At 41.2% G+C, this 72,089-nt stretch overlaps 3 non-coding genes across 3 annotated transcripts; all 3 read left to right on the top strand.

Moving 5' to 3' along the window:
* Nucleotides 1–21,201: 21,201 nt before the first annotated feature.
* Nucleotides 21,202–21,275, top strand: trnan-guu (transfer RNA asparagine (anticodon GUU)). The gene has a single exon. It is a non-coding gene; the product is annotated as a tRNA-Asn (tRNA).
* Nucleotides 21,276–24,739: 3,464 nt separating this feature from the next.
* On the top strand, nt 24,740–24,813 carry trnan-guu (transfer RNA asparagine (anticodon GUU)). Its single transcript has one exon. It is a non-coding gene; the product is annotated as a tRNA-Asn (tRNA).
* Nucleotides 24,814–25,152: 339 nt separating this feature from the next.
* On the top strand, nt 25,153–25,226 carry trnan-guu (transfer RNA asparagine (anticodon GUU)). Its single transcript has one exon. It is a non-coding gene; the product is annotated as a tRNA-Asn (tRNA).
* The last annotated feature ends 46,863 nt before the right edge of the window (nt 25,227–72,089 follow it).

The raw sequence follows: 72,089 nt of genomic DNA on the forward strand, positions 1-72,089 counted from the left end.
TGATTAACTGTGTATAAGATAGTTATGTAGGCCAAAAGCAATAAAAAGATATGCAAATGTTTCACCAGTAAAACAAAGAAAAGAAAGAGGTAATAATAGAAGACTAACACTGATAAGCTAACAAATGACTGCTATTTTTAAGGCTTTGTGCTAACTAATTCGACATGACTTATTCATGTAAAAAGGTCCAACTGTACAGTTAAAAACAGCGGCTGCAAAGCAAGTGACTGAAAGGTGTGGCCGAGCTCCTCTGCTGGCATGTTAACACTGAATACTGACTATCGACCGTGCATTAGCACAGTAACTGTTGGTCTGACAATGTTATTTCATGAAATTTCAGTTCAAATGTTGATACATTTTCAGTAGCATTAAATATGCAAAATACAACCACAGTATTTTATTGACCAACTTATTACAATACCAGCATACAAGCTAACAAACCTAGCAGAAAGTAGCCTGAGTGTCCTGAGACCAGTACTTTCTGTAAAAACCAACAATAGATAGCTAGATAGATAAGCACTTGGAGATAGGGGAGAGGGTTGATTGAATGTGGAGAGAGACACTATTTTAAACTATAAGACAGATAAAGTGATGGGAGCTGCATAAAGAGAAGAGAGACAACACTGTTTCCAAACCAGTGTGTGGGCTCACAGAGGTTGCAGACTCAGTGGGTTTTGTGCGCACAGGAAGCAAAGCACTGTGGGAGTTTTTCGTCTATCAATAGGTGCCTTTCCCTCCGGGTCTCTGGGAACTGAGCCAGCAACCCTGTGAGTGCTGGCAACCCTGCCTCTGAAGGCATACAAGTCACTGCCTTCACACACACAAACACACACACACACACATAAGCCACCGTATGTAAACACACATTCACAAGTATATTGCATACATTCAAAAATACAATCACATTCACCGAAACAGGCACTACCTCGTGTCAACAGTGACACGAATCGCACACACTCTCTCTTTCTGTCTCTGTTCTATCCTCTCTCTATCCAACCACCAGTTTCCAGGGTGACACTCTTGAATAATGATTTATTACATCAGGGAAAAAACGGAAATTAAGGGAATAGGCCCTGGATAAAGAATACATTTCTTTCCCTCAAAGGAATACATTTACCTGAGGCAGCACTCCAAGTCAGGGCGTCATCTGAGGGACAGGTGGAGGATTCAGCTCATTCAGACAGAATGACAGAATTGGGACACTTTTAATTCTTTATGTAAACATGAAGTCTTTTTTTTTTCTTTATCAAGAGGAAGAGAAACAGTTGCAGACCCAGTGGAAAAAAGGGGGCGAATAGAGTGAATTTAAATGTAAGAGTAAGAGACACTGAATGAAACCTCAGAGGAGACAAGAGGAAGATTAACATGTAGGGGAGAAACAAAGAAGTAAAGAGAGAGATAAAATACTGTTCAAGACAAAGTTCTTTTCATCTCACACTATAGTTAATCAATGCAAATCCACTTGCTTAAACCTGCACCAGGCAATTTTTAAAGCTACATGCACAACAAGTCACAAGTGACTGTGAGAGATAAATGTGAAAGACTGGGCTTCAGTATCCAGAAATCGGTGAGCAGGATGCCACTAAGTCCACACAGCAGGTCGGGTGGTTTGGACCTGTTTTACTGACTTCCTCTGCACAGAGTTCACACTAGCTGCTGTGAAGAAGGCAGTTTTTCTATATCCTCCCATAGACCTTTTCTTATTACCTTGTTTCATATGGTTTCCCACCATTTTGTGTCAATTATCAAAAGTATTTCGAGACCTTTATCAGAGGGGCTGATCGAGGATTTTAAACTGCAAATCATTTTGCCTCATCCAAATGATCACAGTAATTGAGGATTCACTTTCACTTTTCACTTTATGCAGCTGACCAATAGCAAGTTATGTTGACAGTAAGTACAAAAGTAAGGAAGCTATTGTAGCTTAGCTGTGTTCCATCATTTACTTTTATTTAACCACTTTAGCCAGAGTATTAACTGCTTTCAGGTTGTTGCTAATGGCACAAATCCATCTTTTGGATAAACTGTGTGAGCTTTTTGTCCCATTACTGAGTGAGTTAAGGTCAGTTAGCAAACTTGTTAGTGCTGAGAGCTTAATTTCCCGTATTCATGAACTTTTTATTGAGCATTTTATTGGTTTACAATGGTAAATAAAAAGCCAAGGGGAAGTGAAGAGAAAAGTATATTACAGAATGTATGAAAGAAAAAAGGAAGAGAAGCTCCGGGAGCCATTTTGATTGACTAACACTAGCCCAGACTGCTAGCATGTTAGCATGTAGCTCACCAGCTACAGTTGATCAGCTAGCCCCGCCAGTTGTCTAGCTTTTCAGACCCATCTATTTTGCATGGATAAGTGAATGTCACTTTGTGTTGTGACCACTGCTTAACATTTTTATGGCAGACTGGTGTGTTCTGAGTGCAGGCTAACACACTAGCCCTAACCCTTCACTAAAATACTTTTTACTGAACATGCCTTTTTCTCAGGATGATTACATTGAGCTTCTTCAGTTTCTGTCCTGGATTTGCTCCTGCTGGCTCGCGGTCGCTCTGTCATGGCTTACAGGGACATTTGAATAAAACAGTCATCATTAATGTTATTAGTAACAGCTGTGGTTTTCCCACTGTGATGAGTTAAATTGCCAGCCAGCTTCTCCTGGAGAGAGCAGATTTCTGGAACACGTATACACATAACAAGGGCTCTGTCAGTGACATTAGACCGAGTATAGCTTCACAGTCGAGAGGCAAATGAACAAATTAAAATGTAAATAAGTTGGTTTCCTTTTCTGAATATGTGAGCTCAGTTAGTTCTCCAGTGATATAGTCTATCTGGGCTTTCCAATGAGTCTTCATATGCTTTTATACTCCATTCAGAGGCTCTGTAATCCACAATGGTGTTGTTTGCCTAAAGCAGCGGTTCTCAAACTTTTTCACATAAACACCATAAACTGACACAAATTAGATCAGACCCCAGCTGATAGGATTTTTTTGTTTTTAGATGTTTTGTTAGAGAAAGTGTTTGAGGCCTGTGGCACAAATAGTCAAACATCCTGTCTTTGTGTTACTTATGATTGGAATTATTGTGAAAATAAAGGATTCCCCTTTTGCTGGGATCCCCCAGGAACACCCTCAAGGACTCCTGGGGGTCCCCAGACCCCACTTTGAGAACCACTGGCCTAAAGCACAATGTACCAAACACCCTGACCACAGTCAGGTGCACCTAGCACCACATCGGAGTGCATACCACTTTCAACTTAAAAAGTCTGCTTAATTATAGATCTCGCCTGTGGAGAGAATGTCAAATCATTGTGATGCCAATAGAGTGTCTTTCAACAGCAGTCAAATGAAATTATTTTAAAACAAGTGAAAAGAAAGAAACTGAGGTCCAATGAAAGCTGTCCAAGGTCAAGAGCCGAGGCTGATGGAATTAATTTCAGCACAGACTAAAAATAACATTCTGACATTTACTGCCCATTACATGCAGCAGTATAACAGCGAGCTCAACCAGAACTGAGATACAATGCCAATATAAGCATCTTCACAGCAACGCATACAGTACAGTTGCACGTGGTAGCATGTGGGGTCTTTTCATAGCGCCTACTCCAATGTACTGAAAGGTCTGCAGGGTTGAGTTCATGTGAATCAACTCCCAATAAATAAAACATGATACTGAAATATTTACACCACATGTCTGAAAGCAACAGAAAGCGAGAGAGTTACAGAACGGAATATTAATTGATGAAACGTGTGGATCCACAGTCATAGGCCTGTTTATTTCAAGAGTCTGTACAACAGCCTGTATAGCAGTCTGTAATTGCCTGCTTGAGTCATAATGCAGAGGAGCCATGAACCAGAAAGATCCTCGGACTGGGAGAAGAAACCAGGACAGCAGGAGAAAACCCACGCAGGCCTGGGAAGAAAATGTAAACTCCATACAGAGGGGACCCAGCCAGATGGGTGCTGTTTGAAACTTTAGCACCTACAAAAGGTTGCTTATGGTGACGGTAGATGTAGTACATATTCCCCATGAAGTTAACTTTGACTCAACAGCAACTCATCGGGCACTTCTTTCCTCTTTCTACAGCTAAAACACGAACTAAAAAAAGGCCATGCTAATGTCTCTGGGAGACTGTATTTAGGCACAGTGGTGCTTTGAGCTACATGCTAACATCAGTAACCAACAGTGTTAACATACTGACGCTAAGTGGACATGGCCTGCTTCTCCCTGCGTCCCCTAAACCACAACACTGACCTCTTCAACTCTGCCGCTCTCCTTACACACCCACAGTATGTAGGTGTGAGTGAAAGAGGATGATGTCTGACACACACACACCTCTGTTTGGATGATCCCTTTTCCATTATGACTCTGGCTCAAGAAGCAACTCCAGCGTTCGCACCAGGACACCCCTTCAAACCAAAACAAGAACAGGTTTGGACATCCTTTGTCCACTCTCTTTCCACCACTGCTCAGCTCCTCCTGAGCTATCATCTCCCCACACACACACACACACACACACACACACACACACACACATTCAGCCATGTAGAAACTCATGCAGATATCTGACAGTGACACTATACAGTGCATTTGCAGTTTTAATGTCATCTAAATCAAATCAGTGCATGATTCGTTCTTACTTGAGTTGAAAATGTGTGGTGGGTTAAATAACATTAAGATTGATTTTAAATCAGTGGGTTTGGATTTGGAAGTTTGTAGAGAAGTTGCTTCCTTGATTGAAATAGAAAAAATAATGGTGAGAGACACTCATAATCTTGGAAGAGTAAATTAAGCGGCATCTTGCCAGTGGAGGGCACAAGGGGATACATAGGAGATGATAAGGCTGGATAGATACGATGCTGTTTGAGTCTGTGTAATGATTTATATATAAGCACTCAAATCCAGAGCAGCGAGCATTGAGGCACATGAGCAGAGGTTGCACGGGGTGTAATCTTCTAGTTGACATTAATATTGTAACAGTGGCATTTTGTAAAAGTGTAGAGTTTTATGGCTGGAGTTTGGTAGACCAGAAAACATGACAGTACAGTACTAAAAAACTTTCAGTGAAGACAAAATCAGATGCGGGAGCTCAACTTGTGTTCACAGAGTGCTGTGTTTAACTGAGAGAAGCTGCTAGTGATGTGCATGCATATGGTGGAAGCTGTGAGCCCAGTTTATTCATGAATACCACAACATTTTGGCCTCAACAAGCGGTAACTGTCCTGGCTTTTGGAGGAATACCACTGGACTAAACTTCTTTGGCTTACATGTAATTGATCTCCTGACCTTTCATCTAGCACCCTTGATCATGATCCCTTGACTTTCTATGTAGCGCCATCATCAGGTAAGAATTTCACATCCAATACATTGGTTTAAGACCAGATATCTGCAAAACTAGTGACATTTGCGTCCGTCAAAGGCTACATCCACACAAATATCTTCATTTCAAAGTGGCATTTTAAAGCTAACGTGATCTCCATCCAGACAACCGATCGCAGTAGCTGCATATCAGAAATGATCTCCGTCCATGCCAACACACCTGGAGATCACATGACTAGGTACACTGGGCATGCATTTGCCAGAGTAAACAGGAAGGTGAGTGTCCACTCTGCAAGTGGTTAGTTGCAGAAAACACTACCGACGAGGAACAGGCAGTTGCAGCTTTACAAGTCAGAATGTAACTGCACAGCTGCTAGCAAAGACAACAAGGTCAGCAACGGTAGCAGGAGGGGAATGTGGGTATGGGTTTTTCAAACTAAAACAGAACCAGCAATGTTTCCAAATGTATTAGTAAACATATATGTATAAATTTTAGGTGGCTGAAAACTCTGAAGTAGTGTAGATGCCAGGTGAAAATGTCATCAAAGTGATGCGTTTTAAAACTAAAAGGCTCAACCTTGTGTTTAGTGCTAATTAGCAAACATTAGCATGATAACATGCTATCCTGGGGCCTTTCTGTGTGGAGTTGGCATGTTCTCTCTGTGTCTGCGTGGGTTCCCTCCAGGTACTCTGGCTTCCTCCCACAGTCCAAAGACATGCATTTCAAGTTAACTAAAGATTCTAAATTGCCCGTAGGTGTGAATGTGAGCGTGACTGGTTGTTTATCTCTATATGTCAGTCCTGTGATAGACTGGCGTCCTGTCCAGGGTGTACCCCACCCTCGCCCAGTGTCAGCTGGGATTGGCTTCAGACCCCCCTGCGACCCTGTACAGATAAGTGGTATAGAGAATGGATGGATGGATGAGAACGTGGTGAACATTATACTTGTTAATATTAGCGGGTTGGCACTGATGTTGTGGACATTTTAGTATGCTCATGTTAGCATTTAGCGTCTCAAGGCACTGCATGACTGTAGACAATTAATATTGCTTCCATGTAGAAAAGAAATATCTAATTTTGCAGCACTGCTATGACATTTACTGAGTATATTCATTCTCTCCAGAGGATGGACCGTTTACATTTTACACACTTGTAACTCGAGGGTCATCCTCTGGCCAAAATGTCAACTTTACATCAAGACAACACATAATATGGATTGCCATGAAATACACATATATGAGAAAAAATATGAAAATATGAGATTCAAACACCTTTTCTCTAGCACCACTCTCAAGACAAACTCTTCAGCTGTACTACTAGTGAAGCTCTGAGCGTAACAGAATCATCAGTATGTGGTTTATTCAGTCCAAAACTTTCATGCTGCAGAGTGCAGTGAATGGAGCCTCTGTGGGCTGCTTGAGGGGCTCTGGTCTTTGAGGCTTCATGCTTTCAGGACTCCAAATTAAAAGTTTATAGCTCACATATAAGGAGAGGTTTTGACCCTCATGCGGTTTTGATAGGTACTGTTTGCAGTCCAATCCAAACCCTTGTAGATGAGGCTTACGGGGATCAGTGCATTTTTGTGTTCACAAATCACATGTGTCAGCATGTGCTCAATAATAGGGCCCTATTTTTTTATTTTTTTTTATTTTAAATTCAATTTATCCCTTGATAGTCTGGCACTTGTTGAATTAATGCCCCTACACAGAAGCAGAAAGATAAAGAGAGACAGAACATGAGAAGAGATGAAATAGTGAGTGATTATGGCTCACCATGCTATCAGCTTGTTTGGCAGAGAACTGCAGATAAGCCTGCTGGTGATCACCAGACATCCACACCAGAGACAGTTGGAAATAATTTAACTGCGTAACTGCCTGGAGAGAGGAGACAGGAGAAAATTCCAACAACAACCACAACTACTTTATTAGTAGGATAATAGAGCTGAGTTTTAAGTGGGGAATAAGGGCAGGAAGACAGCTGTAACCACAGGGAGTGTCTATATGTGAGTCTGGGCTGCACATGAGTGTGTTTGTGTGCAGCTAATTAGGATCTGCCATTCAGCGGACTAGTCACCTGACTTTAACTTTAATTATAGTTCTTTTCCAAGTCTTCACCCCTGTGTCTCACACACACACACACACACACACACACACACACACACACGCACAGTTAGTGCTTCGTTCCTAGGTACATTTCTTGACATTGCTTGCCTCAGGCCTGAGATGATCTGCAACCACTTAATGCTGAATCCTAATCTAACCTTACTTACAATACAGCCTGAACGTCTAAACATGTCACAGGCGGTCCAGAAACTGTGGCCCTGCTTTATGCACATGTCAGACTACCCTCAGAGAAACTTCGGAACAAGCATTAAAGAAATTTGTAAAGTGAAATGTAAAGTATAATCACCCTATGGACACCACATGAACAGAAGTACACTATTTACAGGACATATTTAAACATACTATTATTATTTTAAGAATTACACTTTAACATCTAAATGTATAGCTGATAAAATACAAAACAATTATTCTTTGCAATTTCATATTTTCTAATGTCACTAAATCTGACCACTTAAAGTCCCATATTGTATAAAATGAGATTTCCATGTGTTTTTGATTATAAAGCAGGTCTAGGTTTTATATTAATACTGTGAAAGTATCAAAGCCTCAGTCCACAGAGAAATGCACACAGCCTGTATTCAGAAACTGAGCCTTAAAGCAAGCCATCAGGACTTCTGTAACTTTGTGATGTCACAACAAATCAGACACCGCCCTCAGCCATGCACAAGCTTGGCCTATCCGGATCCACCATCCAGCCTTGCAGGATTTGGTTTCTCTGATTGTTTACCTAATATCTACTATATTTTAATTTGATCACTTAGAAAACAGTCAGCCAATCAGAAGAGAGTCTCAGACCCTCTCTTCTGATTGGCTGACTGACCTGTTGTTCCTCAAGCTCCAGAGAGAAGCCTGAGAGAGGAGATGCAAAACTATATTGAGATGCTTTTTGGTTCTTAAAACCACAAATATATCTACTTATGGATATCATACTTTTAAAAGAGTATAAGCCTAAATATATGCATATATATATATATATATATATATATATATATATATATATATATATATATATATATATATATATATATATATATATATATATATATATATATATAGTGCAATGTAAATCATATGTGAGGTTTTTCTTTCCCCTCATCGTTCCTCAATGTAGGACCATGGTAGTCTTCTGTATCATTACTTACAAAAATAATTTAAAATAATTAAACTTTCTTTAGCTTTTTCCTGTCTATTATGGTGAACGTCTGTCTCTAAATACTAGCTGAGCCAGTAATTGGCACGATTGGAAAGACACCTGCCAGAGGTGCCAAGTAAGAGCCATCGAAAAACACTTCATTGTTGCAAACAGTGAACAAAATCATGCGCCATATTGCATAAACCATCCAGAAATACCCCAGAATGTGAAATTAAAGGTGCCCTGTGGTGCTTTTTTTTGACAACTGCAAATCTGTCTCTCACTACTCTACTGTGCATCCATGAGGTCTAACAAACATGTGTTTGCTTTCTCATAAAACATCTGCAAAGCCCATTTTTGCATATTTTATGAGATGCATTATTTAGATCAATATTTGTCAGCTAGCAGTGTCTTTGCATTGGTTGCATGTACACACATTCTTCATGTATTTATATATATGAGGGACAGATTCATAGCAACACTGCTCTATAGTGCTACTGCAGGTCAGAAACAGGGTACCTTTACCTGTTTTAAACTGATGGATGTATAATCAACCCCTAGTTTCTGCTTCATTTTGGTGGTGCATGAAGCATAACCAGATACTTGCTCATGTATACATGGATATTTCATGTCCAACCAAGTCCTGGAGGTGGTGTAACTGTTGGTCACCTGACACTGTCTTTTACTACTAGAAAACCAATGTCAATGGGATAATAAGCTGCTTTTTGTATTGGTCTAAAAAATTCTATCAAAAGGAGACTGAAAATGCAGATGCTTTGTTATTCAGGAGGAGACATGGAGGCTACATCTGTGTCTTCATCTGTCCTCAAACTGAGGATATCACACCTTGTTTTGTCTCTATTAGCAACAAATAAAAGAAAGTGGAGTCGTGGTCATAGAAGATAGATGACTTTGCTGCTTGTCTAATTTTCTTTTCATGGCTCGCCCCTTCCACTTCCCTTTGCTCCCTACCACTCTGCTGACATCCCATAATTTCCCCTGTGGGCTCATGGCAAAGCGTGGGAGTGGATGGGAGGACTGGGAGAGAGAGGGAGAGGAAGTGAGGGGTCATGAGTGAGAGACAGAGAGAAGTTGCAAACAGAGGTGGGAATTAGCAGGAAACATTGCTGATTTTATGGTGATGGTCTCTTTCTTTTTAGCTTTAATCTCTGTTGCTCTACTTCTTTTTCATGGTCTTTTATCTCTTCACTCTGTGGAGTATCATGAGAGCTGGTGTCACTGACCACGAGGGCAGATGTAATGATGTGATGTAGTTCAAATCAAAGTCTTAGTCAAAACCTAGTACATGACTGGACCACATATGGTCCATGTCCGAAATTGAAGGCTTGGTTGAAAACTGTTGTGGAACCACTGTAAACAACTGACATCATCATCACGTCCTATTCTCTCACATATACAGTATTTTAATACAGCTGACTTCAGACTAAAACTGTTCTCATTTACATGTCTTTCTGTTTCTGTTGTCAGACAGTGGAACAAGTTTGAAGTAGTGATTGAAATGTGGCCCATTAGGACGTCATGTTAACCTCCAAGCCATTTCCAAGCTGCTGCTAAAATCCTGATTTTATAACTATGTCCAAACACACTGCAGGATGTCCAGTAGTTAAGTTTTACGTTTTCATATTTCATTGTTGTAATGTCACTGTTTTTTTAATTCACTGAGTTTATACTGTGTACAATAATTAACAGGGTGTCATGAACAGGCCAAAGGCTGGATTCTGTGTACATAGCCTCCTATAGCAGAAATCAATAGCATTTTGTAGCCAGATCCCTTTCCCAGTGGCCCAATGGAGAGTCCATATGGTTTTATCTACTAAAACCATTGTGAAACCAATGTGTTTTATGATATTTCTATCAGCTTTGGTACATCTGTACTCACACACATACACACACACACAGAGGGAACACTTTGTGTTCAAAGACCAGTCTTAAAATCAAATGCTTCCTCTGCAGGTTCCATCCAACCTCACCTTTGATTTGTAACATTCTTCACACCCTGTCCTTTCTTTTCTGCATGGAGGAGAGCTCAACAGTTGTTTTTTAATTTTGCTGTATGTGTATTTGCTTTATATGCATCTGCATTTCTGCACTGAAAACTGGACGAAGGCAGTGCTTTCAGATTTGGAAAAAGCTGGAACTGAATAGAAATTATTTGACTGATCAAATACAGGGAACATTTGAAACTGTTTTATTAAGTATTTTAGCATTTTACCCGCAGCAACAACACTAACCTTTAACTTAAATGAATAGTAATATTAAACTTGATTAGCTGGGAAATGGAAATGGTCTCTTTAAATTGTTGACAAATGATGAATGATGGACAGACAGATGTTCTCATAAAGCACCTGACTGTAAGAGTGAGCACTGACTGAAGTCTCTGTTTAGAAACAATAACTCTGGTTTCGTCCTTGTTTAATTCTAGAAAATTGGTCATCAGAACTTCCGGTAACTAACAGGCTTAGTGTATTGTCCCATTGAATCTACTGAGCTGTACTCATTTGGTGACACAGCTATATAACTTTATGTGTCATTTGTGTACATATATAATATAAAACCATAGAATTCTGAATAATTTGGCTAACAGGAGCATGTAAGGATTAAATAACAGAAATTACAATTAGCCTGTCTATGCAAACATGATTCTAAAATCTACCACTGCTTTTACAAGCTTCCAGTAAAGGTCACATTATTTTGGTTTATTCACCTGTTGCATATTTCACCTGCCAGTTCATCTATTCTTTCATTGTACATGTAGTTTGTGTTGAGTCTGTTGGTGTCGTCATGCATCACAATCATGGAACTTCATCTGGTATTATTTTACTAAAAATATTTAGTGAATGCACAAGGAACATATGGAAAGAAAGAAGACTAATGAGGTAATTTGACAACAATAACAATAATCAGAGTAAAAATATCCTTCTATGAAAATAAATTAATTATAGTTGCATGAAGTAATATTAAAAACACTACAACTGTGGGTAACATTTCCATAAGGGGACACTTAAATTTTTTACATATTGTCTGTTTCATGCATTGTTTCCTGTTTTATTCTGAAATACTTATCGGTCTTGTTTCAGTTCCTGCCCTTGTGTTTCTCCTGCCCTCTATTCTCCTGTTTCCCCTCTGTCAGATTGTCTTTGTTGCCTCGTGTGTGCATTGTTCTCTAGCGCTCTGCTTCCCGCTGTTTGATTCCATGGTTTTTGACTTTCACCCTGTGCCCTGTCGGCTCCTGTTTGGACTGCTTACCTCTGTACAACCTGCTTAAGCTTCAGTAAAGACTCTGCCTTTTCACATCAACCCCAGTCTGCTGTGTGTCTCTCTACATTTCAGTCTCTGAGTTCACCAGAGTGGTTACAAAATTATTGTTAAGGGCAGAAACCTGGAAAGCTGCGTAAACATTATCCACTGACACGAGGGTTGTGACAGGGATGTTTAGGCTACTATTTACACAAATCCAAAACTAATGCAGGCCTAAAATACAGAAAGACAGGCAGAATCTGTAACATTAACAGATCTACATTTACTGTGAGGTTAGTTACTGACAAAAAGACAAGTTGAAAGTTTTCAGTGCCATGGTGGAAGAAGACTCTTCGCTGGAAGGCAGGGGAGGATGATGATGGAGAGGAGGTTCCACATCCCTGCTTGCAGCACTCGGGCCATTTTGAGATGCCAGAATGTGGCTGCACACTCTTCCTTCCTGGCCAGATGGGGCCCTGGCTACTTCTGCAGTGATAACTGGTCACAGATGTGATTTGTCTGCCCTCCAGGCCAGCATCTGATTTCCCCAGATTTTCCTCACGTGGATCATTTGGATCTTTACATTTCTTGGTTTCTGGATTATATGACAGCATGACACATGAAACCCTGTCTTCATCCCACTTAACCAAAAAAAAGGAACAGATCCCCCCCAGCTAAACACAGCTGGTTACTAAACCACACCTAACAGACTTCAGCTGTGTGAAGTGACAACGCAGGTGAGCCTCAGAGTTTCTGTGTTTTGCCTGCTGAATTAATAATTGTTTTTTGGTGTTCTCTCTCCTCTGTTTTGCTGAGCTCTTCTTCCATCAGGCCTACTTTTGTCTCTTCTCTGTAGATTCAACTTTTTTCCCTTTCCTTGCTCATATGCAGTGTCCCACTTTTCAAAAGTTGCATGTTCCCCATAAAGGTTGAATAAGCTGTTGGGCGGCCCGGTAGTCGAGTGGTTAGGGCGCGTACCGTGTGAGCGCAAGACGCTCTTAGCAATCACCAGTTCGACTCCCGATCGGTCTGACTCTTTCCTGCATGTCATTCTCCTCTCTCTACCCCCTTTCCTGTCAGTCTCCACTGATCTATCATAAAGGCACAAAAAGCCCAAAAAAATAAATAATAAAAAAAAAAAAAAGTTTGAATAAGATGTTAAATTCCTCCGTTGTGATGTTAATTTCTTAATTCAAAAGTTAATACAATAATGTCCCTTTGCTAAGCTGTTGGGTGCTGACATTTCACTACTGTTGCCATTGTTACTGTTCTGCCCTGAATGTATTTCATATGTTTTATATGTTTAAAAGACACTCAAAATTATATTGAAATGTTTATTTACTGTTTTTCTATTATATGTATTTGCGGCGCCTTTATTTTGAAAATCTCCCGAACCGGAAGGAGGAAACAGAAACTAAAACGAGAGGAAAAAACGTGTGTTTACATTGTCTCACGGCCGTATCTATGCAGTTAATCTCTCAGAAAGCAATGGTTGTAAGTGTCTCGTATTGTTTACAGGTTTGATAAGATGTGTTAACACTTTTGTGAGTGTGTTGTGTACTAAGGTCGCAGTTTAATGCCGTAGTTTGTGTGGCAGAAGTGTGTGTATTTACCTGCCAGTCTGTCTCGTTTTCTAGCCTGCTGTGCGAATACCTGTTGAGCGAATGTTAAGCAGCTGATGCCTTGATACGTTTATATTGATATTTTATGGCTGTTTATTGAGACCTTTTTTGTATCTTTCTGTTCTAGTTTTACACCAAATTCAATGCAGTCAGAATGCTGACCTACGTGTAAGAAGATATTAAACAAGCAAGATGCTCATTGTTCCTGGCTCTTGAATAAGGAGTTTAACTGACTGTTTATCTGTGTCCACGCGAGAGCAAACACATAGAGAGAACAGTATAGTAAAAAACCATCTCATCAGAGGGATTCATCTGATGCAGTCATGGAAGCCCAGACAACACAAAAGGATGAAACGGCAGCGTCGGTGGCCAGCTCAAAGCGCACATCTTCCTCCAAGCATTCGGTGGCTAGCGCTGCTGCTAGGGCCAGAGCCGCAGCTGAAGCTGCACGCACCAGAGTCACATATGCACGAAAAGAGTTGGAACTGAAAAAACAGAGAGCCAAATTGGATTTGGAAAAAGCTACACTAGAAGCGGACCTAGAAGCACTAGAACTTGAAAAGGCTGCTGCTGCTGCTAATGCAGAAGCTGAAATTTTAGAAGCTGCAGCACGATCAGAATATGAGGATATAGGCAGTGTCATCAGGAGCGACGTCTCACCAAAGGTAATTCGACAACGAACGGAGGAATATCTGGACCATCAAGCTCAGACCAGCTTCAGTCCTAACACACCTGCCCCAGACACACTGCCTGCCCCCCATATTGAAGAGACAGTGCCACTAATAAGGCAAGAGGCCCCTGAATTGAGACCCATTCACCGCTATGATGGTTCACCCACAACACGAAGGGACACAAAGGCTTCTGCAATTACTCAAGCTGCCAACATGATAGACTTTGCTAAATATCTGGCACGGAGAGAGTTGGTAACTACAGGTCTTACCAAGTTTGATGATCAACCTGAGAGCTTCAGAGCGTGGCAGTCCTCCTTCCTCAACGCCACTCAAGACGTAGATCTAACAGCTGCTGAAGAGCTAGATCTCCTGGTAAAATGGCTAGGAAAGGAATCATCAGAACACATTAAGAGAATTCGAGCAGTACATGTCACTAACCCTGAAGCCGCACTCCGGATGTCTTGGACAAGGCTGAAAGAGTGCTACGCTACCCCTGAAGTAATAGAGAGTGCTCTATTCAAGCGGCTGGACAGTTTTCCTCGCCTCACTCCAAGAGAGAACATTAAACTAAGAGAACTTAGTGACCTGCTCATGGAGCTACTCTCAGCCAAAGACGATGGGTACTTACCTGGACTCAGTTACCTTGACACACCTCGGGGCATTAACCCCATCGTCGAAAAGCTGCCAATAAACCTACAAGAAAAATGGCTGTCTACTGGGTCAAGATATAAAGAACATTATGCTGTAAGTTATCCCCCATTCTCATTCTTTGCTAACTTTGTCAATACTGAGGCCAAAGCCAGAAATGACCCCAGTTTTGTCCTGACAAATAACAGCCGCACTCATTTCCGTAATGAGAGACTCATAACAAAGCACGATGGTGTGAGAACAACAGTATCCGTCCATAAGACAGACCTGTCAGCACCAGCAGGTTCCAACTCGACGCATAGAGCAGAGACAGAGAAGAAAAACAGTGGCGATCCAGCAAAATACTGCCCACTTCACAACAAATCTCATCCTCTGGAAAAGTGCAGAGCCTTTAAAATGAAGCCGCTGTCAGAATGCAAAAGACTGCTAAGAGATCACAGACGATGTTTTAAATGCTGCTCTGCTACGCACATGGCCAAAGACTGTCCTGTGGAGCTGAAATGTAACGAGTGTGAGAGCGATCGACACTGCACAGCCATGCATCCAGACACAGACCTCTCAGCAGCAGTGTCATCTGTGGCTGAGTCAGACACAGAGCAGCAACACAACCTGTCTTCAGAGGTAACATCGAGGTGCACTGAGGTCTGCGGAGAAGGCCTCCCAGCACGATCCTGTGCAAAGATATGCTTGGTTCAAGTTTTCCCACAAGGACAAAGAGAACGCTCAGTTAAGATGTATGCTATCCTTGACGATCAAAGCAACCGCTCGCTGGCTAGAGCTGAGTTTTTCCAGGTCTTTGGCATCCAAGGCACCCCTTCACCCTACCTGATGAGAACCTGTGCCGGCACTGTGGAAATGACTGGAAGGAAAGCAGTTGGTTTCCAAGTACGAGCGATAAATGGTGAATTGTGTTTAGACTTACCGCCACTGATTGAATGTAATGAGATCATGAGCAATCGATCAGAAATCCCCTCACCAGAGGTCGCTCTTTCCCACGCTCACCTGAGATCTGTGGCGCCTTACATCCCAGAGCCTGATCCCGAGGCGCAGATCCTGATCCTACTGGGGAGAGACCTCATACGTGTCCACAAGGTGAGACAGCAAATCAATGGGCCCCACAACGCACCCTTTGCCCAGCGTTTGGATTTGGGGTGGGTGATAGTGGGGGAAGTTTGTATTGATAGTGCTCACAAACCCACTGTGGCTGTCTTTAAGACCAACGTCCTGCAGAATGGACGTCCGTCCTATCTGATGCCATGTCAGAAACACATAAGTGTCAAAGAAAAACTGAGTTACGGCGGGGAGCACAGTACCAGCATCTCTGCTCATCTATCTAGATACACTGGCTACACAGTGGCAGCTCAAGACAAACTTGGAAGCAGTGTGTTCGTGAGGACAGAGAATGATGACAAACCTGCCTTGTCTTTCGAGGATGAAACATTTCTGGGGGTAATGGAAAAGGAGTTCCGCAGAGATGAAAAGAACAGTTGGACTGCTCCCCTACCCTTCAGGTTCCCCAGGCCACGCCTTCCAAATAACCGTGCTCAAGCCCTCTCTCGTCTCCACTCCTTGCGACGCACACTTAACAAAAATCCTGAAATGAAAGAACAGTTTGTTGCCTTTATGGAGAAGCTCCTTTTAAACGGACATGCTGAAGAAGTTCCTCCTCTACCTGAGAGTGCAGAGTGCTGGTACTTACCTTTTTTTGGAGTGTACCATCCCCAAAAGCCGGGTCAGATACGAATTGTGTTTGATTCGAGCGCACAAGAAGGTGGCATCTCTCTTAACAACGTCCTGCTCTCAGGCCCTGACTTAAATAACTCACTCCTGGGAGTGCTGCTCAGGTTCAGAAAGGAGCTTGTTGCGCTGACTGCTGACATCCAACAAATGTTCTACGGATTCTTGGTGAGAGAGGACCACAGGGACTACTTAAGATTCCTCTGGCACAAGGATAACAACCTGACTAAAGAGGTGGTGGAACTCAGGATGCGAGTGCATGTGTTCGGGAACAGCCCTTCGCCAGCAGTTGCTATATATGGCCTCCGGAGAGCTGCCCAAGAAGGTGAACAAAGGTACGGCTCTGACTCTCGCCACTTTGTTGAGCGACATTTTTATGTGGACGACGGGCTCATCTCCCTCCCATCTGAGACCGAAGCCATTGATCTGCTTAAGCGTACTCAAGCTTCGCTGGCAGAATCAAACCTGAAACTGCATAAAATCGCCTCTAATAGTGTCACAGTGATGCAAGCCTTCACACCTGAGGACCTGGCTGCAGGCTTGAGAGACCTGGGCCTCGACAAAGAAGAACTTCCAGTGCAAAGAAGTCTCGGTTTGTGCTGGAACATAGACTCTGACACTTTCACATTTAAAGTGGCAGTCAGCGACAAGCCATTCACCCGCCGTGGAGTACTATCCACCGTCAATAGCCTCTTCGACCCATTGGGCCTGGTTGCTCCAGTGACAATTAAAGGGCGAGCCTTGCTCAGAGAACTTTCTGCTGACATTCACGAGTGGGACACCGAACTTCCTGCAGACAAGTTACACGAATGGGAAACATGGAAAGAATCATTAAAGGACCTGAGTGCTCTCCATCTTTCCCGCTCCTATATACAGCAGTCCCTTTCCAGTGCCACATACACAGAGTTGTGTCTTTTTTCTGATGCTTCAAACTGGGCAATTGGGGCAGTAGCTTACCTCAGAGTTGTCATGACAGATGGACAGTGTAGAGTTGGCTTTGTGCTTGGAAAAGCGAAGCTGGCTCCTCAACCCGAACCCACCATCCCTCGCCTTGAACTGTGTGGAGCTGTGCTGGCTGTCGAGATGGCTGAACTGATCCTCGGCGAGCTTGACCACAAACTAGATGCAGTGAGGTTCTATTGTGACAGTAAAGTTGTTCTTGGTTACATATACAATGACACAAAACGATTCTTTGTGTATGTACACAACCGTGTTCACCAGATACGCAAGACAACTTCCCCTCGACAGTGGCATTATGTGCCTACAGATCAAAACCCAGCTGATCTGGCCACCAGATCTGTTCCAGCGTCACAACTTACCAGCAGCATGTGGTTTACGGGGCCAGAGTTCCTTCACAAACCGTTTCTGACTGAGACTCCGGAGACCTTTAAGTTGGTGGATCCTGCAACAGATGCAGATGTGAGGCCTCAACTGACCACCTTTGCTACCTGCATTAGTGAATGTGGACTTACCTCAGGACGTTTCCAGCGCTTCTCCGCGTGGGGGTCTTTACTGAGGGCAGTTTCCTTCTTGATCCACCAAATCCATTCGTTCAGGTCTGACTCACCAGCTACATGCAGAGGATGGCATCGATGCAGCAGACTTCGTACTCCAGAAGAGCTGACAGCAGCCAAGCAGGTCATACTTAAGTCTGTTCAAAGGGATGCCTATCCAGAGGAGTACACTGCACTACAAGAAGACAGAGCAATTTCAAAAACAAGCACAATCCTGAACCTTGACCCGTCTATGAACGACGGCCTCATACGGATTGGAGGACGTCTGAAACATGCATCGATCGGTCCAGAGGTGAGAAATCCAATCATTCTCCCAAAACAAAGTCATGTCACAACACTACTGGTGAATCATTACCACATGAAAGTTGAACACCAAGGGCGACAATTCACCGAGGGAGCTATCAGGGCTGCAGGCCTGTGGATTGTTGCTGGCAAAAGGTTGATAAGTTCAGTCCTTCATCGTTGTGTCCCCTGCCGCAAGCTGAGGGGAAGACTTGAGGTTCAAAAGATGGCCAACCTCCCTCCTGAGCGTCTGAGTTCAGAGTCGATGGATGCAGCCAGCTGCATTAATGCCCTCCGAAGGTTTTTTGCTGTAAGAGGACCAGCGAAGCAGCTGAGATCGGATCGGGGCACAAACTTCATCGGAGCCAGTTCTGAACTGGGCATGAGACCAGACAATCCGAAGCAAACCAGTACTTTGAAGTACTTATATGAGAGTGGTTGCACATGGGAATTCAACCCCCCACACGCATCCCACATGGGAGGGGTGTGGGAGCGCATGATAGGCGTGACCCGGAGGATACTCGATTCCATGTTGCAGCGAAACAAGCACACTCACCTGACTCATGATGTGCTCTGTACTTTAATGGCAGAAGTGTGTGCTATAATCAACGCCAGACCTTTAGTCCCGGTCTCCTCCGATCCCTCCTCCCCTATGCTGCTGACCCCTGCTATGCTCTTGACCCAAAAACCAGGTTTGCCTCCTCCACCTGGCAGTTTCGAGGAAAAGGATCTTTTCAAGTGTCAATGGAAACAGGTGCAGGCCCTTGCTAATGAATTTTGGAGTCGATGGAGAACTGAATATCTCCACACCCTTCAGCCAAGGCGAAAGTGGCACACAGCATGTCGCAACCTGGAAGTCGGAGACATCGTGCTACTTAAACAGACTGATTCTCCCCGCAACGAGTGGCCAATGGGCCTGGTCACATCTACCAGTCCAAGCGATGATGGGAAAGTCCGCAAAGTCGAGATCAGGACAACATCACATGACAAAGTAAAGACATTCTTAAGGCCTATCACTGAGGTGGTCTTACTCCTGGCAAAGGAAAGCCAGAGTTCAAATTAGGACAATTAAAGCTTAAGTGGCATAAGCAAATGCCAGACGGGGAGTGTTCTGCCCTGAATGTATTTCATATGTTTTATATGTTTAAAAGACACTCAAAATTATATTGAAATGTTTATTTACTGTTTTTCTATTATATGTATTTGCGGCGCCTTTATTTTGAAAATCTCCCGAACCGGAAGGAGGAAACAGAAACTAAAACGAGAGGAAAAAACGTGTGTTTACATTGTCTCACGGCCGTATCTATGCAGTTAATCTCTCAGAAAGCAATGGTTGTAAGTGTCTCGTATTGTTTACAGGTTTGATAAGATGTGTTAACACTTTTGTGAGTGTGTTGTGTACTAAGGTCGCAGTTTAATGCCGTAGTTTGTGTGGCAGAAGTGTGTGTATTTACCTGCCAGTCTGTCTCGTTTTCTAGCCTGCTGTGCGAATACCTGTTGAGCGAATGTTAAGCAGCTGATGCCTTGATACGTTTATATTGATATTTTATGGCTGTTTATTGAGACCTTTTTTGTATCTTTCTGTTCTAGTTTTACACCAAATTCAATGCAGTCGGAATGCTGACCTACGTGTAAGAAGATATTAAACAAGCAAGATGCTCATTGTTCCTGGCTCTTGAATAAGGAGTTTAACTGACTGTTTATCTGTGTCCACGCGAGAGCAAACACATAGAGAGAACAGTATAGTTACCTTTACATTATTCATTTAGAATGGCAAACAAACACGTCATAGGCTTCATAGGTGTCTTGTTGTAAGGTGTGTATTAAGGTTTAGTAACCAATCAGAATCCATTATTTTCATATTATTCTATTAATTAATTGAATTAATACATTTTTTAAAATTATTTTTTATTTTTCAATCAAAATAATTAACAATTGTGATTGTGATGGGGAATGTCCTGCTACCATAGCCATAGGATCCATAATCAAAATCAAGTCAAGAAAAAAATAAAATAAATAATGTCCAGAGATCAAAGATAAAACGCTGATAAAGTGTTTATATATGCTTCTCTATACCTATAATTAAAATTGGATAAAGACAAAGAAAGTGAACACACGTTTGAGAAAACAGACAATGTCCAATAGCAGCCAAGACCTATGTCAAACCCAGAGGTCATAGGGAAGTGGTGCTGAGAATGGTGCTCAGCTACAGTCTTGCTGACTCGTGTTTCCACTAAAATGAAGTTGGTGGTGAAATAATTCTCACTAACACCTCTGAAAGATGAACCCACCACTGCTCTTTCTCAGCCAGTGACATCTTCACATGGAGACAGAGTGAATGGGGAAACACTGGCTGAGCTCAGCCTCAAAGCCTGCAGCTAATAAGAAGCACATACCTGGCAACCGGCTGCGACACCGACTGTGTCAGCTAATGGCAGTGGGGACGGCTGCTTCATCACTTTCTCAAGCAGAGTTCTGACTGTCCTCGAGCTGATACACAGTCACCAAGGTTTGGATGCAATGGGCTCAAACGTGTAATGACGATGTCTCTGTGCATGTAATGGAGTGAAATACCTGTCGCCTCCACTGGCTTCTAACTAGCTGCGACCATCAGCTAATAAGCCATAATGTTCATGTGCACTCTTGAGATTTGACAGAGCGACATGAAGTTATGACTCAGTCAATCCAAACCTGACATGCAATTTACAGGGATGACGGACGACTACAGTCACAGTTCTTTCTCCTCTGGAGTTAAGGGTGAGCTGGGTACTTGCTCTAATATTCTTAACAATGAGCTGCTTTTGGTTTAAAAATTACTCCAGGATGGAAAAAGTAATAGTACTTATAACAGATGCAGGTGGGTGGGGATTGGAGAGGCCACACCCCCTTCAGAAGCATATGTCTCTGTGGCGCAATTGGTTAGCGCGTTCGGCTGTTAACCGAAAGGTTGGTGGTTCGAGCCCACCCAGAGACGTTTTACACTTGAAGCAACAAGGATATACACCATCTAGGTGAAAGACCTCCTTTCTGTTGTGAGAAGGAAGGGTTAAAGAAACTGGGACCTGGGAATAAAGAGGCATCATTAATGATAGTGACATACCCACCAGTACACTCCCATGCTGCTGACAATCTAAATGACAAAGTTTCCAGTTCAGTTATACAGGTGTGTGTTTCTCCTTCTAGGCCCTAGCCCTGCCACACCTCCACCAGTGCCAGATTTATTAGCTGCAGGGTCATCAGCTGGGGACCACCGCTCACAGATGTTTTGCCCCTTATCCCAGAACATCTCCCGGTGGCGGGGCAGTGACCAGGGATGTCTCCCTGCCACTCTCTGCAGCTAACATTCTTCAGGAGTTATTTGCTCCTCAAGCCTTCTCGCGTCTTTTCAGCCACAACCAAAAGCTTGCCTTCTCTGACTCCTCCAGAATCTCCCTGCTTGTCTTGTGCAGTCTTGTTCCCCTTAGCCCCAGAGCCTTGAGGAAACGTCTTGTTGAGTCTCCAACAAAGCCTCTGGTGCCCACCTCCACTGGGTAGAGCCTCACGCTCCATCCACCTTCCCTACACTCTGCAACCAGGTCTGCGTATTTTGCCCTCCTCCTCTCATGGGCTGCCTCCAACCCCTCTTCCCATGGCACTGTGGGTTCTACAAGTAGGACAGATTTCCCAGCTGTGGTCCACAGCAACAGCACCAAGTCCGTAGTGGTCATGGCCGTAGTGTGTTGCTGCCAATTTCTGCCGGAAAGTGGTGCTGCCTACCCAGGTCCACCTTCATCTTCCACTTTAATCCTGGAGTCAGGAGAGTAGATGGGGGTAGCTTGGTGGTATTTGGGGCATATTCCTCCTGCCTGATGAAGCGCATCCTTTGTTGGCTCCCTGCTTGGCTCTTGTTTATTGTCTCTGTCACCTCCAGCTTCCTAAGCACTTGGTTGTGTCTAGTACTGACAAAGTATGCTGTAGCGAGGCATTGATGGTCACACAGAGGTCGCAGCTTTGCTCAAACCACTGGTGGAGATTTCGAGGGCAGGGTTGAGTGTCATATAAGAAAGCTCAATCAAGCTAGCGGCATTTTCCAAAGTTCTGCCCAATTAACTGCTCGACTCATGACACCTTCCCATGTTATCCAGCTCCCTGGCGCCATGGTCTGTACTCTGTCCTGCTCCAATCTGGTTACCTCTGCAACCACTAGGTCTTTCCTCCCCTTCTTGTCTGACCTGGACCATAGGCTGGGTGGTTTGCCCCATCCAAGCCCTGCAGCCCTGTCTGGACCTGACCCACCACCTCCAGATGCTGCAATCTGCCCACCGCCTTCTGCACTAGCTCTCCATTTCCTGAGCTGAGCTCAGCCTCAAAGCCTGCAGCTAATAAGAAGCACATACCTGGCAACCGGCTGCGACACCGACTGTGTCAGCTAATGGCAGTGGGGACGGCTGCTTCATCACTTTCTCAAGCAGAGTTCTGACTGTCCCCGAGCTGATACACAGTAACCAAGGTTTGGATGCAATGGGCTCAAATATGTAATGACGATGTCTCTGTGCATGTAATGGAGTGAAATACCTGTCGCCTCCACTGGCTTCTAACTAGCTGCAACCTTCAGCTAATAAGCCGTAATGTTCGTGTGCACTCTTGAGATTTGACAGAGCGACATGAAGTTATGACTCAGTCAATCCAAACCTGACATGCAATTTACAGGGATGACGGACGACTACAGTCACAGTTCTTTCTCCTCTGGAGGTAAAGGGGAGCTGGGTACTTGTTAGATTGTGATTCATTTCCTCATGACTGGAAACCTGACTGTAGATATATAAGAGAAAAACAGTGCTGCTCATATATTAGTTATCACACTCAACATCTCAATCTTTAAATAATAACTTATCACTAAATCCATTTTTTGTGTAATTAAATTACATGTACAGTCACTTTATTAATATTAATTTTATAAAGCATACAGCAACATAAGTTATATTTCCTCATCCAAAGAAAATCCAGCAATTCTTTCCTGTAGACCCTCATAAACCTGTGATGTAGCCTTAGACATTCCACCCCTGAACTCAGAGGCAAAGCCACAGTCACTACCCACCCCCGACTCCAGACAACAAACCTACTTTCTGTTGTGAGAGGGAAGAGTTAAAGATACTAACAACCCTGAATAAATTTGAGACATTATCGATGGTGACATCCCCACTAGTACGCTCCAATACCTTTGACAATCCAGATGACACTTTCCATACTTTCTGAAAATAAATAGATGAACAAATTCTTTTAGGAGGCAGTGTTCTAATACTCTTACCAATGAGCTGTTTTTAGTTTAAAAATTACTCCTAGAAGGAAAACATAATGGTAGAAATAATAGATCCTGGTGGGAGTGGATTGAAGTGGCCACACCCCCTGTAATAGCACATGTCTCTGTGGCGCAATTGGTTAGCGCGTTCGGCTGTTAACCGAAAGGTTGGTGGTTCGAGCCTACCCAGAGAAGTTATATGCTTTAATGAACACGGACATGTTGTGACAACCTGGCTTTATCATGCTACACACCCATAAACCTCCATCATCAGTGCACACCTCCAGAAACACTCCACAGACACACTGATTCATTCCGTATTATAGGGTTCCGTTCAGTGTAGGTGAACCCCGTCGGAGCAGCACTCTTTTAGTGAGGTTTTTAATCCCTGCCACTCCGCACGCTAGTCAGCTAGTCAGGACCAACAACGCTTCCAGGACACTTCTGGATTTTCTCTCTCCATGACCACTACACTCAGCTGTCCCCAGAAGCAGTCAGGTACGCACACCAGCAGCCAAACCCTGCACTGGATTAGCTGACTGGACGGGATTGCAACTGACTGTGACGTAGGACGAACTGAGTAAAATTCTTTTTATTTGTGCAGATTTTTATATTCCTATTTTTTCACAGTTGGAACGGAACTTAATTGATCTTTTTCTTTTTTTTTTTTCAACCCGAAAAAAAAAGAAAGATTAAGTGAAAAGCCAGTGTGGAATTTTGTGTTGGGATTTGTGGAATTTTGGAATTTGTGGAATTTTGTGTTGGGATGTTGGGGATAACTTTTTGTTTACTATATATTTGTGGTAACTGAATTGCGCTTGTCTTTCTGTATTTCTTCATGGGGGGGATCATTGTTGAGGGGGTATGGTTAAAAAATCTAAATACCAAGTATAAGCATGAAAAATTATCAGTGAAGATATGCCAATACCATTTACAATCTAAATGAGACACTTATGTATCCACACAGATTTTCCAAAATAAATCAGGAAGCAGCTGCGTTCCAATAACATTGAGGCACCTTTGTTGTAGATATGAAATTAGAGGACTGGTAGAAACATTGTTACTGACTAGCCTGAGGCCTCAAATCAAAAAATAATAGTAGCAATAACAGATCCTGGTGGGAGGGGATTGAAGCGGCCACACCCCCTCCACAAGAACATGTCTCTGTGGCGCAATTGGTTAGCGCGTTCGGCTGTTAACCGAAAGGTTGGTGGTTCGAGCCCACCCAGGGACGTCTTACACTTAAATGAACAAGTACATACACACTCTATATGAAAAGCCTCCTTTCTGTTGTGAGAGAGAAGAGCTAAAGAAACTAAGACCTAAGAATAAAGAGAAAGCATTAATAGTAGTGACATACCCACCAGTACACTCCCATACCTCTGACAATCTAAATGAGGCACTTTCAATAGTTTCTGAAAATAAAAAGATGAACAAATTCATTTAGGAGGCAGTGTTCTAATACTCTTACCAATGAGCTGTTTTTAGTTTAAACAGAAGGAAAACAATGGTACAAATAACAGATGCAGGTGGGAGGGCATTGAAGAGGCCACACCCACTTCTAGGAGCACATGTCTCTGTGGCGCAATTGGTTAGCGTGTTCGGCTGTTAACCGAAAGGTTGGTGGTTCGAGCCCACCCAGGGACGTTATACACTTAAAGCAACAAGGACTCGTTCTCTGGATGAGAAACAGACCTTCTGTGACACTGATGAGGTGGTGTCATGATCCATGTGAGTGAATGTGAAAATTCTGACTTATTAGAGGAGCACTAAAGTCTCCACAGTTCATCCTGTGAGGACCATACATTTCTATAGCAAGTTTACAGGCAATCCATCTTGTAGCTGTCAGTTTCAGTCTGGACTGAAATGTTGACAGTGCGGCAGTACAATACCACGGTACTCACTGCTGCTTCTTCTTCCACACTGCTGCAGGCTGTTTCTCCTGCTCTGCTTTTATAGTACCATACTATGCTACTGTAATAGCCTCTCTTTCCCAACGCATTTTGTGTCTCCTATACCTCAGAGAACTGTGCCTGTTGCCTTCTGTTCTACACAGGCCTCTGAGGGTTTATTGCATTCCCCACTGAATCCTGCAATACGGCTCAGATTCACCAAGGAGCATCCTCATGAGCTGAGCATATTCCAACAAATAACAAGTGGATAATATGTTCTGACCTAAGTGTCTCTGGCAGAACAGAATATGAAACAGACCAGATTATGTTGTACCTGGTGATGCAAAGTGAAATTCCTCCATAGGCCTGACTGTCACATTTTGGTTTGGCCTTTGCAGTCTACACCCACTACGAAGGCAGGGTTTGAATTATTGGTGGTAATGGGGGGTCTCACCCATATGATTAAGACTGGGACCCCGCATCTAGTTCTGTGTATTGTGATGAGTTTCTGTTAGTGGAGCAACCTTATATCCACCCTTTTGGAAAGTTTGTAGATGTAAGGTTCTGATTGACTAAATTAGCTTGTAGTCCTGTAAACTGTATGGTGTTGTTTGTAAATACCATATAAATTAAGCACCTCATAGCAGTTTGGAGTGAGAAGCCCCAACGTTTGCTTTTGTTCATGGTTTAGGAGCGTAGGTCATAGATCTGTCGTTTGTTTAGATTTTGTTTTGTTTGCCAGGGAGATTTAGGGCTAATTTGTGAAATTTGTTGTTTTGGATATTCCTCAGCTCTGAACTTAAATAAACTGCTTCTCTGAATTTCTGAAGTTTGACTCTGACCAGCGTAGAACTGGTGCAGATCATGGATTAATTAAGAGAGAAAAAATCCACAGAAAAACAGGGCTACAAGGAATCCAGGGTCAAAACTCAAACGCCAAAAGCACAATAAACACAAGCGCGCAAGGAAACATCAAGAGAGACTAACAAACAAACTGACTGAGAGAAAGACACTTAGGGTGTTTTCAGACCTGAAGTTTGTTTGCTCTGGTCCGATTCAGTAGATCAGTTGGTAAACTTGAAGCATTTCCCCTTGGCTCAGTTTGCTCTCACACAGAGAGAAATTCAAGTAAGCCAAAACACATCACTACAGATGAACCTTCACTCTGCTTATTGGTCAGATTGTCTGGCAGGAGCAGGAAAGTAAACCCATGCCACATAGGTCAGCATCAGAAATGCCATTTCTTCACAGCTCTAATGTGCATCAGGGTGATTTACAGACAAACTATCCAACACCAGAATGCCAATTCCTTTCAGTACATCGTCATAATGCTGTGCACACTCTGCCTGGATGTTTGAAAAGGATGGAGCTACTGTTGAGGATGTATAATAACATGCTGACCATCACATCTAAAAGTCTAGCTCAAACTTGTAAGTTTACTTGCTGGTGGAATCGGATCAAGTTCAGAAGTCTTTCACACCAAAAACAAACTGCTCCAGAGATTGTCTTGGACCAGGCTGAGACCAATTTAACTGGGCTAAAAGGTGCATATGTGACGGCACCCTTAATGCAGAAAGGAGGGAAGGATAATTGAACACAGGTAAAATGCATAGAGACAGTCACTTAAGAGGAAAAACTAGACAAAGACAGAAAGCAAAACATCCAACAGACACACAAGGTACATCATTTCAAAGTAAAACAGGAACTCATAAAGTCCAGACCAAGAGTCCTATCAGGGTTAGACCATGACACAGCCGGCCTTTATTGGGAATGGAAGCGTGGGGAGCCATACGGTTTCCCTTAGACCAGTGGGAAAACACACGAGCTCAGCTGTCTCGACCTGCAGTATCATTTGAAGAATCAACAGGTCGTCTTTGACTGTCACCTCTAACAGGTGGGAGGTTAATAGATGTAAAACAATAGATACAATCAATTACAACATGTAAATCCACCTGGTGTAAAACAGGATATGCCACAGGAGTCATTCGTCTCTGAGTTCATTAACATTGTAAATCCTCAGGGTGTGTTGCAGTGAATTCAAAATTAGCTCACTGTTAATTAATCTTGATTAAAGGTGTCATAAAGGCGATTATGCTGCATCGCAGGATGTCAGGAAGTGTTGATGTGTAAGAGACTGACACATTGTTAATCATGTCCAACATTATGTGTCAAGTGTCAGGGAAAAGTGGTCGATGCCGTTTTTAAAAGTCCTTTATAGAAAACTCTAAAGTTGAGAGAGCTTGGATTTGATTTTTCACATTCAAGTCGGGGCACCTGCCGTATCACGCCCCAGGGAGTCAGTTCCAACTGAAAGGCAAACTGCTGGAAATTTATTGTCACGTTTAATTGGACCAATACAGAGAGAGGAGAAAACTCAGCTATATATGCTTCACATCACACAATGGAAACACGGACCATTCACTATTGTGTTTTGTCAAATTTTCTAAAACAGGTTTGTGCAAAACTGCAATAGAAACTCGGCTTATATGTTTTATATGTATCCTACGTTTAAAAAGGATAAGTGCTATCCAGGTACCACTGGAGATGGTTCATCCCATCTTCAAGAGGGCTCTTAAAAAGACCAAAGACTTGACTTGAATATAAAGTTTTGCTATTCCAAAAGAGATCATGGATCTAATTACTATATTAATAAATCATGCAGTAATAATTAGTTCTGTGAATTGACATACTCAGTACTTTCTGCATGAGTCACTCCTGATGAACTCACCACTGAGCAGCACAGAACAGTATCTACTCATGCATCACTGATCACTGAAACTCTTCTCCTGCACCCTAAAGTGAAAAGCCCACTGATTAGTTACCAAGTAGTCCCTCATTACCTCATTACCTACTGTTTTTTGTGCACCCTCAGATTATATTGAGTGTAATGAATGTGAATGAATCAATGCTCGCAACAGTTCTTATTTTAATCTGTCCCCTCAAATACTCCAATACTAAATCAGCCTCTTTACACCGTTTTTGTGTGCACTGCTAAAGAAAGTCACCAACACACAAAACAATTTGTCTGCATGTAGCACACATGGCTTTACATTTAATAAGGCTAAATAATAGACTTTGTGTTTGGAGAGCCATTTTACATTATAGTTTGATCTGAACTAAACTTCTCTGTTTTTTAATGAAGGATTAGATACAAATGCAATTATATTTGGGTTTGATGTCGCTACTGTATCTCCACAATCGTATTCACAGTTAGGCTGGCACTTACAAGCAAGTACTCTGTTAGGAAGTACTAAAAACATCTGGCTCTGCAGGGAAAGATGCAGTTGTAGTGCTTTATTACATCCCTGTTTCCTGTTTTAGTGACCAGCTGTCAAATTTCCTCTTCCTTTTCTTGGTTTTCCTCTCCTAAGCTCCTGCTGGTGAGGTCAAGTCAGGTCAGGTATGAGGTTGGAAAGCACAAGGCTGATTTATGCCTTTTATCTTCTCCACATTTATGACTCGAAAGGAAATAATAGAATATGAAGAGGAGGGACATCACAAGGATGCAGAGAGGAACTCTGATGGTTATTATTGCAATTCATTTAAAAATGACAGGGTATTTGGAGTAAATTATGGAGTATGGACATTTCTAGGGTTGATGCTTTTTATTCATCACATGTATAAAAGGCCTATAATTGACTGTTTGCCAAACCCTTTCCTGAAGAGCAAATTTGTAAGGATTGGATTAAATGGTGTAAATAAAGTGTCACAGTGACCTACTATTACTTCTAAACATAAGAGGCTTATCTAAGCAAAGGTTTTGTACTAAAAACCAATTATCTCTTGTAATAATAAATGTGAACGTATACTGCTACTAACAAATATGTTTAGATCATGTTTTCAACAAACTTCAAGGAGCAAGCTGTCTACAGGTGATAAACTCTGCCAATTGACAGTACAACTGTACAATATGAAAATCTGCTGGACTCAGTGTTCCAAAAGAACAAAAATAATATTGAATGTTGAATCTGCCACTGTTTTTTTTTTTTTTTAAGATATTTTTTTGCCTTTATTGACAGGACAATAGAGAGTGACAGGAAAGGGGCAGAGAGAGAGGGGGAATGACACGCAGGAAAGAGTCGGGCCGGTTGGGAGTCAAACCGGCACTCGCCTGCTGAGAGCATCCACTCATGTGGTACCCACCCTAACCACTCCGCCATCAGGCCGCCTGAATCTGCCACTGTTATTCTAAACTAAAATCAGATTTCTTTAATTTAATTTCATTTAGTTTTTGCATATCCACCATGCAGCTGGTTCTGGATGCTAACAGAGTTAAGGGCAACTAAGAAGCTCTGTGTTAATCTTCATCAGATTCAGAAGTTCACACTTAACCAACCTGAGCTGACATTATAGGGTTAGAAAACAGTGAATCCAAGAGAGTAACTGTGAAGACTGTGAGGGGCGGTTGTGACCCAGGTTTCCATAAGCTGTCATAAGGTGAGGAGCTTATCATCAGGAATGAGAGTCAAGGGTGCATGAAGGGTAAAAGACAGAAGAATCAGAGGTGGAGGTCGCTCTGATACTGAGCACAAATGGCGTAGACATGTAAATGTACAGATCTAGACAGTAAGGAGAGTCAATAGCTAGCCTGAGTTCTTCCAGCTTCATTTAACTTTCATTTCACAGAGCCCATACAATAATGAAGATTTCAGATTGTTTAACAAAGTAACAATAGGAGTGATTACTTAGATGTGATCTGTAGGGAGAATGAGAGTTTATGACGCATGTGTGATTTCCAGTAAGTGCCTGATTGGGAGTCAGAGTTGTTGGTGGATGATGGGGAATGGCAGGTTTCAACCATGATCAAAAGACACAAGGTCAACGCAGATCTGTTGGCTAAATAGAGGGGTGGAAGGGAAGGGAATTGAGGGGTAGTTTCTCCAGACTGGATGATGATTGGGTGTGTGTCTGTGTGTGTGGCAACACATCTGTACTTGGAGTTTGATATGAACAGTCAGAGGTGGTTTTGTTTTTTTCAAAATCATAAATCTCAAAGTGGGAAAAGCATTGTCACATTTCATTAGATTGACATGGAATATGCTAAAGTCATGTGGCTTTATTTTTGGCAACCTATATTTAGACTTTTTCTACAAGACTACCACAAAAGCTAAGCCAGCTACAGCTGTAGTAGGTGACAGACTTCTTCTGCTGGGACAGCAGTCAGACCGCACTTAAAGTGGCTCAGTAATAAAGCTATGGCAGGACATGCAAGTCATTCTCTGTAGTGAATATAAACTGATAATTAATTTAATCCAAACATGCATGGTATATATGAAATATTAAGTGTATGCATGACATACGCTTAATATTTCAGCTAACATTAGCTGATACTTTCAGACTTGCACATATAGCATGCTAGCCAGAAGCTATAACATGTCAGTTCTCTGTGACTTCAGACACAACATATTTATTTGCATTTAACCAAAACCACCATCTTTCTGCAACCTTTACCAAACCGCTTTTGTTGCCTGAACCCTAACCACAGACTGGACTCTCGATGTGAACCTTGGTTTCTGGTCTTCCAGTGCTTTGTATACCCACCGTCCACCCCCTCCACCTCCTGGAAACTCTGCTGCCATTAATAAATGCAGCTCTTCATTCATTCAAAAAACAGTCAGCAGGGCAGTCAGCTGTCTTTCTCTGTTCCAGACCACATGAAGAGCTGTAGCTCTATCTGTAGCTTTAAAGTCACATTGAAAAAGCACTCACTGTTATGTATACTATGTACTTGGTGGTGCTGACAAGGTGTGTGTATGTTTGTGTGACATATTACTGTGTGTAATTTGTATTGTGTTGTGTCTTGTTTGTTGCTGTGCTGTCGCAGTGTGCCAGGGGATTGCAGATAGAGTTTATGAGGTTTATTAATTTTATAATCACTTGAGGCTGTTTCATCACAGGTCGAAAAGGTCAAAAACCTTTTTAAAATTCATAAATAGGCCCAAACTGTACACCACAACAAACAAACAACAAAATAATGAATCCATTTAAATAATTTAATTATTGTAGAAGAAGAATATTAAGTTAAAAATGAGTTTTGGATAATAACGTGTTGTTTTAGTTGTACTGCAGGGAATAAAGAAACAGAGCGCTTGTTATTTATTCATTTAACTGTTGCTTCATTTCATTATAGCTCGAAAAGGTCAAATACATTTTAAAAGTTTTGAATAGAACTAAACTGCAGGCAGCAACAAACAACAACATGATAATTAACACATGAAGAAGAAAAGACATGGAGCACTCACTCTCTCTCTCTCTCACACACACACACAGCACACCATACTGTGCATACATGTCACCTGTCTAATTCTCCCTGGAACATCAGTCAGTCAATCGATCAATCTCTCTATCTATCTGTCTAGCTAGCCTAGCTAGCTTTAAAATTTTAACAGTTTTAACAGGTAAACCGTATCTGTTGCTAGGCAACTAGGCACAGCACAGGGTTGAGTGCAGTATTACAATGGTGTCTATAAGGGGTAAAAGCGACCCCCCTCCATGGGCTGAAGTAAAAATGATCATGATTTTTTTCTTTTCTTTTTATTCCACTCCCCCTGCAAACAATATTGTTCATGGTCCCTTACAAATTAAATAAATAATATGTATTTGCTATTGCAGATTACTTGACTTTGTGTTGTCTCCATATAAGGTATTGTTCAAATTTAATTTGACAGTAATTGGCTCCTCCTAAAAGCTAACAGAGTCTTACAGCCATGGGATAAATCTGAAGCCTGCACTGTATTAATGGATGGTGACTTCGATCAGCTCTGGGTCCTAAACAAGGTCAAATTAAGACAAATGACCGCAGTGTGATAGCACTTAATATCTTCTTTCAGTTCAAGTGCAGAGTTTGGGTTTACATCTTTTCTGCAACCAGACAAGCCAGTCCCATAGGTTCCCTGTATGACAGATTTTGGTAATTGTATTCATTGCTAATTTGGGAACATGTACCAAAAAAGTAAAGCCAATCTGGTCAAATTAGTTTAGCATCAGGTTGAATTTCTGCCAGATAAGTTGTTGTTTGTCTTTCAGCATGGATGACAGCTCACTAACATAACTGATTTTCTGTCCGAGCCCAATTTCCAACATGGCTGCTGTGAGAAAGCCCCTCTAACTGTAATAAACTTGTTCAAATATTATTTAAGTAGTCTGTGTCTTACCAGCCATCTGCAGCTCCCGTCATAGCAGAATCACCCAATGCAATGCCTCGTGTCTTTTTCAGCAAAAAGAATTGTCTTGCTTGAATAAACTTTATTGAAATTGTCAATGGACAAAGCCAAGGATCAGTGCTGGTGTGCCAGATATCTGGTAGGTTCTAGGAAAATATGTGATTCATAAAAAAAATCTGAATAATACATTTGTAACTTTAAAGGCTTTTTGTAAATCCTGATCACTCCTGACCAGAACAACTGGATACTGCTTTTGATCTGAAGTAGGTCACATGAGGTCATCGGTCCATCATCACTAAATTATGATAGTTTACTATCTAGGTTTCTATTCCTAATTCAACTTTATTAAAGTTAGTAAAATAACAATTTTTTGTCTGACAAAGTCGGTTAATAAACTCAGTCTGGCATCTGTGTTAATAAATCACATGACCACCTGTAATAGGATCTCCTATGAGACAAATTTGCATCCCCATTTCCCTATAAGCATGAGGTTGAGATTGAGGGATTAAATTAAAACAGCTCTCTAAAGCTGTAACACAATTGGTATGCAATGTGCTCATGCACTCAAACCCTTAAGTTAGCTACTGAGCTCACCAGCTGATTGGATTCAGCCAGGTGCTAGAAATACTTCTGGTCCATGATTAGTTGATAATGTCAGTAGATTCATGTTGATGCTTTAGCAGCATGAGTACTGCAAATATCCCATTCATCCTCATTGTAACAGTGGTTCATAGGCTTCAGATTCAGAGACTTATTTAAATTGCTAGCTCATGCATCTGGAGAGTCATTGTCCCGCTGGGGGTTTCCATCTAGGCTCTCTTGGCCATAAAATAGGGAACAATGTTTAAGTGTGATGTGACATCATACTAAAGGCTTTAATGTGCACTAGGAAGGCATCCCCTGCATCCATTTACAGCACAGGCTGCCTGAACTGGTCCTGGATGTGACAGTTACACAAAATTATGTTCCCAGTTCTCCCAGCTCTTTGCACATCACAACAAACAGTATTTATTCAATCTGTTTTTTTTAACAGTATACATCACTTATTCTAACCGACAAGAAGCCAGTAAGGTCCCTTTTTGTTGTAGCCAGTCTGCTTCAAAAATGATGAGCTGTGCTGTCCAATGAGGTCTGATGAGGACGACTGTCAGACATTGCTGAACTGGTGTTTCTGACACCAAATTTATGTTATGTTACAAACGACAAAGCGTCAGTATCATCATTTCTATAGATACTAGACCAGATATTTGAGTGGTAAATGCGGAAACTTTCTCTTGACATCCCTAAAATTAGCACCAAGTGAAAAAGCACTTTTATATTTGATGTGTATTAATGTAGAAAACCTATCAAAACATGTGAAATCCTCCTCTTTTTGCCCACACCCAATTACTTATATTGGCATTTCCTCTGACTCTGGCTCATGTTTGATAATTTTCTTTTTTTTCCAAGAAGTTGATGAAAAATTCATGCCTCGTCCCTGGATATCAAGTGAGTTCATTATGCAGCCTGAGTGTTTGGTGTGAATATGAGTGTATAGGTCTTCTCTGCCCTGTAATGAGAATGCAATATTTGACCACAAAAAAAGGGGACATACTCCTCTACACTCACTCACTCTTAGGTAAAGTGAGTACTGAAAGTGAGTATTCAGGGAAAATTTTAAAGATGGGTGAGGTACCTTTGCCTCCAATACATTGTTGCATTGTTCCACATTTACAGAATGTAGTGACTGTGAAACAACCTACTGAATGACACTGACCTGTGGAACAAACAGCTTGTAGAATGGACTTAAGTCAGTGACGTTAAGTCTGCATCGTCATCAGTTATAGTAGCTATTGGTATAGCTAATGTAATTTATATACATTAGCAATGGATTCGCACAAAGGATAAATATGACACCTTGTTGGGCAAATCCATAAGAAATTCATAAAAAGTCATCTGGCCATCCACCACATGAAAATGGCAACTACAACAAGCTGTCTGTCAGTTTATCTGCTATTACACAAACGTCTCATACCACCACATGCTTTCTCAATGGACAGCAATTTTTTTCATGAAGCTAACATGACTGACAGTGGAGGAGACAGTTGGGATTGTTTTTTTCCAGTGATGAACACAGCGTACGGTCTATCACATTTTCTGAATAAAATTAAATAAATTCTGCTGACTAAAAGCTCTGCTTCGTTGTAACGAGTACTTCATAGAAAATTAGACATTAAAGTGCAGTGGAGTAAGAGTCATAAGTTTCCAAAAAAGAAAATATTCAAGTTCAAGTACAGATACTCGAAAAGTATCCTTAAATTAAGTTAAGTAAATTCACTTATCTGTCCACCCCTGATTGGGACAATCAGTCAGTTGTAGAATATTTTTAAACAAATATAATAACTGATCTTCAAAAATGTAATGAACACCTTTCTGTCTCTCACAAGTGGATCTGTACGTCCATGTGATGTAATGGGTTTTATACTTTGTGTGGCAGTTGCTACCACATAAGAAGGGTGCAACATACAGAACAGAGCTCAGGGTCTTGCCTACGTTCAACACATGACCTTTTTTTCTAAACACAGCTTGGGTTTTGTTGGAAAAATCATGTGTTAAAATAATATACCAGAATTTGTGTGATTATGTTGACAGCAGCTCCTCTTCTCTGAACATCTTTGGGCTGGCCTGACTGAGTCGTGTTTGACACTGATCAACTGTTGGATCTTGCAGCTATTAAACAAATTTTTAAATGTATTCCTAGCCAGATCTTTCAGGATACATTGTTGTAATTGAACTGGTTTTTACCCAGTATGATTGTCAAAATGTAGCCACTTCTGGACAGGTTTTCAACAGGGATTCTCACAAGAAGCAAAAGTATGGTGACAGATGGGAGACACAGAAGAGCAAAGGTGCTCATCACAAGTTCCTGGAACTTTAATTTGAAGAACTAAAGAACTGAAGAACTCTCCCAGGGCTAAAGGTTTCTCCACCACACTGTGAGTCATGTCTCCACAACGGAAACAAAGGGGAAGATTAATCATATTAATCCACTGGTGGCTCAAAAGCACAACTGTCACCTTGAACGTCAGTTATACGCACTAATGTTGACTTCTGAAAAAAATGGACATAAACCCTGGTTTTTGTCATGAGTCATTTTCAGTAACTGTTGAGGTTATATTTCATCGCTTAATCCTTCTTTTTCTCTCATTTCTATTTCATTAAATGTAGGATGCTTGGAGGGACAACAGTCATTCGTGATTTCATCCATGGAGAGATAAATCATCCACCTTGATACAACTCAGAGCACAGAATAAATACATGTTTGTTTGGGTTTTTTTTAATGCTCCATAACTGCTGTCTGTGTCCATGTCCTATCCTTACCCATGTGTATTTTGCTCTTCACAATGCTGCTGATTGTGAATATATTGGAGCATTTGTGATTGATCAAAAAGCTTTTAGAGGGACATGTAAGCCACTTATAGTATACTTTTTGAAGAGGGTGAATATTAGTTCATAATGGAAACTTCAGAGGGCTCCATTTTTCCAGCATGGTTCAGTTAAAAGCACAATAGCATCATTATATAACTTGTTTTGTTCATATCTTGCTGCTCAAGTTCATTACCCCCTATGAGGCATAAAAGCTCATATCCATAATCACTGTGACATATTAAACATGGCCAGTTACATTAATAAGATTATTAGATAATTAATCCATGGCTCAAGGCACAAAGCTTTTTTCTTGTCAATATGTTTTTTTTTTTTTGTTTTTTTTATGCATGGAGCTCCAAAATCTAATCAGGTTATCTCAGTGGAAGATGTGCAGTTGAGTATGAAGCCTGTATGAAGGACAGACAGAGGATCACATGTTATGAGGTCAAACTGACATGGATAGATAGAAACACAGTGTACTCTACACAGAGAGCTCTTAAGTACAGTTGTTTTTCCTCCCTCAAGTCAAGTCGACAATAAGCACATTAATATACAAAACTTCATTTTTTAAAATTACATTAATATTCAACAATTCCACATTTGCAATTTATGTCCAACAAAGAACAATGATGGCAGCACTCTACCTCCATTATGTATTGTGCCCGTATTTGCTAAATTAAAGCAAATCAGCTTGAGAAGCACATTGTGAAGAAAATGTGTGTGATTGCTGGTAATTGGTTTAAAAACTCCAGCATTATGATTTAATGCATTACACTATGTAAATCATAAACACTATATTTTTGTGTTTATGATGACGAGTGCCGGGAGATCGGTTGCACACCTTGCAATCCACAGAGTGCAGGGCACAGTAACATGATATGCATATATGCTCCCTGTAAAATCCAGAATCGAATTTAAAATCCTCCTCCTCACCTACAAAGCCATTAATGGTCAAGCACCATCGTACCTTGGAGAGCTTATAGTTCCCTATTTTCCCAATAGGACACTTCGCTCTCTAAATGCAGGTCTACTTGTGGTTCCCAGAGTTTGTAAGAGTAGAATGGGGGGCAGAGCCTTCAGCTATCAGGCTCCTCTCCTGTGGAACCAGCTCCCAGTGTGGGTTCGGGAGGCAGACACCCTCTCTACCTTTAAGATCAGGCTTAAAACTGTCTTGTTTAGTAAAGCTTATAGTTAGGGCTGGCTCGGGTATGTCCTGACCCATCCCTTAGCTATGCTGCTATAGAGCTAAACTGCTGGGGGATTCCCATGATTCACTGGGCTCTCTCTCTTTCTCTCTCTCTCTCTCTCGATGACTTCATGCCATTAACTTTGTATTTTTTCTCTCCCGTAGTTTGTGCTTCTCCTCTCTCTCCCTCTCTCTGTCCTCATTCTGCAGGTATCTCTGCCTCTGGAGCAGCAGGATCCAGATCCACCACTACTCATCTTTACTATTAACCACTGTTACCTGTCATTATTATTGATAACACTATTACCTACACAGCTGTTCCTGGTCTCTCTCTCTCTCTCTTCTCTCCCCTCTCCTCCCCCTCCCCCTCTTTCTATCTTCTCCTAAACCCAACCGGTAGAGGCAGAAAATTGAATTGAATTGAATATATGTAGTGGAAGTTAAATAGTATGAATAAAGCCGATAAATAATAAAATCAAGAATTGCTTTTACTTTGCCTAATGGCATATGTTGTATGACAGCAGCAGAAATAAGGAATGATCAGGAGACAAGACATTATTTAAAAATTAAAATGTAAATCACTAACAGTCACTAGAAGTCGTGTAACTATCAAAGCTGCAACAGTGAGTCTGTCCAGACTCTGCAGACCACAGGGATAGTAACAACAGGCTAACAAGCTCTGGGTCTACTGTCTGACTCTGGGGCATGAACAAATCTGGCGAGCCCCAAATCTCCCAAAGCCCTGAAGCGGTCTCTGCGGTGCCGCGGTGCATGTGACAGTTCAGCATGTACAGGAAGAGTTGAGGGCAGTGAGTCTGCACGACAGCTGCTAGCAGCAGCAGCCAAGTCCAGTCCTGTGTATGGGTTAATCATACATACAAGATGAGTGGGCAGGAGAAGGCAAGAGCTTTAGTGATGTTGGACTACATCAGCAAACCACATCAGCAAACTCGCAAAAGTAGCACTAAAATAATAAATGTGTTTTGGCCAGTACTAATAATCATAGTGAATCAGTAATGTGTAATACTGGGAACTTTGAAATGTTATTCTATATATTGGCCAAGATCAATACAGCAGATGCCCCTGGGGGCTGCATTTGAAATATTAGTAACTCAAAAGAAATAAAGAAATAAATACTCAGGGTTTGACATGTCAATCATCTTGGTATTATTAAAACTGAAGGTCCAGTTCTTCACGAGTTTTAAAGGTCCAATATTTTACACTTTTCTACTGTTTCATTTTCAGTTTTAATTTCTATAAGAACATATTTATGGTTTTAAGTACTAAAAAACATCTTAGTGTAGTTTCACATCTCCTTTTTTGGGATTCTCCCTGGAGTTCTAATAACATCAGGTCGTCAGCCAATCAGAAGAAAGGCTCACAGCATCTCTTCTGATTGGCTGACTTTTCTAAGTGAATCAAATAATAATGTAACAGATTTCCCGAAAAATTGGAGAAATCAAGTCCAAAAGTTAAACACTAGGTCCAGATGAGCTTTGCTGGGGGCATGGCTGATGTGACATCACAAAGTTACAGAAGTCCTGATGGCTTGTTTTAAGGCTCAGGTTCTGAATACAGGCTATGTGCATTTTTTCCATGGATTGCACACAGTGATACTTTCACAGACTTAATATAGAGCTGTTTTATAATTAAAAAAAGACATGGACATCTACCTTTATACTGTATGGGACCTTTAAAGACAAAAAACAGGATCAACCAGTCAGAGATTCACACTTAAAACTGAACTGACATCAGTACACATTTTGACACGGTAAAGACCTTTGGGAGGTTTGTGTATATACTGTAGAAATGCACACATGCAAACACACACACATCAGTTGCAAAAAGTTAAAAACTGTGGTGCTATGTCTACTGGAGACTATTAACACTCAAATACTGAGGAGCATATCATCCTGGGACTTGCTTACAGTCTTTAATGTGTGGGCCTTGAGGTACTATGTTGACAATTTTCCCAGAGTTAACCCTAGAACACTAACGTCGGGTGGTTTTCACCCACACGATTCTTGTCATGTGATTTTCATTGTGTTGCTGCTGTCTGAGTTGCATGGGTCCTTGGGTAGCTTCAGGCTGCTCATTGATGTCATTAATGGTATGTTTGTTTCCCTCCTCCCATCTATGGTTTTTTCAAGAGGCATGCATTCAGGTGATTTTCACCATCACCGTTAGTGATGGTGTTACTAATTTTAACGTTAATGTTCTAGGGTTAATTGTCCCACACACTGTGTGTAGCAATGGAGGTGTCAGGGACAAAGCAAAAAAGGGAAAAAGACAGAAGTGGATGAAGGAAGAGGTGTACAAAGAAAAATGGTTTTAATAAAGTTAAACAACAACAAATGATGAAGAAGTAAATAAATCCTAATATGAGAAACCTGAAAAGCATAGCTACAAAAACTAATAAACCCAATGGAGGTCAACTAAACAATAAAGAAACCTAGGATAACAGTGGCAATCTAATGTAACAAACGACACACAAGGTGGTTATATACACACATGGACAACACAAGGGGAAACTTCATCAACAACAATACAATATTAAAAACAGAAATAAATTAAAAAAATATCCAAACATAAACAAAAATTACCTATAAAGAAAGAGTTCACTTCCAGTAAATGATAACAAAGCCAAACAAGTCAAGACACCCTCTTCTTCCATCTCCCTGTTGGCCTGTTCCCCTTCCTGTCGGCAGGACATTAAAGGCCATCTTTGCCAGGCTTCAGGCCTTTTTACCAGAGGAGTTCAGAAAAATAAAAAACAAAGTTAAGTCTTACTTGCAAATCAAAAAAACATTTTAACTAAATTGTGTCCACCCATATCAGAAAAATGTCATAAATTAAATACAATTTGTACTATGTCAAAACAAAAGACTGTGTATTGTCATCTCTTTGAAAAATGGTCAAATCATGCCTGGGATGTGATGAACCTTCAAACTGAAGGGCTGCATATCAAGGTACCAGCAGGTTATTCTGCAGTTTGTGTCCTTCATTCTCTCCAGCCAGTTCAAGGCCTCCTGGTCAGTTTACAGTGATGTGCTGAAATGCTGCTTTGCCTTCACTGCCTGTGGGACTTGAGCTCTTTGGCTGGCTCTGCATCAATGTCAGCATTAAAAAATAGTACACTACTCAGACTTGGTACTTTCTCACCTGACATCATCACCTAAGATAACAAGAAAAGGCAAGTTGTGTATGACACCAACATTTAACAGGTAAATTTGTCCTTTCATTTCTTTAGTAAACATTTGATCTTGTCTGTCATCGATGGTCTTAGTAGTGCAGACGGAATGAGGTGAAACACACCTGCGTTGAACTTCCTGTGCCAGTCAGTGCTCTGAGACTCCTAGACCTCCAGCATCTCAGACCAAAACAACTACTTTGTTGGTCACACCTCCAGCTCCACCAGGGCCACAACTCTCCCCTCCCCTTATGTTCTTAGCAAGGTATCACAAAGCCCGGTGAAAGCGACTCTGAAACGAAAGGCACAATTGAATAAAGTTACTGTGGATATGAGAGCCAAAAAAAAAAAATCCATTAAGCCAACTAGCAACAGCAACATTTACCAGAGAAATTCATAATACCAATAGCAGCAAGTTAACGTTATCATGCAACTATCACTAATGAAAACCTAACATTACATAGCCACCCAGTCAGTTATGGCTCAAGTTGGAATCCTAACCCTCCTCTGTTTCTTTGAGGAACATGGTTCCTTCAGTGGAGGAGACTCTGGAAGGGTGCGTTCACCTGAATATTGCACACTATAATCTGTCATCTTCCTTTGTTTGTACAGGTGGGGAGGGCCAACAGCTTCACAGGGACAGATTCAAATGCACTTACATGTACACATGGCCGGATCAGCTCCCAAAACAAAGACCACAGTAGCTCAGATTACAACACACACAGAGGGGACTTCATTGTCTGCTCAGGATGCCATCACTCCACTATATCTTGTTTGCTTTTGTATTAACGTTTATAATGTTGTGTATATAACCTTTAAAGACGACAGAATTCTAACTCAGAGCTCTCCCTGGGCACAAAATACATGTGAGAAACATTAACTGGCTTCTGGAAATACATTGGCCTGGTGTGCCCCCCCCGTTTACACAAATAACAACAAAGCTTCTGCCAGAGGCTTTTGGAGCATTGCGGTTAAGGATTTCTCCCTTACAGGAGGCTTATCCACACACAGGGCTGGTGTTGGGCCATGTTGACAGGACAGAATTCTGGCTGTCCTTTTCCAGCCTTGTCACTGGGCAGCCACAAATACATCAACCAAGAAGGCAGCCCCAGCTGCAGAATGTGTGCCGCATTACTTAATCCAAACCTGAAGTTCTGGAGAGGGCATTTGTAAGTACTGATAAAATACAACAATTTTACAACTCTTGGATGAACCAATTTCCCACAAAGCTGCTTTAGCCTTATGTACAACTCTTTGGGCATCACAAAATGGCTCCACATAAATAGAACAAAAACTCTGACGGTAAATTTCACTGATGATGTCATCTTCAGCACTCAGCTTTTGCAATTTTATGTTTTTAAAATAGTGAGAGCGAAAATGAAAAGAGTCACTAGACCAGGAGTGTCCTCCTGAGACCTCTCCCAAGGTGATGGCCTCAGTCTGGGAGAGGTGTGGACCTGCACCTCCAGCTGAGGACAGCTACACTGATGTCGAAGGGCAAAAGTGTTGGTCCTGACATGCAACCTCTTTCTATGAGTGGGCCTCTCCAGCTTTTTGCTACCCTAATATGGGCCTGAAGAATGTTTGCCAGGTCTGAGATTGTAGTCTCCCTGTCCTTGTTACCCTCAGTGCCAACTGTCCTGCTCTTAATCAACTTCAAGTTGAGAAGTGGGACAAGTTATTTAGGGTGTCCAAGGTTCCTGAACAGCTCCATCCTGGACCCTCTTCTTTTGAAATTATACCTACTTCCCCTTGGCAAACATAACATTAGCTATCAAAATTATGCTGACCACACTTCTCTTCATATCTCATTTATCCACTGATGACCCCCAAACCATACACTCCCTAGTTAACTACCTGTAAGAAATAGAGTTTTTCCAATTCCGATAATAGTAATTGGGATTCTGCGAATATGCAAGTCTATGTACCGATCCGATACAGCGTAATGTATTGATAGACACCCAAACACAACAATGACAGCAATCATATCACATCCATACAAGTTTAGCAGTATACAGGATACAGCTATTACAATTTTTTAACCCATTAGTATCGGATAGGTACTCCGTATAGGCCAATACACAGAATCACTATATGTAAGAAGAAAATAGTATTGCAACATCTGTAGAAATAAAACACTGGATGGCAGCAACCTTCCTTCAGCTGAACCTGGAAAAACTGAAATCTTGGTTGTGGGTGACACAGCTGGTCTACAGGTCAAGGTCACTAAAAACCAGCAAACAGATTAAAAAGCTGAGCATCACCATGGAGTCAGTCTTATGGACCACATCAACAGCATCATCAAGGTTGCCTTCCTCCAACTCCTTCTCCAACACTTTCAACAATCAGAGGTCTTCTGTCCCAAACTGAGTCAGAGAAGCTCATCCACACATGAGCAGACTGGATTACTGCAATCCTCTGTTCATGGGTCTTCCAAACAAAAAAAAACATAGATTACAATTTATCCAAAACTCAGCTGCATGAGTTCTCATCAGGACAAAAATAAAAACTCCAGTTCTCCTGAACTTTCACTGGCTTCCTGTTTTCAGAATAAACTTTAAAATTCTGCACCTGGTTTACAAAGCACTTCATGGTCTGGCTCCTCAGCACATATCAGATATACTGTCAGTGTACCATCCCAGCAGATCTCTCAGGTCATAAGGTGGAAATTTCCTCCATGAGCCTGGAGCACTTTCTGGTCAGGCTTTCAGTATGTGCACCTGAAGAAGGGACCAGTCTGCCTGCTGATTTCCCACTTGCTCCAACGCTGCATCCTTTTAAATCCAAACTAAAGACAGTCAGGCTTTTCCTGTCATGAATCACAGCATATTTGCACAATTTATATGTATGTATGCATGAATTTACATGTATGTATGCATGCAGGTTCCTTGTATAAGTACATTTGTACTGTTTTTCTTTATTTACATTTTCATGTAAAGCACTTTGAACTGCGTTTGTGTGAGATGGTGCTACACAAATAAATTTGAATTGAAAAAATTGAATGTGTAGATTCATTGATAAAAAGATGACCATATAGGCTAATCAACTTTTAACCTTTTCTAGGACATGATTGGTTCATGAGTTTTAGGGTGTGCCACCATCTGTCATGCCGCACTCCTGAAGCAACCTCTCTCGGAAGAGCCACTGCCTTTAATAGGCACAATGTGGGGGAGTTCTTTGATAATCTCACTTCAGTGATGGACAGGTAACATTATGATTCATAGACTAGGCCTACCACATTAACTGACTAAATCTGGGACCCCAAACTGCTGATTAAGACCACTCATTTTGAATGTCATTTCAGGTATAGCTTCCCTCCACACATGATCTATAACATGGATGTTGTTTATGTTCAGTTTTACTTCAACGTAATCAATGGCACAGTTTCCCCCCATGTGGCTCAACTTATCCTCTCCCTAGGCTCAATTTACCCCTCATCAGGGGCAAGTTGAGCCAAGAGACCACTTTTTTTTGGAAAGTCATATTTTGAAAACTGTTTATTTTAGTTCCAAAGTGATTATTCCCAGGGATGCATCACATCCTGAAATATATTTACATATTTTAGTTGGAGACATTACTGTCATGCACTCACTTTAAAGACGCCTCAAGTAAAAACTGGCTCAACTCACCCCGCTCTCCCCTATGTACTAAAGTGCATATGAACAGTGATGTGTTTGCTTACTGACATATATATATGTGACTGCTAAGCTATAGAAGAAAGGTTAACAAACTACGAATCTATCAACTGCAGAAGAGATTTGAGATTTTCTCGAGTAGATGCAGGGATATTGGAAATCAGTATTGATTAATCCTGTTCCTAGAATATATTGGCACAAGACTAGCAGCCATTGTGTATTTCTGACACACTGTGATAATGTGTTAATCCCAGTCAGATCTACATACAACCACACTGGAACCAGTGGAAGCAGTTTGCTTCTGTATGAAGCTTTTTCAGTGGTGAAAAAACATAGTAATCAGAAAGTGATACAAATAACAACACTTTGGCAATAATCATAGTTGTTAATAATTATACAAAATAGTAAAATATTATATATTCACGTACATACACAGACAGGATCACAAAAATACAGTAATGATAATATTACAATCTTATAAAATATAAACATCATCATCATCATGAGCTGTATGAAGTTTAAGCGCACACTAAACTCTAATGGAGTACAGTTAGTACAGTTCACTGGGAGTAGTTAGTGCTGTATTTAAACTGTGACCATGGTCTTTGCTCTTTCCTCTGTTCCCCTCTCTCAAAGCAGGTCAACTCCTCTGCTCTCTACTTATCTCTTGCACTTTGCATATTATCTGTTCTTCCCCTCCTCCTGCTCTTCCCCCCTCACCCACTCCCCCTCCCCTGCTTTTTCCACCCACAATATCCTCCATCCATCCCTCTTCATCTACCCTCCCAGCTCTCTCATCCCTCCTCACCTCCTGTCCCTTGACAGTGGTGTCAGATTCTCCCCTGGCCATGAATTTTGCATGATCTGTTCATCTATGCAGCTAGAGGACTCACTTTCCTCCTCTCCTCCCCTCTCCTCTCCTCTCCTCTCCTCTCCTCTCCTCTCCTCTCCTCTCCCCTCCTCTCTCTCTCTCACACACACACACACACACACACACACACACACACACACAGTCCCACTGAGAACACTGTGGTCATGTCTCACCAACCTTTCCCCTCATTAAAGTTCTATGTTAAATAAATGTTTCAGAGAGATCTTTTTACTTGCAGAACCCAAGTCTTGTAAAGAGAACATTGGTTGCAAGTGAACAAATCTATAGGCTTTAGTCACTCTCATATATGTGGTGTCTTCATTCCAGTTCCTACAAATCTATGTAATGAATAACCAAGAGAGAAGAAGGTGGGAAAGCAGGATCAATGGGTGGAGAGAGGTTAATATAGAGGACACCCTAGTAAATAAGTACATCTGGAAAGGAGGGAAAGACTGATGAAAAAGAAGGTGTGATGAAATTCATGTTCAGCTATTTTTCTGTAGGGGTTCTGCAGATGTAGTTCCTCTTTTTCCTGAGTCCAATATCCCAAGAAATACTGTTCATATTGAACAATTCTTCAGTGCACAGTGATGTCAATTGCCAACATTCAGTGCCAGTGCAGGAGGTGAACAGTGTGCCCTATTGATTTTGATCCAATACCGAGTCCAGAATCACCAGTATTGATACAGATAAAGGATAAAGGATAAAGGTTTTCATTACCACCAAGGTAATTGCTCTGGGCAGGTAAACAACAGCAGCAAAGAGGCAGAGAGGGATGAGAGTGTTCGTAGGCCCTGATTGCTTATTATCTTTACTAGTCGAGATAATGTAACTGGTATCGTTTTATCCGTGTGAGAGTCTGTGTGTCATCATTACTGTGTCTGTCTTTCTGTGGAGAGACTTTGTCACTGTGATAATGCAAGTTTTTAATATAATATACAAGCACACAGCCACAGAGCACAAGGCAGTATAATACAGAGCAGCTGGAGAACCAGATGTATCGCTCTGCAGGAGACAGAGTGTACGTCAAGGAAACACTTTCTGGTCAGATGTTGAGTTGAAAAATTGTTTAACCTTATACACTGATGATTTTACACAAAAAGCATGAATTATGTAGTGTAGGATTCCGAATAACTTGTCAGCGGGCTGTCATTCAGCTCTCTCTTCAAATTATTTGCCAGTTTGTTGAGGTATTACAGCTACTTAAAAAAACAGACCTATTTACTTCAGCAGAACGTTCAAGGAATGGTCCACAGTGTTGCGGCTGACAGTTTTGGAGCCCAAAGATTTTTGTCAAGAGTTTCTCAGTTCATTTTGTTTTCAACGTTGTACTGCTCATAAAGTAGATATTTGAATAAAAGGATGTTTGTTCAGGTGTTATTTTGGCTTTGCAGTGAAGACAGCATGTATTTCAACTGACCATCTTCAGCATTTTCACATCAGGATATTTCGAGGAGGAGACTTGATACTAGACAATGAGTTTACTTGGCCATTGATATTGAACGTTAGGGAAATTGTATCAGCTGTGGCACCTGTTCACACTGATGAGACAATTGCCTATATTGATGTCAAAGTGTCAGAGCACAGAGAGAGAGAGAGCACTTGAGCTCAGCCCAGACGGAAAGCTTTTTATCTAAACACTACTTTTGATCTCATAGTTGACGTTAATTTAAATTTACATTTACTCATTCGCCAGATGCTTTTATCCAAAGCGACATACAAGCGAAGGACAGGCATTAACAGCTATTTACTTACCAGTCCTCATTCAAACTTCATTCCCTTACTCACCAATAGCAAACACCAAGGTTAACTTGTCTCTATCACATCTTTCTACTGAAGTTGGCACGCTAACCAGCTAGCCCTGGTCCATCTTATCACTTTCCAATAGCAGCTCTCTATAGCCTCCAATCTGCCCTGAAGACATAGCACAGCTCAGAGGGTGTATTATAACCTCTTCTATTGTAATATAATAATATAATTGTAATATATAACTCAGCTCACATTTTATTAAATTCATTTGTTACATATACATATTAATACATTTATTCACATACAATTACTGTCTGCAAACTTTGTGTCAACATTACTTTATACATTTGTAAACTCTGTGTGTGTGTGTGTGTGTGTGTGTGTGTGTGTGTGTGTGTGTGTGTGTGTGTGTGTGTGTGTGTGAACGCTATCTATCTATCATGCTCCATTGTGAGGAAGAGGAGAAGGTTATGTAACCTTAAACTAGTTTACACTTCCAACTTCTTCTCACTCCAAGAGGACGTTTTGCTGCTGTGGCCGCTGGTGACACCAGAAAGTGCAGAACTACACCACTTCCTCTTGTAACTGACTGACAGCCATGACAGGTACACTGCTTGCACATGTCACTGTTGGTGTTCATCTTCTTACTGTGTGTGTGCATGTCACTGTCTGTGTCACAACAGCGTTGCGGTTGTATTTTTTTTAGGCTGGGTCCACCTTATGTTCTGTGACCATCCCAAAATGTATTTTTTATCGTCTCTGGTCATTTTTTTTTCCCATCCCTGGGACAATGAGACAACCTTAAGTTAGAGCTCTGTTGATCTGAGTTTTAAATGTTAGTGAGAAATGAGAAAATGTGAGAAATAAAATATAATAATAATAATAATAATAATAATAATAATAATAATGTTTACATTTAGTCTTTCTGGGAAGTCTTTCTGTTTCAGGTGGTCAGTCTGTCATCAGGTCCAGAACAGCAAATATCAAAATCTATTTGGTGGATCACCACGAAATCTGGTGACAACATTCATGCTGCCATCCACAGGGGCTGGCTGTGGTCCAGGAGGTCGCCCACTAATCAGAGGGTTGGTGGTTCAATCCCCAGCTCCTCCAGTCCATGTATCAAAGTGTGTTTGGGCGAGATATGTTCCATCAGTGTTTGAGTGTGTAGGGGTGTGATGTATGTACGTGTGAGTGAATGGGTGAATGCGGAAAGTATTGTAAAGCATTTTGAGTGGTCGATCCCACTCGAAAAATGCTATATAAGACCTTAGCACAAGGAGGTTTTATCTAACTGGACTTCTTTGAATTTTAATTGAAAACCACTACTCTACAGTGTTTGAGTTATACTGTTTTCCCCTGTGAATTAAATCTTGGAACAAAATTGTTAGTAATTATCTTAGCAAAAGAAAATTCTATTCCCTAATAGCCAACCTACCATTTAATATAAGCATTATATAGGGCCTGGATGCATAAAACACTAACGAGTCACCACCTGCTGAGTGCTTGTAGTAAATCTACTGTGGATATGATTAAAGGAGATGGTGTTTGTGAATGCTAATGAGGAGCCAGTTCAGGACAACAAAGCCTTTGTAGAAAATGAGGAATGAAAAGGTAGATTAAAAGCAGGTGGAGGCTTTCAGTCTATCAGAGGAGGGGATTTCTTATCGAAGAAACCATCATTCCACCAGTGGAGATTCCTGCTATCTGTGTTAGGACATACCACAGATATCACTAATCCATTATACACCAGGAAGTATAAAGGCCAGTAGAGAATTTGATCTCCATCCATATGGCTTTATTTGAGCGTGCATGTGTGATTGAGCGCAGGAGGAGGAGGAGGAGGAGGATCACTTGCAGTCTGGACACTTAGAATTAATTACACTGAAGAAGGGCAAAGTGTTGGTGGCCCCCACAGTGTCCTGTCTTTTAATAATTGCCTGTTGGAGCACAGGAGTGTGTATGGGGAGGTGGCTCACGCAACTGCACTCAGTCACCCAAACGCACCAATTTCTCATTAAGTATGTTGGCTATCAGAGTAAGGTACTGCATACCAACGAAGAAGACAGCGCGGGAGAGACAAGAAGAAGACTGATGGAGAATGAGACAGGCAACAGGATTTCTGTATACTTTAATATGTGTGGGCAAAATCCTGGGAGTGTTTGGTGATGTGGATTGTTGCCAACTAGGGGTACTGATTGATAACCAATATTTGGAACCAATAAGCAACCAATATAACACAAAGCTACTGCTACATTAGGACTCTTGTTGTGGTGTCCAGGTGTTTCTACTATGTTGTCCGACCCATTTACATCATTTAAGAACAACTAAACAACAGAAACACCTCTGTATTATGTAATACAGCTCAACATCTCCACACACTACATCCTCCACAGTGATCATACAGTTGAATCAACAACTTTCTAAAACAATTTTATTACAAACTGAACATTATAACCTTCATGAAGAAATATTACAGGACTGTTGTATTAGACTACCTCAGTTTTAGCTAGATGTTCCTAATAAATTGGCAATTCACTGTATTGGTAATTATCATTGTATGCACATGCTGCTAAGTGCCTGACTGGAATTAACTGGTTGCTTTCAGTGCTGTCCTCATCTGGGACCTGACACACCTGGCAGCCTAAAGATGCTCTTTAATGTAATAGTTTTATCATATATTATTATTGTCACCATATAACATGGTTTTTCCCCTTCTCCCTTTTAAAATGTAACACAGAAACACACTTATTCAGCTAAAAGCACAAAGTCAGTTAAATTGTACTTAGAATACATTTTACACAAGTAATTTTACTTCTACTTTAGTAAAATGTCTTTTCAGTTAGTGGCCATTCGTGCTGACGTGCTGCAGTTAGTGAAGTGTCTCATTTACAGGTGCTGGAGGTTCTGTTATTCTGTTATTTTGTGATTCTTCATCACAGTGATTTACTACACCCTGTATATTGAACCTTAGAGTAGTTCTGTTGCAGCACTCTGAGCTCTCTGCTCCTTTTAGCGACCTTAACTGATAGCTTAGCAGTTAGCAATGGTTTCGCTCTCTCCCTCTCTCCAGCTCTCCCTTGCTCACTGTGTCTTGGATCAATATATCAACTTTTACATCAGAGTGTGGTGTTTTTGTAACTTCACTGTAGCGGATTGTGATGTTTATTGAGCTGTGTGTTAAAGGTGAGGCAGCAGACATTGCTTAAGTTGTCGATGTCTGCTGACTCACCTCAGCTGTTCTATTCTATGTCCATCTGTGTACACAGTAGCCTTCAGCATTGATAGGCTTTTACTTGTGATGTGTGACCAATCAGATGGTGCTGTGGGCGGGACACTGCTGCAGTCTACAGAGTGGTGACAACAAACAGAGACAGGCAGTTGCATTAGAGCGAGATTTGTGTATTTTTAAACACATTTATTTTATCAGATAAAAATAAATAACAATTCTGACAATCGAAAAAATGGTAAAGATTCCATGGGATTGTAGTCTGTGTTTAGTACCACTGTGAATCTTCTGTTATCAGCTAGTAAGATGGTGATTTTCCTGTCTCTTTTCGGTGATGGACACTGGCGAAGGTAGCTGATAGCCTACCTTCATCCTGGAATAATTCCATCTCTGCAACTGCCAAACTGCAGTTTCTGATGGCTGACTCTGTAGCTGCAATGAGGTCACCATGAGGTACCCCTGGTATCTGTTCCAGTGTTACTGCATAGTTTAGATCCCTGAGGAAGACACTTTTTTCTGGTTGGGTGAACCCTCTGTCAGTTCTTCACCCACTTCTCATGAATGTCCAGCTGTTTTGACATCCTCTTTTTCTCCAGGTCAGTTCTTCTGTTCTGTGGGAATTGTAAACTGCTGTTACTCTTTGATTCTCATCACCCACTTGAGCACAAGCTGGGGGTTATCAGAGGGGGAGGAGAGGGAGCAAAAACATATAAGGGATGTACTTAAAATGTATGGTTACCAAAACTGGGCCTTTGGTACAACCACAAAAAAATACAGAACAGACCACAATGATTGGAACAGCATCGCTATTCCTTACGTTGCAGGAGCATCTGAAAAACTCAGGACAACTCCACAACAGATTGCCACTGATGAAGCTTTTCCTTGCTGGAGAGCGCTGAAAGAAGAGCAGAGGCTGAGGGCAGATATGGATGTCGCCTTACTGGTAACTGTTAAGTCTCTGTGATTACTTAAAAACCCCAACACCAACTCTGGGGTGTGGGATGGTGCACACTCATTGTCAACCAGCGACACATTTCTGTGGGTCGCTCTCTTAGGTCCAAGCTGGGCCAGCTTAGTGTTTGCGTAAGAGCTCTCACTGCCAGAAGGGGGAGACAAATGCTTCTATTTCCATCAGTCCAACAGTCTACGCAGGATTTAATGTGGCTCAAGTTACACTGAGGAGTATTTTAATAATTCAAGTTTATTTACTTATATTTTACATGTGTAAATGCAGCGATTGTGTGTTGAGCTCTGAGTGCCTCCAAAACCTACAACTGATTACACTGCCTCAACGCCTCCTGTGAAGACACAGATAGAGCACTGGAGCTGCTGCTGCTGCTGCTGTGCTAACATGCTGCTCACTCTCTGGCATCTGTGTAGACAGTGGAGAAGAACATCAGTGATCCAGTTGGGTCACATACGGCAGGGAAGAAATCTAATGTGGTCAAAACCAAAGCTGTTTAGACATCCTTCAATATATATATATATATATATATATATATATATATATATATATATATATATAAAAAATCACAATCCAAAATGAATGCTGTCTCTAAAACTGCTCCTCAGGTTCTCATGAATCTGAGAGTTACGACTGTGCAGTTAATCTTAAAAGACGTATATTGCACTGCGAGGTTTTCTAGTTTGAATATGGCAACTTTATGATTGTAGGTCAAAGCAGGGATGCACACTCACAATGAATAAACCAAAGAGAGAAGAGCAGGGACAAGAGCGAGCGGTAAGAATTAGAAAAGGAGCGACAGATAGAGAAACTAATCTGAAGCTTCGAGGAGGAGGTTCACGCCTGGCTGAGCTCTTTATCTGAGCTCTCACCTGAACAACTACCATCTATCTCCTTTCCAGGCTGCCAAGAATGACAATGACATCACGACTGCTGGTGACAAAAATACACACACGGCAGCAGACAACAACACCAGTGTCAACAAGACGGAGCAGAGGCTGATGGGAAACTCCTCCATGGCCCTACAGTTTACTAAAGGTAATAAAATCTGTTGCAACCTTGGAGGTCCTCTGAAGCCCATCAAACAGATCAACACATAAAAAAGACTCAGGCACTTAGGAAACGTCATGAAATGTCACAAAGCTTTTATATTAAACAAGGCCAAAAGTCCAGAGCTCCATCAGCAGCCATTGAGCCTTCAGTGTTTATCACAGCAGCAGAATGAGCTGCTGTACTTTGCTCTTCTTAGTGTTCGACAATAAAGTTACACATCAGCATTCGCGCATCTGTCCTCATGTAATAGTGTGTCTGAAAAAACTGGGAGGATACTGTTACAATGCAGCAGATTTCTAGGAATGAGGGAACCAACAAATACTGATGTGACCTTACAAGTAAAGCTGTTTATTGTTCAGTTAACTGTGAATTAAAAATACAAACTGACAACCTCTCTGTTCAAGAACTAAAACAAAAGAAGTCAGTGAGTTAATCAGCAGTATAGCATTTTTGAGGTGTTTATTAATCAACAGTGCTTTTCAGATGTTTTAATATTTCATGTTATATAACTCTATTTTACTACACATTCATTATCTGTTTATTCACCAGCCTCCATTTATGGGCCCACAGGAGGAGTTAAACTTGCTGACTGATGCAATGATCAACACTTAGATCTGCTTACAACCACATTATGATGCGTTATAAAAGTCATTCAACAACACTTTGACTTTCAACTTCTCAACCATCTGAACAAAAAACAGAGTTGTGCTAGCAGCTCTGTCAGGTGGTGCTTTGAGCTGAATTCTATTGTCAGCATGGGCATCTTAGTTTAGCAGTTAACGTGCTAAGTTATGATAATAGCATGAACCACAAAGCACATCTTACAACTTAGTTTTATTTTGGTGTTTGTTCATAAACCACCTGATTATGGTGGTGGATGAAAAAATCAAAGATGTGATCCCAGCAATGTCATAGTAGATCCCCAAAGTCATCAGGATGGATTGTCTGTAGACCTTAAATATCTATAAAGTTTCATGGCTATCCATCCCTTGAGTTATCAGGACATTATACTTTGGACCAGAGTGGTGGAATAGAGCAAACACAGATATCCATAGACAAATCATTTCCTGCTTTTCATATAAGATAAGATTTGATGAGACAATAAGACGATATAAGATTTTATAAGGTCCCATATTGTAGAAAGTGAGACTTCCATGTCTTTTTTCAATATAAAGCAACTGTCAAAGTATCAAAGCGCTCAGTTCACAGGGAAATGCACACAGCCTGTATTCAGGACCTGAGCCTTAAAACAAACCATCAGGACTTCTGTAATTTTGTGATGTCACAACAATGCAGTCACTGCTCTCAGCCATGCCCCAAGCCCCGCCCACCTGGACCCAGCATCCAACCTTTCAAGATTTGGTTCACTAGAGCTCAAGAGAGAAGCCTGAGAGAGGAGATATAAAACTCCAATGAGATGGTTTTTGGTTCTTAAAACCACAAATATATCTACTTATGGATATACTTCAAATAAAACACAGAAAAAAGTGTAATATATTGGACCTTTAAACTTTTACCCAAGTATTTTCTGAATCCAGTCTAACACAAGAGGTACATTTTCATCCAGATGGTTCCGGAAGAGTCTTTGAGTTTTCTGGAAATATTTTTATGATGAGCTATAACAGCTTCTTCTGTGTTAGATTCTGTTTTTTTCTATTCCTTTAAAGGTCAAATCTGTTAACACAGTTTACAGGTTTGTGAACGTGGCTGGTGAATTTGTGCTTCAGCAGAACTCAGCAGAGAGATTCTGAGAATATAGAGGGAAGGCATCAAGCCATGATCGCTGCATCTATTTGGCAATCTTCTTCAAATCAGTGCCTTGCAAAGTGGGTTCTGGGGGCCCTCAGCAGTTCTTGAAAGATTCCCTGGGAGGATAATGAAGTGTGTTATCTTCCCAGCTGTGCAGTTTTCCACTAAATTGTATTCAACGACACAATTCTTCTCAGATGGGGGGTTTCTTGGTTTATGCATATCTGTTTGGGAAGTCTTAGCCAAGATCACGGATGACATCCCCTCGCTCTTAACATCTCACCATGCCCCATTTCATCATTGCTGAAACCATGCCATGTTCAAGCTCATTTCCATTCTTTTTCTGAACTGCTTATTCTGTTCAGGCTCACGGGAGGCTGGAGCCTATTCCTCATTTCAGTCTAAATAAAACACAGAGGTCCCCACTGTGGGTTCTGGAAATGTTTCTATCACTCACTACCATGACTATGTCATTGTGCTTTTATATTCACCAGTAAAAAAATTTCCCTAGAATCTCATATAAGGATGTTGTGAGTAGCATTGGTTGAAAAAATGAACACCAGATGCTCCAGATGTTAGACATGGAAAATGATCAATTGCAGATTTATTTTCACCTAAAGTGGCTACATTATTTCGACATACAACTCTTTATCTACTAGTATATGCTGTTGAAGTATAGATGTGCTATTATTGTGATATGTTGTATTGCTCTGTTGTTGTTTTGTGGTGTAGAGCCAGTGGCTTGAGAAATAAAAATAAAAAATCCCTCTACCCCGTGAAGTAGATTATTACTGCAGGTGGCTTTACTTGGATCAAAAAATCTGAAATAACACTGAACCCTGTGAGTAGGAAGCAACACAAAGGTGTAATCGCCAAGAGCTTCAGTCCTGACAATTTCTCTCCTTGCTCTTGTAAGGGTAGCCAACTCCCAGTTCAGAGGTTTCTGCTGTTTATTTGAGCGCTCGCTATCTGAAAACCCTGATGAAAAGGGGGAGGTTCTCAAGGAACCACTGACATCACTGGTGGAACAAGTATTTAGATCCTTTACTTAAGTACAAGTACCACACTGTAAAAATCCTTTGAAGTTAAAGTTCATTAAGGTTCATTCTTCATACTGTATGTCCCAACTTGAAACTGGTGCTGTGCTTCACAGTTTTAGTGTTCAGTATTTTAAAATGCACTGGATTACATTGAATAAATCAGTATGCACTGAGCTGAAACTAGCCTTCAGGTTATCTGATTCATCTCTTCTCCGTTCTTGCCAATGATGCATCCTGTTTACTTTGATTATTCTTGAGTTGTGTCTTGAACTAGAGTGGAGTCCACCTGTGGCAAATTGAACTAAATGGACAAAATTTAGAAAGGAACACAATTCCTGTCCCACAATTCACACTGCACGTCAGGATAAAAACTAACACATGGAATCAAAGTAACTCTCTGTAGACCTCTACAATGAAATTGTATCAAAGGTATAAAACAATTTCTAAGGCTTTGAATGTTCCCAGGAGCACAGTGTGGATGGAAGAAATGGAAGAACATCGGAACCGCTGGGGCGCTTGCTAGAGTTGACCGTCCGGTCAAACTGAGTAACCTGGTGAGAAGGCCCTTTTTCTGGTAGGTAATCAAGATTCCAAGAATCACTCTGACAGAGCTTCAAGAGTCCTCTGCAGAGATAGCAGATCCTATCAGAACATCGGCCATCTCAGCAGCTCTCCATCAATCAGGCTTTCATGGCAAAATTTGTTAGATGGAAGCTGCTTTAAGTAAAAGGTATATGACGACTTGCTTGCCAAATAGCATTTAAAGGGGGGACCATGTGGACAAAGATGCTCTGGGCTGATGACACAAAAATTGGATCCTTTTGGCAGATACATAAAGCACCAGGCTCTGCTCAGCACCTGGCTAGCACCATCCCTACAGTGAAGCATAGTGGTGGCAGTGTTGTGCATGAGTGTGTTCGCTGAACGTGCTCATGGGTTTGGTGAATGGTGAACTGAACACGTCAGTTTGCAACTAATGAACGTGATCACTCACACACAAGAAGGTGGCAGTACTGCACCAAAAACCTGTTTCCCAACCAAAAAAAAAAAGATTCATTTTAATCAGTGCACACTGAACTTTGAGCAAGATCTTGTGAAGTGTGAACTTCTGACTTCTGAGAGGTTCAACTTGAAGAAAGGAGACTACATCAGTTATAGTGACTGGTAGAAATGGAAGAGTCACGACCCTGCAGATAATGGCCAGGTCTGTTGCCAACCTTGCTCTTCCATTTTGCCAGTGCAAAATAAAACATGAAGTTGGCTAATCATAAAGCTAAAGGTAAGAACAAAATGGTAAAGGACAACTTGCACATTTTGTGTGGGACAAGATACTAAAAAAAAAAATAATAAAATTAAAAAAATGCATCTTAAATGTTAACAGTGACATCAAAAGTTACGTGGATTCGACTTCAAACAATAAAGGTGAAATGCCGACATTAAAATCTAATGGAGATACTGTCATAAACAGAACATGTTGCTAACGACATCATGTGAGGAATTAGCTAAAGTAAGATAAATGAATAGCTGGTCAACCTGAAAGAAGGTTCTGTTTTGAGAATATGTGATCAGGACAAGGAGCTGAAGAGGACAATGGTCCATTCACAACTCCCATGTGTCATCCGAACACTCAACCCACACCCAGCTCAGAATGCCCCAGCAAAGACAAGAGACCCAGAAAGAAAGCAGGTGAAATATGCTACCTCTTCATCTCTATCCATCCTTGTTCCCCTCTCCTCTCTCTCCAGCCCTTCACACGCACTCCTCCTCTCAGTCAGACTAGTTTGTGCTATTTATTGTTACTGTCTTATCTATATGCAGGATGTTTTACCATTGAGTGGCTAGTGGATGTGAACATTTATCTGTCCATGGCTGGTAGATGTTCACATTTGAAAAAGTTCATTTCCCACCCTGCCTATATGTTAGCTGGAGAACTAAGCAATATAACAGGATAGGCAATTTGTTATAGTAAGGAATAGTTAATGCTGTGGCCTTGAATTCTGTTTGTTTTACTTTTATGTAGCAGCTTTTGCACTTAGTCTCATTCATTTCATACTTTACTTTCTGCCAAGAATAACAGCAGCAAATACTACTTTTAAAGGACAATGAATCATGAATGTAAAACCTGTGTGTGTGTGTATGTGCGTACATGCATGAGTGTGTTTGTGTCTTGAATTAATGGGTGCTCGATTGTGCTGGATGCAAAGACATCACTTGTAGCATTTGCAAAGACAACTGACAATGACCATGCAGTTTATACACTTCCATCTGTACATGTACTGCGGACCCCCACACCCACAACCTTATTCAACATGCAGTGTTAGGATGCCAATTTCCCAGCAGCCTCCTTCCCAAGATAACCCCCCCCCCCCAGGTGTTCTGTAAGTAGATGTATCACTTGGTTTAAAATCCTTAATACTTTCCTCTGGTTCTTTAATATGTGCAATATTTCCACATTAGTATTCTTTTATGGTATGTTCAGCTTTATACTTTGAAGTGTTCATCATGGGGGAGCTAGTTTTGTTTAATGTTTCTCTCCCATTTATAGGTTTGCTATCCAGGCCAGTGTAAGTGTGCCAGTATTTTGTATCTAATAGTACTGTTGATCATTTTCAGTGGATAATAAAGTTTATAACAAAATGCATCAATTCAACAACGTAACAATGTTCAATTTGCAAGTGAAAATGAAGATTACAAAACTTTTCAGGATAATTTAACAAATCAGCAGGAGAGCAAATTCTATTCAACAAAATTTCAACATGAAGTTAGTAATAATGACACAAACGTTGACTGTGACTACATAATTATCATATTATAAAGAAATAATATGCAGTCACATCCTTGCAGGTCCATCCAGCCCCATCTCTTCTGTTGTTGAGACTCAGTGTCTTTGTCAGTGGTTGATCTTAATCACTGGGTGTATGTTCATGGGCTGGTGCCACCAAGGTTTCATCAAGACATCGTGCATGAATTTAACGGAGGTTGTGCAGAATGCAGCAACTTGTTACAACAACATGTGGGACAAACACCACAGTCATACGAGCTTGTCTTTGAAGCCATGTGCAGGTTTTACTCTTCTTTGAAAGCACTTGATTACCCTGGGCTTGAGTTACCTGTTAAAACAGCTTGTTCTTTTCACCCAGATCTCATTTGCTTCCCGGCCAGGCAACATATGTGTTGGTGAACCTGCCACATATATACATGCTGTTCTCTTTTTTTTTTTTTTTTTTTGCATATGGATTTATATGGATTTATTTAGGTTATAAAAAAGCTGTGTTACATACAAAATCAGTCACTATTTACCTATACTGGTGCTCAACAACAGCTTAGAGCACAACTATTTCTGTTGTAACAGGCAGTGGTGTTGTGCTGTGGAGCTATGACAGGCAGCCTATATGTGTTCTGCCAACAGCGCCCACACACTGAGGGAACCTCCACCGCTCCTCAAAGCCAGTCACAACCTCAGGCAGAGGCACAACAGTACATGCGTCTTCTGGAAAAAAAACAAAAAAACATGGGATCAAAAAACAACCACCAGTGGATATTTCCATGCCCCTACAAGATCGCCAAAACACCAGAACAAGCCAGGACTCCAGCTGCAGAGAGGCAGTGAAGGAGATGCTGGGAGCCAAAACATTTTTTCAGTGAGCTGGCATGCACGCCAGGCTGAAGGCTAATCCATTCAGGCCACCGCTTCCCGCAATCTCCCTCACAAACACCCGATTGATCGGGAACAAGATGGAAGAAATCGTACTGCGACTTACAACACAGAGGAATGATATTGCCACCATCCACACCTCCCACTGTCTGCACTGGTCACACAACAGTATCAGAGACCAGTCGCACCCAGCTCACCAACTGTTTGACCTCCAGCCCTCTGGAAGAAGATAGAGGTCCATTCAAGCAAGAACCAGAATGACAGACAGTTTTTCCCCCGAGCAGTCAGGCTGCTGAATAACTCTCTCCAGTCCACACACACACACACACACACACACACACACACACACACACCCCACCCATGCATACCCCCTTGCTGCACCACCTCTAACCCAGATAAGAACATTAAATGAACTTCACATGCGTTACCTTGCCATAATCTGCATTTTAAACTGAGACTTGAAGTATTAATTTGTAGTACTGGTACTATTTCAACTATTCATTATATCTATGTATTTTAGCTATATTATGTTGCTCAGGGAGATGCTGAACTGTCTTGTTTTATTAAACTATGACAATAAAGATGCTTAACTTGATGAGAGGCATAAGTCCTGTACCCAGACGCCGCTGCTTTATTCTAACTGCTGCTTATTTCTCTGTGACAGCACAGGCTCAAACCTCTTGCAGATGTAGGCGAGTTAATTTTGGCTCATTCTGAATTTTGTCATCTTCACCAGAGAGGTCCTAAAACAACATGATCCCACTACTCATCACACCGTTCCCTCATCCACAGAGACCAGTTCACTGTTGTAGCACTTACAGTAGCTGTAAATGCTATTGCTGGTGGTGTAATTGCTTCTTTTCTGTTTGCTCCTGACAGAAAAATGTCAGAAATGACCAATTCCTTGACAAAGAAAAAGTAGAATCAAGTGGTGTATTAATTGCATCACCAGCAATTTTACACCCGCCATTTGCCACCACATCAAATTACTTGCACATGTTTCACTCTGGAGGACAGAGATCTAATCTCAAGGGGGATAAGGAGAATGTATTAAATACCAGGTGTAAATGTGATCGGATCATTTATTGTCTGGATGAGGTATCTGGATGTTCATCACATTTTAATACCAGGTATAAACTGCGTGAGACTGAGAGGAAACAGACATGGAGGGATGTTTGATCATAAATGTAATCAGTGGCACACAGGAAGTTCACAGCAATTAGCACAATAATTGATGGGAAAAAAATAAAGTTATTAAGAATTAAAGAAAGAATATGATCTGGATAACCAAGACTTTTAGGGACCTGTAAGTGGAAGATTATTTTGAGGAGATGAAGCTAAATCTCCTTGTGAACCAAATAAAGTGACTGTGACACCGTGCAACATCTACAAGGAGTGAATTCAGTGTTGAGTAGAAGAACCTCAACGCTGCACATTAGAGATAAATGGGAAATAAAACTAATTACTAATTACAAATACCTACAGATGACTGGTACAATATATGTGAGATACAACAAAAAAAAAAGATTTTTCATTACTCCAAAAGATTCACAGATACTGATCTACACCACTGTCATGCTGGAGGATGTGTGGTAGGAAAAACATAGATCACACCCATGTGTTCTGGGAACGTTTGAGAATGAGGGGATATTGGAATGATGTATGTGCAGAGTTAACAGTATTAGGATATGCATGACCTAATGCACAGAAATGTACAATAAGAGGACTGATACCTGGTAAAAGTTCTTCTAGTAGCAATAAAAAACGCAATGGTGTAAAAAGAACCCCTCTACTCTGAGGAACTGGCTGGATATAGGAAGAAGAGACTCACACATTTCGAGGACTTAATAAGTCACCATGAAAACATTTATATTGAGTGAGACATTTTAAGGTGTATCACTACATTGTGTACTTCACTGACACTACTGTGTCTGATTGTTGCAATTATTGCCATAATAAAAACATGAAAATCAGTAGAATTTAAGTTAAAATTAAAAAGCAGATGGGAAATGGTGACGTGAGAGTGACGTTTGACCAGCGCCTGACCCCCAAAAGCCATCCCTCTCTCCAACCATCGGAAAAAATCTGATTTTAAGAAATCTGACAACTGTGACAGGAGAACAGATCCAGTAATGGACCACAGTCATGAGATGCGTGTGATGCACACACACGCACACACATGTGCACACACACATGTACACACACACACACACACACACACACACACACACACACACACACACTCCTTTCTCTTTAGCAAAAAGACTTCATCCGACTTCTGGGCTCTTAAGATTGATGTATCTCATGAAACATATAAAACCCCCATGTCAGTGTTTACGTCATTAGTTTGCTTGTCACATTTTCTGAATATTTTGGCAGAGATAGATACAGTTTATAGTTCTTGGTCTCATTTTATTCTCTTGACCCTCAGAGGTAAGTCTCTGTATTCAGCACGACAAATTAATTTACAGGTTATATTCTTTCAAAGTTGCCTTAAAAGCAGACCTGCCAACCATGGGAAAATAATAAAGTACCACAACAATTAATGTTTACCACCTCACCACCTCACTCTGCGTGTAGTTATTTCCCCTCTCACAACCACATCATGAAGTTACTCGGCCATGAAGAAAAGAATGCAATCATATACTCTTCAGCAGAACTCTTTTAATGACAAGACATTGAGGGTATGTGTGAACAATCGGTTCAGAGGAGGCTGAACATCGCGCTTTTGACTTGCAGGGAGCATTTTTACATTCGTTCACCAGTTTGAAACTTTAACCATGTTTTAACAAACTTCTGAAAATCACAATAGACATGTTATGTCCCCTTTGAGTGTATGTATTTGACTGCTGTGATGCTATTTTGTATCATTCATCCCCTCTACTTGCAGCGGCACTCGCTCTTGATTGTCCAGGGATAGTTGATTCTGTCATAGATACATAGACATTTCACTTTGTATCCAGGAGGCTTCTTCAGCCCTGACTGACTGGTGAGGACACCCAGGTATCTAACCTCTGTCGGGTTGTAATTAAGGCTTTTGGTATCACTGGATTTGTTAGTGCTCCTGGCTGTTGTAAGGACAGTTGTAAGAGTCGTTGGGGTCACATGAGGCCAAGTGTGGATGGTTGTTTACCCTGGGAAGGGATGAAAGGACAGAATTGTAGATGGGGGATAAGTGGTGTCATAGACCTCCTCCTCTGTGAAAGGATGGTTTCTCTACAGTGACATTGCTGGCCTCTTTTACACCTGTCATGTCACAGACATTTTGCTCTCGATTGCTTTGCCTTTATAGCTTGCTGACCTGGTTGCTCTGAGCAGAGCATCACGGAAGCTTTCCATTTGACAGACAGTCCCCTTGCAGCCACCTTTCTTGTTACCAAGGCACTTATCACGTCAGTGCTCAGGCTGGCTCTGTGTTGAGTCTTCTTTTTGACAACAAGACTGAAAACCCTCTCAAAATCAGCATTGGCAATGAAGACAACCAATATCCAAAGCGTGACTGCTGAAAGGTTGGGGACAACCTCCTTGCCACCCCTCTTCGATGGGCCAGGCCACTCATCTTCCACTTGATCCACAGTGACCTCTTCAGGCAGAATAGAAGGAAAGCAGATGATAAAGAACCAAATTTCACAGATTGCCTCTTAGCTATGTTTGCCACAACAGCATGCCCAAACAGCCTACCTCTGAAGGGAAATTTGGAAATCATGTAGTCAGCCGCAGATGAAAAGACCTTCCTCAGATCTCTGAAGAAAGGCTTCAGCTCTAGAATACCCTGGCTTTGGATAAAGGTTCAGTGTCATGGCCAACTGAGAACTTTGTGCTGGTTGGATTGATACCTCTTCTAATTCATCACTGTGATCACATGTTTGGGCTTACAGAATGAGAGCAGCACCTTTTGTAGCTGCCAAAGTTGGTTACTGATGTCAACAAAAAAGGTCTGACTCTCTTCAGAAAGAGTGAATACACCTTTGATATTGGGTTGGTGAGGAACTAAAGTACCTTATCAGGTTTTGTTGGAACTCTGCAACAAAAGGTGGAGGGGCTTTAACTTCTGGTGTTTTGATACAGTAAGTGGTGTGTCTATGGCCTACTGGGTAGGACCAGATGTCAGTCTGGGCAGATTTTGTGGGAAAGAGGAGGCATCCTGGTTCAGGGTGTGGTCTTTGCCTACTGGTTAAAACCAGATGAAGCCATTGGCAACTTGGAGGAACCTGGGAGCGCCGTCTTCTTTCTTCTTTCCTGTATCCAACTCATTTCCAAAGAAAACAGTAAGAGTATCCCACTTTTGCAGTAGACAATTCACACCCCAGAGATAGCCATCTTGAGGAGGCCATCTTGGGAATCTTCTTAACCTCTGCATCAGACATGACCAGTATGTCACGCAGACTTGACTTTCTCTTGCTCTTTTTGTCCAGATAGAATAATAGAATTATTAAATTCTGTAATATTCACATTCACATAAGTATTAAGACCCTAGAATGGTAAACATGATAACAACATGTTAAACTTGCCAACATGGTGCCTGAGCCACCAAAAAAAAAAAAACAACAAAAAAAAAAACAACTATCTTCTTCTGTTTCAAAATAAACACAGCATATATCTGTCTGTTACAGCCTAACAACATTATAAAAAGAATTTTGTGCAGTGAGCCCTCGCAACTGGTGCAAGGGTAGTTAAAGTAATTATACCTACTTCGGAATAATTTAGAAATTACATCTTTATTAGACATCCAGAATTACTAAAACACACAAATGTACACATGCAGAGCTCAAAGACCCAAGTCTGAATGAATTTTGTGAGTCATATGTGCAGGCTGAACATCTTATACTGCACCGTGCTGAATCCACAGCCAGACAAATCCACTCCGTGCTGCAGCCTGCATGTCTGCAGGATGCCGGAAATGCTGGATTCTTCTGCTCTTTTCTCATTGTTTTGCTTTGTCGCAGCATTTCTACATTTTTCTATTTCACATACACACACACACACAAACACACAGATGCTACAGATGGAATGCCTCAGCTGTCTTCCCGTTTTGCCCCAGCTGGCCAACTCACAGGCAGCAAATCAAAGAATCAAAAGCATGAGGAGGAATCAAAGGGAAAAGCAGATCAGAGAAAGGTTAAAAATCCTTTAAGGAATGAACCTCTCTTCTTTCTTCATTCCTGCCTCTTTCCCTCCCCCTGTTCACGGGTCATCTGACAGACACTACACTGTCAGACGCTGAGAATCAGACACAGGAAAGAAGCAGGGAGGAGGCAGGTTGGGAAAGAGAGATATGAAGCGACGGGGGAGGGGGTTGAGAGGAAAAGAAAGGGAGATAAGAAAGACAGGAGAGGGGGGGAGGAAAGACAGGGAGCAACGTGTTGATCAGCAGCCTCAGATAAATACCCATGAGCAGGGTGGTGAACAGGGAAGGAGAGGTAGAAAAGAGTCAAGGCTGGATTGTCAAACAAGTGAAGTAGGAAAATGCCCTGGATCCCCAGACCTCAAGGGGCCCTGAGGACCCCTGGTTGACTGTGGTTTGTGGCAGATTAATTAAGGTTCAGCTTCCCCTTCTTCCAGAAGTAAAAGTCACATTTGTTTTTATAATATTGTCCGGGCGTGTATACGACAAATATAATGTGCTTAGGCACAATCATGATTGCAGTACATTTGTCATTCTTAATTAAATGTAAATACCCTAATTACACAAAGATCAATAGACACAGGGGTGGATATTAGCCTTTAATCTTTCTGAAAAACTGGTCTTGGCATACATTGTCATGGTAACGCTGGTTACATCACAGAGCCTTCTGCTGTCCAAAACAGATGGAAAAAACAGTTTCTTAGAAACAAAGTTGAAATGATTAAATTCATCACATAGTTAAAATATCAAAGAGACACCTGTGTCTGTCTGTTGAGAAATACTGAAGATATCAATAAAAAAACTGGAATTACCGCCTCATCCTTGTATCCCTCCACCAACCAGCCTAGTTGCAGGAAATATGGTCACCAGCTCCTCTTCCTGAGTTGCAATGTTGAATAATAGTCAGATGTGTTTTTGCAGAACATGATGATGTCACAGTGAAGATGACCTTTGACCACTGGGATGTGAAATGTCTTCATTTTACCCATATAGACATTTGTGTTAAACTGTCATAATTAGTGGATGAATTTGTGAGTTATAGCCAAAAAACATGTTTTGTAAGGTCAGAGTGACCTTGACCTTTGACCTTTGACCACCAATCACTTCATCCTCGAGTCCAAGTGAATGGTTGTGTCAGATGTAATGAAATTCCATCTGTTTGTTCCTGATATATCTCATTCAAGGAGCCAAAAATGTGAGGTCAGAGTGACCTTGACCTTTGACCCTTGACCATTGTGTCCAAGTGGACCCTGACTGTCGCCGACGAGGAGGCATAAAAACCTTAAACGTGATAATGTTATGTTGTGTCCGGGTCAAATAAGTGGACAGTTACTATAAGTGGATTTCTTTCCCTTCTTTATGTCTCATACACATCTCACCATCTCATTGTCATTTGTATGTTTATTCGTAAGTAATGAAACATGAGACATATTTGCTATTTACTGTTTTAAAGATAAACTGCACTGTGGTCCTCTCCTGCTCGAAGCATGGTCTGGATGGTCAGAGTGAAAACATCACCCTCCACTCATGTGACACACCTACTGCTGTGAGAGAGCAGTGACCATAATTACACACTGTTAAAGTCAGAGCAGGAACAGGAGGGTGTTTACCTCACCTGCAGAAGGTAGCAGCTCTTTATTTGAGTCAGATCTGCTACTTTCTTTAGCAGTTTGTGATGACACAGCTTCAGAGCTTCAGAGCTCAGTAGACTGCCTGACTAGCCCTAAGCCCATGGTTGGTGCCCATATACCGTCCAGTCACGTGGCACTTGGCTGAATAGCGGTGGAAATATGATCAATCAGTCAATCAATCAGTTAGGGACATCTGTCATTGTAGTTGTTGCAGTCCAGCCAAAAAAAAAAAAAAAGAGAACAAACTCCATGAATCTTTCAACTGAAAAGAATGAAAAGATCTGAATAAGCACAGTGATGTGTAACTCCCATCTCTACAAGAAACAGTTACAGCATGTCACTCCATTTAAAACCACAGCTTATCATTTTCCACCTCTATGTGTGTACAGATTAAACACTGACTTCATAAGCAAGCTTTGAAGGTTTTGGTTGGAGGATTTTGTTGTGTTTGGACAGAGCCAGGGTTGCTGTTCCCCTCTGCTTCCAATTATTTTTATTTATTTATTTATTTTTTTTAAAGCTCAGCTGAACTAATCACCTCCTAGCTCTAGATTCACCTCCTTACTGAACAGACTAGCGTGGCTGTGGTATTGATCTTCTCATTCAACTCTTGGAAGACAGCAAAAAAAGGATATTTCTCAAATGTCAAACAATAGGGTCCCACAGCTCCAGTTCACATTTGCCCTGGGGCCTCTAAGCAGGCTGTTGTATCTGTGGATAAACAGATGAGGAAAAAGAATAGAGAAACGTTAAAAGATACTTTCTGTGTTCTGTGTCCTGGTGATCACTTTGAATGTGTGGAAAAGTTCCACAGTATAAGTTTTGGCTGTTTATGTCATTTAGATTCAAACATCAGACTGTAAAATGAAATCTGAATAATGCCTGCAGCAAAGTGTCATTCTTTTAGACATTCTCTCTGTATAACATTCGGCTACAACCCAGCATGGACCCCTGCTTTAGTCATCTGTCAACAGACAGACATGTGAAATGGCTAAACCTCACAGGAGCATGACGTGGTCCTGAAGGGTGTTAACTTTTGTTATAATTTCATTTTATAATGGATTTGTCTCCAGGTAATTATCAAGAGGTAAAAATGAAAAGAAACCTAAAGCTGATGAGAAAAGAAAATAGAAAATAGATCAAGCCTTTGTGGCCATGTTCAGACCAGTAATTTGTATAAGCATACAACCTGGAAATAAAATGCTGAATCATCTGGCCAAGAAGTAAATTAGCCTTTCCTGCAAAGCCGTCACAATGCACCATGATGGTCCTGTAATCCAGGTAAAATACCTTGTACCTAACTATCACTACACTTTTTCGAGAACGACCTATGAACATTAATCGTTCCATTGCTTTTTATTTGTCTGTCAAAGCACTTTGTGTACCCTTTTTTTTAAATGGTGTTACACAAACAAAGTTATTATTAAGAATAACCATAAGATTAAGCAAGAATAAACATATACAGTTTAAATATGAACAGATAGAAAATTCACACACACAAGTTACAACTGGTTTTCGTTAAGCAAAGCAATTCAAAGTGATTACTTTTTTATTACGTTTTTTACAATCCTCAGGTTGCAATGAGAGAATTCAGTTTTAAGGTTTTCTGCAGCTCATTCCTTTTATGTGGAGCATTGTAGCTGAACCCAGTTGTCCCTAGCTCAGTTTGAACATAGCTGTAGCTAATGTTAAAATAGCCTGTGATGTGACATTGTAAATGTATCCCACCAGATACAATTTTAAGTGAAAAATGTATCCCCTGTGATACGCAAGGAAGGAACAAGGAAGAGACCTTAAGGTGGAGGGATGTACCTCCAACTGGTAAAAGAGAAATGTGATTTGCTTCTAAACAAAAAGCTAATTTGGACCTTCAGTTTGCTTTTCAGGTGTCCACATGGGTCTTGAAAGTGAGTCTACTTTGAAACTAGATTCCCATACTTAACAATTTAAATTTGAGAACCCACAGAGTCTGGATAGAAACAGAAGGCTGGACACTCATTGAGAATAGCATACATTTTTTTTCTGTCAGAATTTAAAATGAGCTTTTGCCTGATGAGAGACATCTGAAATGTATTAAAAGCAGACTGTAGATTTGCATTGGCCGGATTAAAAGAAGAGTCTGTGGCATATAAAGTAGTATCATCCGCATAAAGATGTACATCACAAATAAGAGTAGCGGAAATAATATTGTATATGTAAGTAGAATTGATCCTCATGGGACACCTATATTAACTTAAAGAGCACTTGATTTGAAACCATTTGAAACTATTGACTGTTCATCTAGTCTTAACAAGGACAGTGTTTCCTCTAGAACACTATTATCAGCAGAATCAAATGGTTTACACAGGTCTTTAAAAAGTGCAGCACGGCGTTGATGATTATTCAGGGCATTAACAATATCATTTAGTAAACACAATGCAGCTGTGTTGGGCTGTGGTATGCATTTTTACTATGGTAACCTTTTGAGCAATAATTCAGATTAAATAATCCAGATTAGCCCCAAAATGTAATAAATCCTTTTGTGGCCCATGGCCCATCCTTCCACCAAGGTCAGCGCACATTGGTTCTGTCCTTTTTGCTCAATCCTTCTGAACAAACAGACACAGGTGAAAACATAACCTCCCTGCTGAAGATAAAATTAGTTTGAGGGCTCTGTAAGGTTGTAATTGCTGCTGAAACACTATCCATCTTGCTGCTTAATAATAATATGGAAGTTCTTTGTGAAAAGGAAAACAAGCATAATCTCACCTCAGAGAAAGGCTGTCATTTAAGATAATTAAACTCAAATATAATGTAATAGATACAGTGCTGCAAATATATAGTGCCTGTCAATATGTACAATAACATACAGTATGTGTAATCAACTTTGCAAGATTTGTTAGTCAAAGCACTGGTGGGAGGCCATTATTTACTTGCTATTTACTTCTCAAAATAAGTGCAAGGGCACTTAGCAAGGATAAAGCAAATGTTAGAAAATTTTAATGTACTTATAAATTAACAAAAGCATTCATCTGAAATCTTTCAAGTTATAATCAGACTGACCAAATAAGGACTTGTCAGTCATCAGCGATCACCCTAATTAGTTGTGATGAGAAGGATTATATGTTCTTTTCTTGTGTTGTCCTTGCATAGGCCTATCCAATAGAAATATTAGTCCAAAACAGAAGCACATAAGGGAAGCATGATATTGCACATTCATCCATTCTTTCTTCCATACAGGACATTTTGGTCTGTATCCCATCATGCACCTTCCAGATGTTACTGCCCCCAGAGCTGCTACTAACTGCCTGTTTGTGACACATCACCCATCACTGCAGAACCGAAGCGGATAAATATAACCTGCGATCGAACTCGATGTGTTCACGTTATTATTGGCTCCATCTCCAGGATGAATGAATGCCTTACCTCATCAAATCTTGGAAATTGTATTTTTGTGATTGTTTTTTCCCATTACATTGTTTGTATTATTCCCACCATATTCCAGCCACGGTGAGGGTTATAATTTAACGTGGGTGACGTACAACTCAATACTGTGCCTGGACGCCTCCTGTGTAGACACACACAGAGCACCAGGGCTGCTGCTGCTGCTGCTGCTCTGCTAACATGGTGCTCATGCTGGGCCGTCTGTGTGGACACAGCGTTATTCTGCTCAGCCGCTACTCCTCTTCAAACATATGCTTTACACAGCCTTTTAAGGCATAAAGACACTGTTCATAGCTTAAAGCATCACCAACCTACCAGTTAGTGTCCTTCATACTTCTATATATGGACATATCTGTTAGAAGTGAGAAAAAATGCTTGTGTTGTCCCAAGATTTTATCTGGTGAATCATCACAGAGTGCCTCCAAGCATTAATCCCCTTGGATTTCATTTGTCTTCATCTGGTACATAATCATTGCTGCCCTGTACTGAACCTGGTATCATCTTTCATTCTAGGCTTTCTATGAAGAAGTTTCTGCGTTCCTGGTAAATGAACTGGGGCAGAAGAACTGCATCAGTTCATCTGTCTGTCAGTCTGTATGTTCCTTTGCTCGTCTTTCAAAAAGGTCCATTTATTTATTATGTGAAGCACTTAAAGTCCCAATATGTTGCACTTTTACAGGGTTTTATTTGAAGTGTTGATATATAAGAGTATATATTTGTATTTTTAAGAACCAAAAACCATCTCACTGCAGTGTCTCCTCTCTCTGGCTTCTCTAGTTGGAGAGGCTCAGAGCCTCTCCTGTGATTGGCTGACTGTTTTGAGTGACTGAAAAAAAAAAAGCAGATTTCAGGTAAACACTTGGAAAAACTGAATCCTGCAAGGCTGGATGGTGGGTCGAGGTGGGCTGGGCTTGGGGCGTGGCTGAGAGCAGTGACTGAAATCATGATGTCCACTGACGCATCCACTTCACTGAAGACACAACAAAACCATCAGATCTATGAGGTGATGAGGAGACTGTAACCTTCCTCAAATTAACACATGAAACAAACTGAAATGTCAGACTTTCATCACGTTTTCACACATGGTTTTACACCGTTTGAGGTTTGATTGACAGTCTTTTGATTGTGTCATCTTGTTGCAACCACCTCTTCTGAAACGGCTTAAAGGCGCTGGACCGGAGAATCAGTGCCACCACTATTCACATAACAGCAGTGACTGGATTTTATTTTATTATTCTGATTGGATTTAGAATTTGATGACATTTGGATGGAGACTGGGCACTGGGTGTTTTGGAAGAGCAATAACAATGCTTTCATAAACATAATTCATAAATCATCATCATCATAATAATAACATAATAATAACATCACAATCATCATAGGAATGTAGAGCAGCAGAAAACATGTTGCAGAACATTACTTATACTGTTTAATATTGCCATAAAATAAAAACTACCCAGAGCAAAGATCAGTGTGTAGCTTATATGCTCCCTCTTTCTTTGAGGCAGGTAAGGAGTGTAAACAAAACTTTCTGCCAATCTTGTTGCTTTCTCACAATTCAGGCTTCATATCAGCAAGGCTGCAACAGTCTGACCTGCGAGGGAGTCTGATGAACCGTGAAGCTGAGCAGCGCAGCAAACTGTCACAGTGACAGAGGATCTGCAGGTGCAGATAGGCTGCCTGTCTTTCTCTGCCCATATCCACTTCATCCCAACAAAAATAATCCTTTATCAGAGGTCAGGTTGGTGGAGAATACAGGTGTACGGTTGTGTCTGTAAAGGGACACAAGAAAACTGTGCTGTCTGAAAGTACAGAAAATTAAAGGGGGCACTGGTTTTACTCCTCATGAGTTATTAGTCTGTACTCAACATAAAATAAATCGTCATTTACAAAATCTGATCAGGCTTATTGCAAATTTGTCCTATGTCATAACATGGAGTCGTGGAGTTTAAAAGACGTGGGTGTTTACCAGGAAGGGAGAATGCAATGAAGAGGCGCTATCAAGATGCATTATGGGAAATAGAGGGTCTGGTGGTTTCTGGAGTTTCAGCCTTACAAGGAACTAAAAGCCACAATATGTAGGCCTTTCATTCTTTCATTAATATTTTCACTATCAATTTTCAGGAAGTGCAATACTAAATTACTGCAGTGTCCCCTTTAAATTTAAAGCAGGCCTTATGGAGCAACTAGAAGTTTTGCTATTGCTGCATAGCTAACATTGGCATTTACAGCTGTTTGCTTAACGGTCTAGAGGAAACATTTGTTCATTAGAACATGAGTTCAGCATCAAACTTCAGTCCTTTACTCACCAAGAGCTGTTTTCAGAGGAGGAAAACACTAGTACTGCTCATAGGGCATATTATACCTGTCAAGCAACAATCACCCCCATCCACTCCTGACAAGAAACCATGCTCAGTGGCAGAGAAAACTTTAGTACAACTTTTTGTCACATAGGCCTGTAGTACTCCCTAACAGCTGTGAACACCCTCCGATGAGTTAAACTGGTGGTGTAAATGAAAGTAAAATATACTGTAATGGTTCAAATGTGTCTAATCTTTTCAGACACCTATAATAATGAGAAGTCAGCCCTCCAATTTCCTCCCATTATTCTCCAAACACTCACACACACACAAACACACACATAGGCTCAGAGACACATCCACACATTTAAACAAAGACAAAAACCTCCTTACCCATGGAGAAGCGAAATTGACAAGCTTGGATGCACAAGTGTGCTCCCTCTGCAGGTATAACCTCTAACACTCAGGACAAAGCCCTGAGAACTACTCCAGTTTTTCATGCTGAGGAGTAAAATTTGCTCCTCTCTGCTCTCCAAATCCACACTCTCCCCTCAGGACTGTGACTCTGGCAATAAACAATTAAAGACTGATCATGTTAGCTCAAAGCTGGGTTATCTGCAGCAGTCCACAGAGGGCTGGTGAGAACAACAAAGGAGAGCGGAGAGGCACTCCTGTAACACATGGGTTATTACATTATAGCTGACACACACACACACACACACACACACACACACAGTACATACGTGTATGTATGGACACCTGAGCCTTGCAGGGCCTGTGAAAGGTTGATATCTTATTTAGTGCTGCAGGGAGCCACAGATCCTGACCTCAGAGTCTCATTAATCCATTGCTGTGTTGTCCTTTTCGTGGAAGTTACAGAGCATTGCATATGCTTGTTAGGATTAGGCTGTATCTCCTGCTTCCTCCTAGTGTTTCCTCTGTCCCTTGTGTTTTGCTATCTGTCTGCAGGTCTGTTTGTTGTTGTTTGTCCCACTCAGACGTGATGCCTGAGATTCATCAGCTCTGCTGTGTTTAAAGACCCCCCCAATAAAAATCAAGTTTTTAACCTTGTTAACATGTTCATATGGAGATTTTTTTATATATATATATATGATACAAGACGTATGATGAGTGAAATAAACAGTCAACACCATGACTGTGTATTTCTCCTTTGGACTGCAGTGAACCAATGACAATCTCATAAAAACAGATTCAGACAGCCAGGGATTCATACGGCATATAACCTA

The sequence above is a fragment of the Trachinotus anak genome, unplaced genomic scaffold (genome assembly GCF_046630095.1).
Source record: "Trachinotus anak isolate AG129_WGS33_773 ecotype Australia unplaced genomic scaffold, CSIRO_AGI_Tana_v1 ptg000021l, whole genome shotgun sequence".
Taxonomy (NCBI): Eukaryota; Metazoa; Chordata; class Actinopteri; order Carangiformes; family Carangidae; genus Trachinotus; species Trachinotus anak.